At 39.8% G+C, this 72,089-nt stretch overlaps 1 protein-coding gene across 1 annotated transcript; it reads right to left on the reverse strand.

Moving 5' to 3' along the window:
* Window positions 1-5,659: 5,659 nt before the first annotated feature.
* Window positions 5,660-31,137, reverse strand: LOC142162148 (uncharacterized). The gene is made up of 4 exons (XM_075218465.1): window positions 30,574-31,137; window positions 30,415-30,459; window positions 26,154-26,396; window positions 5,660-6,430 (listed from the first exon to the last, which is right to left on the reverse strand). Exons 1-4 carry the CDS (start codon window positions 31,135-31,137, stop codon window positions 5,660-5,662), a joined length of 1,623 nt encoding a protein of 540 aa, XP_075074566.1.
* Between the last annotated feature and the right edge of the window lie 40,952 nt (window positions 31,138-72,089).

Genomic DNA, 72,089 nt, shown 5'->3' on the forward strand with positions numbered 1-72,089 from the left:
CTTGGCATGACAGTCCATAATAGCACGACACAGAGATAGCCAATCCATGCCTAAAATGACATCGAAATCCACCATACACAATAATAAAAGATCCACTCGGGTCTCCATACCCCCAATAGTCACCACACACGACTGGTAAATACGGTCTACAACAACAGTATCACCCACTAGAGTAGATACATGAACAGGTGAAATAAGAGACTCACGGGGTGTATCCAAATAACGGAGCAAAGTATGATGACACATAAGAAAAGGTGGAATCGAGATCAAATAATATAGAGGCATCTCTGTGGTAGACTAAAACAATACCTGAAATCACGGCATCTGAAGCAGCAGCATCTGGTCTACCAGGGAGGGCATAGAAACGAGCTTGACCACCTCCTGATCGACCTTCCCCTCTGGGAAGACCCCTAGCTGACTGACCTCCACCCCTAGCTAGCTGGGTGGGTGGTGAAGTAACTGGAGCTGAAGTTGGGGGCTGACCCCTCTGCTGAGACGGACCATCATGAAGATGAGGACACTGCCTCCTCATATACCCAAACTCTCCACACTCATAATAACTCCCCGGTGCTGGAGATGGGGACTGAAGGGAACACCTGGCACCAAAATGACCAGTAGAAGGACCTGGCATGGAAGAACCCTGAAAAGATGGAGCACGGGACGAACTCTGGGTTGGAAGGGCACTGAGTGATGAATGGACCTGATGAGAACTGTGAGAACCATGATCTGATGATGCCCCACGATAACTTAGGTGAACCGACTAAGCCTGCCTGAACTAACGGCCTCTGCCATGCTAAAACTGACCCCTCGAAGGAGTACCACTAAAGCTACCAGATCCCCGAGGCCTCTTGGCCTCCCTCTCCTTTCGCTCCTAGTAGCGAACTGACTCAATCTCACGGGCAATGTCAACAACCTTCTCGAAAGTAGCACCTGTCACCATCTCCCTAGTCATGAGAATCCGAAGCTGATATGTGAGGCCATCAACAAACCTCCTGATCCTCTCTCGATCTGTGGGAACCAACCAGACCGCATGAAGAGCTAACTCAGAGAACCGCATCTCATACTGTATCATAGTCATCTCTCCCTGATACAACTGCTCAAACTGCCTGCGCAGCTCCTCTAGGTGAGACTGTGACACATACTTCTCTAGAAAGAGAATAGAGAACTGCTGCCAGGTAAGCAAAAATGCACCAACAGGCCTACGCCTCTCCCACCAAATGAAGGCAGCCCCAGAAAACTGAAAGGTAGTAAATGCTACACCACTGGTCTCTAGAATACCCGATGTACGAAGCATCCTCTAGCACTTATCCAAGAAACCCTATGCATCCTCGCCTTCTGCACCGCTGAAAGTCTGAGGCTGAAGTCTGCCAAACCTCTTTAGTCGATGCTACTGGTCATCAGGCATAACTGGTATCACATACTCCTGAGCTGGTGCAACCGGCTGGGCTGGAGGTGCCCCCAGTGTCTGGAGTCCCTGCACAACCTGCTCAGGTGTGCGAGCAATGTGAGTTTGGGTGCCTCCCCGGCCTAAGAAGTAGCTGCGGTCGTAGTAACCGAGACTGCCTAAGCCAAAATGGTACACACTAATAAAATTTAAGCTAAAGCCTCCTGAAGGCCTGGAATCACTATAGGCACAACTGGTGCCTGAGCTGGTGCTGTTGTAGAGTCCACAATTAGGACCTGATCCTGAACTGGAGCAGCTAGTGGATCTGCAGGTGCTGCCCTAGCTGCTCTGCCCCTATCGCGGCCTCGACCGCATCCTCGGCCTCTAGTGGCCCCAGCTGGTGGTATTGGTGGTCGTCCATCTTTCCCGGTAGCACGTGTTCTCACCATTTGTGAGAGAATGGAATAACAGAAGTTTAGTACTCGGGTCAACAGATTCGCACAACAAGAATTTCAAGAATATGAAGTTTTTCCTAAAGGTTCTGTAGCCTCTCGAGGATAAATGCAGACATCTCTGTACCGATCTGCGAGAATCTACTAAATTGGCTCATGACTCGCGAGACCTATGTAACCTAGGCTCCGATACCAACTTATCACGACCACAAATGCACGGTCATGATGGCACCTATCACATTAGTAGGCAAGCCAACCTAACCATAAAATCATTTTTCTAACACGGGTTTGAATACCAATTTTCATAAGAAGTGTTTAAAACAACTGAAATATGCGGAAGTCAATAAAACATAAGAAAACACAGCCCAAACATCTGGTGTCACAAGTCTAGAGCCTCTAATACACAGCCAACTGTCTAATACATCATAAGTCTAAAAATATGCGAAAGAGAACAAGATAGGAAGGAGAAAAAGCAGGGTTGCGGACACCATGTAGCTACCTTGCAATCTCCGACAAACTTTGGATAAGCTGAGGATCCTCACCCTGCCGCTCGGGCACCTGGATCTGCACACAAGGTGCATGGAGTAATGTGAGTACGCCAACTCAGTAAGTAACTAAAGTAAATAAGGTCTTAAAGCAATGACGAGCAGTTAAAAATCATATAAATGAATAAAAAATAGGATAACCGATCGAACTCCACAGTCTAAAACCAGTTTCATTGTGAAATCATCAATTTCCTTTTAAATACTTGAAATCATATACTTAGCAATTTTTCCAACAGAGGCTTATTTAAAGGAAGAGTGTGAACATATCATAATTGGGCCTCTCGGACAAGGTATCACTCAGAATATGGCCTCATGGGCAGCCTCTCAGTCACTCGTGACTCAGCTCTCGTCACTTAGTACACAATCTCAGCACTCGGACTCATTAATATCTCATAATAAAAATAATAATAGTAATCGCTATGACGTGCAACCCGATCCATAGTTTATAGTCGACTACGCTCACTGGGGGTGTACACACTCCGAAGGGGCTCCTACAGTCCAAGCGTCATATCGCTGCGGTGCGCAACCTGATCCAATATATATATATATATTGCTACGGTGTGCAGCCCTATCCATTAAGTCATACACATATAAGTATCCTCACCATTAGGTTCTCAACCTCTTTCAGTCATTAACCTCACAGCCTCTCGGGCACAACAATAGAAATTTAGGGAACTCAGTCCAAACAGTCCTCACATTTAAGAAGTAGAGTGATAAAACCAGTTTTTAAACAATAAACAGGTAAAACATGACTAAGGATATGTTTTCAAACAAGTAGGGTGAGGAAAGACAGTAAAAGTGCCCCTAAGGGTCTCAACAGGTCGGCACAAAGCCCCAAATATGGCATACAGCCCATAATATAGTATAAATGACTAAAGTACGGAATATCATAAGGTTCCAAATCAAATATGTGGCTTAGTAGTTGCTACGGCACAGACCAAGTCACAATCCCTACCAGTGCACGCCCACATGCTCGTCACCTAGCATATGTGTCACCGCATTTATCAAAACAAGTCAAATACCGGGGTTTTGTACCCTCAGTTCCAGATTTACAATGGTTACTTACCTCAAACCAGTGGGAATACTACTCCACGATGCCTTTGCCCTTCGAATCGGCCTCCACTCGTATCGAATCTATCCAAAATCAGAATCACGATGTCAAAATATGCTAAGGGAACGAAGCTCAAGCGAAAATAATAAATTTACAACATAAATCTGGAAATTACCAAAACCCACCCCTGGGCCCACATATCGGAACTCGGTTAAAATCACATCAACGAAATCTTTATCCTTCCAAGAGTCCATACATACCAAGAACACTGAAATCGGAGTCCAAATGACCCCTCAAATTCCCATTTTAAAGTCTCTTAATCTCAAGCCCTAATTCCCAATTTTTCTTGCTTAATCTCCACTAATACTATGATTAAACAATGAAAAAATGATTATAAACCCAAATAATGAAGCTTAGGGAACTTACCCAACTGATATCCCTTAATTTCTCTTAAAATCCACTGCCTTAGCCTCTTTCCCGTCTTTAAAAATGGTGTACTTAGCAAAATTTCGCAAAGAAAATAATATACACCTTCTGGCCCAGGGATTCTGCACCTGCGGCCCAGATACCGCTTCTGCGATACCGCATTTGCGGTTAATTAGCCGCTTTTGCGGCTTTCACTTAATGGTCCAAAACCACATCGTCGACCAAGTAGTCGCACCTGCGTCATCGCAGGTGCGGTCAGCCAACGGGCATCTGCGGCTCTTGACCTTCTCCTCCTTGACCGCTTCTACTTCTTTTCCTCGCATCTACGGTATCGCACCTGCGGTCCCCAATCCGCAGGTGCTGAAACACCAAACCAGAAAAATCTGCAGCTTCTCAAATTTCTCAAACTCTCCGTCAACCATTCGAAATCACCCCGAGGCTCCCGGGACCTCAACCAAAAGCACCAACATATCCCAAAACCTTATTCAAACTTGTACCAATCTTCAAAACACCTAAATCAACACCGAATCAACCAAAACACATCGGATTCAAGCCTAAGTTTCCAAAATCTTCTAAATTACGCTTTTGATCAAAAACCCAACCAAACCACGTCCGAATGACCTGAAATTTTGCACACATATCCCAAATGACACAACGGAACTACTGCAACTCCCAGAATTTCATGTCGACCCCTATACCAAAACTCACCTATCAACCGGAAATCGCCAAAAATCTAATTTCGCCAATTCAAACCTAAACCTACTCCGGACCTCCAAAACTCATTCCGATCACGCTCCTAAGTCCCAAATCACCTCCTGAAGCTATCCGAACCATCGAAACTCACATTCAAGCCTTCGAACACATAAGTCAACATCCGGTTGACTTTTTCAACTTAAGCTTTCTCAAAAGAGACTAAGTGTCTCAAACCTTACCGAATATTTTCCGAACACGAGCCAATCAATCCGATCACATATAAAACCATTAGACAAAGCAATAAGAAGCGGAAATAGGGAAAATAGAGTGGCAACTCATGAGACGGCTGGCCAGGTCGTCACAGATAGATACATTGAGCTCTGTAAACAATCCCAATAACCATACAATTTTTGCAGTAGTTGCTGCTAAGCTTCTATATTCCGTTTCTGTCGAACTTCTTGAAACTGTTTGTTTCTTGTTTGACTTCCAAAACACCAATGAGTCTCCAGATTTCACCATAAACCCAGTCACTGATCTTCTAGTGTTAGGACATGATGCCCAATTTGCATCATAGTAACAAACCAGACTGTCTGCATGCCTGCTACTCATTAGAATCCTCATTCCTAAATTTGGTTTAATGTATTTCACTACCCTTATTTCTACTTCCCCATTGCTTAGGTGATTGAATAAATTGACTCAATGTTTTCACAACAAATATGATATCTGGCCTAGTGATTATTAGGTATATTAGTCTGCCAATCAACATCTGATAGGCTAATATGTCTTCGAACATTTCATCTCCAGCTACTCCAACATATTTATCGAACTCTACTGAGGTGAACTTTTGATACATATCAAGTAGAGTAGCTAATGGCTTTGTTGCTCCCAAACCTAGATCAGACACCAGTTGAAGTGCATACTTCATCTAGTTCAACAAGATCCCTTGATTGGATCTCATGATTTCTATCCCTAGGAAATATCTCAATTCTTCAAGATCCTTCACTTTGAACTTCCTATTTAAAACATTCTTTGTCTCTTGAATAAAGTTCTCATTATTTTCTGTGATGAGTAAGTCATCAACATACACCAACACAACTACAAATTCTGTTTACTTCTTCTTTTTGGATAATGAGTAATCATAGAGACTCTGAATATAGCATGCATCCAGAAGAGCTTCAATAAGTTTGATGTTCCATTGTCTTGAGGCCTGCTTCAAACCATGCAAGGATTTTATTAACTTGCAATCTTTTGTCTCCCCCTGTCTTCTAAAGGCTTGAGGTAGCTTCATATAGACCTCTTCATATAGGTCTCCTTGGAGAAATGCATTATGAACATCCATTTGATATATGTTCCATCCCTTTGAGGTTGCCACTATAATGACTGCTCTCACAATTACCATTTTGGCAACTAGTGAGAAGGTCTCATGATAATTCAGACCTTCCTTCTGATTGTACCCCTTGGCCACTAATCTATCTTTGAATCTTTCAACTTCTCCATTTGCTTTGAACTTTATCTGGTACACCCATTTTAAGCCAATGATGTTCTTTCCTTTAGGCAAGTTCACTATCTCCCAAGTCTTGTTATTTTCTAAGGCCTTAATCTCCAACTCTGTTGCTTCCACCCATCTTTTGTCTTTAGATGTTTCTGCAAAACTCTGAGGTTTTGTCGGTGAAGAGATCTTTGCTATAAATCTTTGGCAAGATGTTGACAGCTTGCTATATGTTAAATGGTCTGATAGAGGATACAAAGTTGTTCCATTGGCCTTCTTTTGTGTAATATAATCCTTCAACCACAAAGTCTCTTTGACATTTCTTCTAGATCTTCTTGATTCTTCACTTGTAAGGGCAGGTTCTACCTCTGGTACTATGTGTCGCGCCCCCTTTTTCTCATGAAATCAGGTTTATGACATTTGGAAGGACAACTCGTTCCCTTTTTGGGAATTTGGGTTTGAATTGAAGAGTCACCACCTAATGATTAAGGTGCATTAGGACATCAAGAAGGTTTGTTTGAGTAACCAGAGATTGGGTAAGGCTTGAAATTATACCAAGGGGAAAGTGTTAAGCACCCCTCAGTGAGGGGCTACACGAGATGTTATCGCGTGGTCATCATATCCATATCTACCCTTTCCCACCCCGTTAAGGTATTAAAGCGCGGAATGGTCTCGTTTATTTATTGCATGCTATTACCCATCCCAATCATATCAGTCCCGGAGGCATTTAGGACTACTAATCTAAGGGGGAGATATATTAGGCTTATTTGTAGTTTCAAAGGCAAAATTCTAAGGCGACATACAAAAAACATGTATAGCAAGTTGGGGGAATGCACATAACAAGTAAAAGGCTCAGATATACCTCCTTGAACAAAGAAAGCACATAATTAGCATGACTTTCACATACTGTTTATGGTCTGATTCAGAACTTAATGGTTGAGGCAGATTGATTTATTACATAATTCAGATAAGAAGCCCGAATCCGGCCTACCTGCTGGTTGTAGTTAATAGCACAGATTCAGTTTATAACTTTGCCCTAAGGCTTGCCTAAGTGTTGGACAAGGATCCTATAGGCATGGTATCTACTAAATTCAGAAAGCAATAATAATAAACTGAATACATATTGGTTAAAGAGGTTGTCAGATTATTAAAGAAAGCAAGTTTTCTTTACGAAGGTCATGAGTTCTGCAAATGATGATCCTTGTTATTACTGGTTTAGCTCTAGACGTGAATGAAGCGATTTAGATTCGATTAATAATTCCTATAGACATGCTTTCTACGCATAGTTGGTCAGCAGCCTTATAGACATGGTAAAAGTGTAGAAACCTTATATCTAGGTGTGGAAGATGGGTTTTAACCTCTAAACATGGTATCTAACTGGCAAAATTTGTTTTAAGACATGAACATGATATCTATATGCAGTTGATTGTTTAAGACCTATGAACATGATTTCTAGATGAAAATGGATATACAAGATTCAGAAGGACCTATAGGCATATTTTCTATATGCATATGCAGAATTCAGAATGATTTATAGGCATGATTTCTATATGAGAGTTGCAGAATTTAGAATGACCTATAGGAATGGTATCTACCCTTTGCATACATAGTTACCTGCCCTTTTCACTAGTCATCCCCAAGAATTTATTACAAATTATTACAGCCCAGAATAAAGTAAAATACATCACAAAAATGTAAATAAAAGTACAACATAAGGAGAGCCTGATACAAACTTCATGTCTGAAATATGAGGTAAACCAACTCCATAAGATCAAGATTCAAAGTCTTTCTCCCATTCGAGTGTGTCAAAGTTCCCTAAGAGACTCAAAAAGGACTTTGGGCAATGCTCACACCCAAATGTATTATCAGATTAGGACAAGTGCAGTGTGGAAGGGCCAGCCCTGAAGTGTCCAAGTTCAGAGGGAGCTCAAAGGGTCCCAAGTCAAGGCTTACAAGAGAGGGGTAGAACTTAAAGACTAAGAGAGTGTGCAAATGCAGAAACAGAATTATAAAAGGGGGAAAGGATAGGGAAAGAGCTATAGATAAGTACACATAAGGGGTTCAGGGGGAATAGGGAAATTGAAAGAGGCAAGGCAGGCTGTGGGTATGCCCAGCAATGGAGAATGCCAGCATACCCATAAGCCTGTTAGAACACACTATTTAGAGGCTAGGATCCCAAGGGATCAAATTTAATTCAAGGACAATAATTTATATATTGTCATGCCTTAAACCATAGCTCAAACACATAGGGGGCAGGGGTTTGGGATTTAGAATAGAACAGGCAGAAAGAGATCAGCATGCTAAAGTAAGTGTTGAACTATACAGAAACAGTGAGCAGACATAGATACGAAAGCAGTAAATAAACATTTTGTTGTGGTGCTAAAGCTTAAATCAGGACATACCAGTTTCAAATAAATAAATAGAGAAAGAAGTAGGTCTTGTAAATAGGCCTAAATGCAGACAATAAGAGAGAATACTATTGCGTGTAAGTGTAAGTTCAGAAAGACTATGAGTGATGGTGTGCTAATAAAAGAGTCGTGTATTTATAGTGTGAAAAAACAGGAAGACATAAGGTAAGAAAACAATTAAGGAACTGGATGTCAATTAAGAATCAATCAACATAAGACTTCCTTTAATTAAGGAATTCGGACTCAAAAGGTAAAACTATTTAAGGAAAGAAATCAAATAAACATCTTGTGCAAAGTAGGAAATTAGGGATAAATACATAGAAGTTTATTTTAGGGGCAGAGCTTTGAAATACACAGTTGCATAAATAAGGTAAGAGAAATCAATTAGTAGCCAGTAAATCAAGGATCACAAATTTTGTAATCACTGGTCCATGAATGAACCAAGTCAGAAAAGCTGAGAAAAGTTTTTAACTTAAGTCGAGTAACAGGGCAGTCAGCAAACAAGGAAAGAAATCAATCAAACTTATACAAAAGGAAGTCTGAAATTAAGCAAAAATTGAAAGCCCTTTTAGAGGGAAGTTCAGCACATATAAAGAGCACACAAGTATCAGGCATGCAAAAAGGGCTCAAGTAAAAGGTCTTATAGAGTTTAGCAAAAGTTAGAATAATATGAAGAAACAAAATTGAAACAATGATTTTGAAACTTAATGAAGCAGTAGATGAAACAACTCTAGGAACTCAAATAGGTCCAAAAGATTAGAGTTTTTGAAATCAGGCAAGTTCAGAGATAAAGCACAAGCAAATCACATAGCCAATGGTCTCAAAACTCAGATGAACCCCCAAATTCTAGGGTTTTTACCATCAATCGAGTGCAGAGGTGAGAGGACAAGCAATCAAGAAAAAGATACTAATCGAAACAGGTTTAGAGGTCTCAGAAAGGAACTGAGACCCTTAGCATGCTCTTTTAGTAGTAGAAACTCATGAGAAGTATAGTAAAAGAACAACATGCGAGACACAGTAAAAGAAACATAGTATAAGAAGCTAATAAGAAACATAGTAGAAGAAACTTATTAAGAACACAGTAGTAGAAACTTAAAAACACAATAGAGGAAACTGATAAGAACATGGTAGCAGAAACTTAACGACAATACAGTAGAAGAAACGTAGTAGAAGAAACACAAAGAACACAGTAGAAGAAACATAGTAGAAGAAGCACACAAAAGAAAAAGAAAAATCAGAGAAACATCTAAAAACCTTAGATCGGAAAATAAAGGCTTTGAAAGCATAACTTTTGAAAGAAATATCAGAAAATTATTTAAAAGCTTAGGGAAAATATGGATCTGGAACAGATCTACAGAGATCAGAAAAACCTCAAAAGATAGGGTTTCAAAGAAACCCAAACGGTGAGAAAGGCTTGGATCTAAGCAGGAGTCGAGGCCAGGCTCGAAACAGACATGGCTTGCCGGAGCAAGGAAGGAGATGGCCGTGAAACTTGAATCAACAAGGGTCTAGACCCAGCTCTTCGTGGTCAAGTCATGAAATTTCAGTAACCAAGCGTAAGGAGCCATAGAAGGCTGGTGGGTGGTAAAACCACCATGGATTCAGGCCAGGAGGTAGCCGTGAAAGATGGATGGAACTCATCAGAGAGGAGGGGAAGGGGGAAGGTTCTAGAGAGAACCAGAGATAGAGAGATAGAGGGAGAGTCGGTTGAGTCAAGAATGAGAGGGGTCTTAGGGGGTCGTTTGGTTTAATTTGGTAAGGGCGGATCTGGATCGTTGATCAAAAATGATCAATGGCCAGGATTTAGTCCGGGTTGGTTAGGTAGATTTAGGATTGGGCTTGGGTCTTGGGTTGGTTTAACTTGGGTTGGTTTAATTTGGGTTGGGTATTGGGTTTAATCAAGACAAATTAAAAGGCCAAATGTGGCTATAAGTTAAATAGCCCCCTTTTCCCCATTTAATTTATAAAAACAAAATAATAAACAAATTTCTGAAAACAAATTAAAAGCACTAAAATGACTTATAATGCATAATTATCAATTTAAAAATATAGAATCCCATTTTATAAACATGAGACGGATTTAAATATAAAAATGGCTAATATTGCAATTATGCAATTTTATCCTTAAAAAAACAAATAAATTTGTAAAAAAATGTGTGAAAAATGTCTTAGCTATATTTTAATATAAACATGAGAATCCAATAAATAAATCACCAAAATAATAATTTGGGGATAATTATTGGGTTTTTCTTGATAAAATAAGGCAGTATATTGATTTGAAAATCTTTGAAAAATTAAGAAAAAATAATGTAACCTTGGGATATACTTATATATGCATATACATGCTATTTTCAAAGGTGTTTTGCATATAAAAAATACAGAAAAAATTGGGTATCAACAGCTGCCCCTCTTTACCCGGGAAGGATGAAAGAGTTGTTGGGTAAAGATATGATGGCCAATTTTTGACTAAACGAAATAGTTTGAAGAGGTTGGTTGTGCTCTGGCTCCTGAGCTGCCTACATATCCCTGGTCTTACAGGAATCAGGCCATATGTAGTTCAGGATCCGTCGGCGGAGTATGCCGATAGAGACCTTTTCAATAACGGGCGCAATATTCAGGTCGGGATGAATGGTTAAGGTCTAATAGGGCTACGGGAACTGGAGCGAGATCGCTCCTACTGAGATAGCCGTTGCTCGCCGGTTTACCTGCAAATAAGCAATACAAGCATATATTGTGTGTAAATTTAAACATGATGCAAGTTCCCGTCGGACCATGAATGCTGACGATGACGTCCTCAGACCATGATGTCCTGGGCCATGAAGTGTATAATAAAGGATTCGCAGGCCATGAAATGATGCTCTCGGGCTATGAGAATGATGCCTCTGAACTATGACGCCTTTGAATAATGAGATGCAAAAGATTAAAGGAGATCCTCAGGCCATGGCATGGCGTTCTCGGGCTATGAAAATGGCGCCTCCGAACAATGACGCCTTTGGATAATTTGGCGGTCTTTCAGCCCATGAGATGCAGTATTTGGTGATCTTTCAGCCCATGTAATACAGAAAGCAGCGATCTTTCAGCCATGCAAGTGTAAAATAAAGCGGCGATCTTTCAGTCATGCAAGTGCAGATGGAGGTAGAGCTTAACCTCGAAAGACAGAATGGTAGCCTTATGCAATGCAGGAAATGCAGATGGAGACAGTGCTTAGTCTCAGAAGGCAGAATGGTAGCCTTATGCAATGCAGGAAATGTAGATGGAGATAGTGCATAGTCTCGGAAGGCAGAATGGTAGCCTTATGCAATGCAGGAAATGCAGATAGAGACAGTGCTTAGTCTCGGAAGGCAAAATGGTAGCCTTATGCAATGCAAAAATAAAAATAAAAGGGCAAATGGTAATAGAGTTTCTTAGCTAATAGCAGGTTGCGACATTGTGACTACTAGGGACGTTGCGATATAGGGAATATCGCCGGCGTGCGTGGATAGTAAATGCTGGTAAACGTGAACAATTTTGAGAGTTGTATTCCTGAACACTGTTTATCTCGTGAATGTATAGCATGTCGGATGCTTTCACAATCCAAATGTCTGCATCCAAAGAAAAACCGTGACTTTTGTAGAGGGGAGGTTAGTTCGTATCCCTGTTGGCTTTGCTTGACCTTTTCGACTTTGATCTGGTGATATTGTATGTATCATTGGGGTAGTGTTACTAAACAGAACAATTTTGGTAACAAACAGGCATGATTTAGTAAAAAATATAACATAAATACATAATCGAGAATAGTTTTCTTTAGATGAACCGACGATTGCGACGTGGTTCAAGATATTGCGACCTTTCTTGTTACGGAATTTTGAGGTCCTCCTCAAAATTTTGCCCCAGTTTACTGGGTTGATGCTTCTGACGGCTGCTTGCGATGACTAGCTGAAATTGCTTCGTAATTTTGAGGGTCCTCCTCAAAATTCTACCCCATTTTCCAATTACGGGGAGGGGGGAATGAAAATTTTATTGAATTGTGACCGAATCCATAAGGCTTCCTACGTATCCCCTCTTAAATGGGAATCAGGTAGGTGTAGTTCAAATAGCATCATATGAGGAAAGCATAAATATTACACATAGTAACGTTTGACTGCATCTAAATTGATCGGCTTCAGCCAGATTTCTCCGTCCATTCCTGCGAGTATAAGGGATCCTCCTGTCAGAACCCGGTGAACCATGTATGGAACTTTCCAGTTGGGAGAGAATTTCCCCTTGGCTTCATCTTGATGCAGAAAAATTTTCTTTAACACTAGTTTCCCCGGTGTGAACTGTCTCGGCTTGACTCTTTTGTTGAAGGCTCTGGACATTCTGTTCTCATAAAGTTGACCATGGTAAACTACATTCATTCTCTTTCCATTGATAAGAGCCAGCTGCTCGTAATGACTCTTTACCCACTCTACATTGTCGAGCCCAGCTTCCTGTATGATCCTTAGGGAGGGAATTTCTACCTCAGCGGGAATAATGGCCTCTGTACCGTAAACTAGCATATAGGGGGTTTGCCCGGTTGATGTGCGGATTGTGGTGCGATATCCCAATAAAGCAAATAATAGCTCCACAAGCCACTGCTTATGCTTCTCTATCATTTTTCTTAGTATCTTCTTGATATTCTTATTGGCGGCTTCTACAGCTCCGTTCATCTGAGGTCTGTAGGCTGTAGAATTCTTGTGTTTGATCTTGAAGGTTTCACACATGGCTTTCATCAGGTCACTATTGAGATTGGAACCATTATCAGTGATGATTGACTCCGGAATCCCGAACCGACAAACGATATGGTCGCGGACGAAGTCTGCCACGACTTTCTTAGTCACTGCTCTGTAAGATACTGCCTCGACCCATTTAGTAAAATAGTCGATTGCTACTAGGATAAACATGTACCCATTGGAGGCGGCATGCTCGATTGGTCTAATAACATCCATTCTCCAGGCAGCGAATGGCCACGGTGAGCATGTTGCAGTAAGCTCATTTGGGGGTACCTTGATCATGTCTGCATGTATCTGGCAGTGTTGGAATTTTCGGATATACTGGATGCAGTCTGTCTCCATAGTCATCCAAAAGTAACCAGCCCGGAGTATCTTCTTGGCTAAGACAAAACCGTTCATATGTGGACCGCAGGTCCCAGCATGGATTTCTTCTAGTAGTTTAGATGCTTCCTTTGCATCGACACACTAGCTTGCTGGGGCATGGGCTTCTAAAAGATGTACTTCAAAGGATCCATCCTTGATATGAGATATGTAGTGTAGGCACAGAAGTAGTGTCTCAACTTCTGAGCTACCCAAGTTAAAGCACAACAGGTGCGCTCTAACAGAGAATAACGGGCCTCGTACAGGGTGAACTTCTTATTGAGGTAATAGATGGCCTGCTCCTTCCTCCTCGTTTCATTATGTTGCCCCAGAATACAATCGAACGCTCCATCCAATACTGCAAAGTAGAGTAATAGAGGTCTACCTGGCTCGGACGGGACCAAAACTAGTGGAGTTGACAGGTACTCCTTGATTTTGTTGAAGGCCTTTTGGCAGTCATCAGTCCATTTGGTAGCGGCATCCTTCTTCAACATCTTAAAGATTGGCTCACAGATAACTGCAGATTATGCTATGAACCGGCCGATTTAGTTAAGTCTCCCCAAGAAACTCATCACGTCATTTTTGTTCTTTGGCAGTGGCAACTCTTGAATAGCTTTGACCTTTAATGGATCCAGTTCTATTCCTCGCGAATTACAAGGAACCCAAGTAGTTTCCGGCAGGAACCCCAAATGCGCACTTAGCGGGATTCAGTTTTAGGTTGTACCTTCTCAGTCTATTGAAGAACTTCCTCAAATCTTCGATGTGATTAGTGACTTTCTTGGACTTGATGATAATATCGTCTACATATACTTCGATCTCCTTGTGTATCATATCGTGGAAAATGGTTGTCATGGCCCTCATGTAGGTGGCCCCAACATTCTTTAATCCAAACGGCATCATCTTGTAATAGTACATCCCCCACGGCGTAATGAAATCCGTTTTCTCAGCATCTTCTTCATCCATCCAGATCTGATGATACCCCGCAAAACAATCTACAAATGACTGCAACTCATGCTTGGCGCAATTGTTGATCAGGATGTGTATGTTCGACAAGGGGAAGTCGTCTTTTGGACTGGCCCGGTTGATATCTTGGTAGTCGGCACAGACTCTGACCTTCCCGTCCTTCTTTGGTACCAGCAAAATGTTGGCTAACCATGTCGGATATTCTACTACCCTGAGAACTTTGGCTTTGACCTTCTTAGTGACTTCTTCTTTGATTTTCAAACTCATATCAGGCTTGAACTTTCTGAATTTTTGCTTTACGGGCTGACATGTCGGATCAGTTGGCAGTTTGTGTGCCACAATAGATGTACTCAGTCCAGTCATATCATCATACGACCAGGCAAATATTTCCTCATATTCCCTTAGAAATTTTGTGTACTCTTCCTTTTCTGATGGTGACAAATGAGCGATGATTCGTGTTTTTTTGACGTTCTCTGCATCTCCCAGGCTAACAATCTTAGTCTCGTCCAGGTTGGAATTAGGTCTGTTCTTAAAATTCTCGACTTCTTCCTCTAAATCTATGTCCATTTGTTGCGTTGTCTCGTTGCATGTCACAGTCATTGGCTCATCAAGATAAGTAATAGTAATGTTGTATAAGTAAAGTAATGAGAGAAAATAATAAGAGTAAGATTTATAGGAAAAATTGAAATACTTTGATAAATTCCATAACTGTTTTGAACATTGAAGATCTTATTGCAAAATTTTAAAATGCGGAAGGAAAGTCAACTAGTAAAAATAAAAGATAGTGCATGATGCTTGTTCAGCCTTGCTACCCCAAGGCTTCCCGGGTTCTGGTGGTTTTGATGGTCCAGTTATTGAGGCATGCTCCTCTACTTACTGCCTGTATGGAAGGGCCTTCCTCCCCCTCCTCCTCGAAAATAACACAACAATCCATATCATCGTCTTCTAGGAACAAATTCCTCACTGCTGCCAGTTCTTCCTCTTCTTCTGACCCATAGATAACATCGGTTGGCTGTAAAGTCTGCTCCAAATGTGGTATTGGCTAATCCATCGGATAGTAAGGACCGTGCCATGGTGGCAACCAGTTGTTGAATTCTTCCCAAGTGTACTCATATCCCAGACCGAAGGTGGTGCCATGTTTCTTTAGTTTGATAGGCTTAGCGATTCCTTGGAGGTTCTTGCTAAGTCCCCTGCCAGGTTTGTATCCACTCTAGTTCAATATGCTTTCAATTTTATTGTCCCACCATTTGTCCTTGTTGACGGCGTTGACTCGCTCGATGTGGTGATAGGTCTCCCTGCCTATCTTTCTTCTGCCTCCGATTGCTGGGATGGTCTGGTGGCTATATATGGGATTGCTACCGTCGCCGTGAATGATCACCTCTTAGTGGTTCCATTCAAATTTCACCGCCTGATGTAGTGTTGACATTACGGTCCCAACGGCATGAATCCACGATCGTCCCAACAACAAATTGTAAGATGTCGGCACGCCTATCACTTGAAAATCAACATCGAACCAAGTAGGCCCCATTTGAAAACACAGACTGATTTCCCCAATGGTGGACCTTTGGGAACCGTCGAAAGCTTTGATGTTGATGGCCCCATCCTTGATCTTATGCAGCCCCTTTCCCAATGTCCTGAGTGTTACCAACAGACAAATGTTGAGGTTGGACCCTCCATCAATCAGGATTCTGGTGATAAAATAATCTTCGTATTGCACGGTGAGGTGTAACGCCTTGTTATGACTCAACCCTTCTGGTGGCAGCTCATCTTCATGAAAAGTGATCTTGTGATTTTCCAATACCTGCCCTACCATGTTTGCCATCTCTCTTTCGGTGATGTTTCTTGGTACATATGCCTCACTCAGCACCTTTAACAAGGCATTCTTGTCTGCATCGGAATTTTGTAGCAAAGCTAGGATAGAAATTTGTGTCGGCGTTTTGTTCAACTGATCAATGACCGAGTATTCCTTAGCTTGTATCTTTCTCCAGAGATATCGGGCCCGGTTTCAGTAATGGTTGGCCGACCAGAGGCCTGCTTGCTTGACTCAGCCAAATGTTCTGGGGTATAAACCCTACCGGTTCTTGTCATACCCTGTGCCGCAATGGCTTCCCCGAACTTGACCTTCCCTTTTATTCTTGCCTCGGCTGTGTAGTCCCAAGGTATGGCATTTGTATGGAATGGTGTTACGGCAGACATTGCCACCGGAATTGGCACGGTCATCTTTACTCCGAACGAAGCATGCACCTTAGGCGGTAAAACTGCAATTTCGAAGGGTGTAAGTGCATTTGCTGGTGACATAAATTCGGCCTCAATCGGTGTTGGCATCTTTGCAGAGGATGGTGCTTTAAACTCAAGTGGCATGGACATATTTACCTCAGCATCCCTAGAAGGCTAAATCTGGACTACAATCGGATTAAGGGTGACTATTGGCTTCTTTGGATCGTCGCCTTCTGTGATCAAACTGATTGATCCCTTGGGGTCCCAATCATCCTCAATTTCAATTATGTAAACACCTCCACCCGTGTGGTTTGGCAGAGGGTTATTGCGGACATTCGGAGCAGACTCCTTTGCCACAATAATCTTGTTATCAATTAGGGCCTGGATCTTGTCTTTCAGGGAGCGACATTCTTCGATGGTATGTTGTTTCATGCCGGAATGGTATGCACAGGATTTGTTTGGGTTAACCCATTGATAAGGGTTCTCAGGGGTTATAGCAGGGATAGGGGTGACATAACCAGCAGCTTTGAGCCTTTCGTATAGCTGGTTAATGGGTTCAGCAATGGCGGTATACTGTTTGGGAGGTCTTCAGTCAAAATTTGATCGAGGTCTAGGAAAGTTTTGACGTGTGGGAGGCGATTGATAGTGGGATGGTTGAGCATTGTAGGCTTGGTAGACATGTGCAGGTTGGGAATATCTTGGTGAGGTAGGTTGATATGTGGGAGGTAAAGGTGATTGATAAGTGGGTGGTGGAGTTTGGTAAGAGGGTAAGGTTGCCTGGTAGTTCGGAGTAGGATGATATGTGAGTGGGGGAATTGGATAGGTTTGGTATTTGATAGGGGATTTGGTTCTCTGTGCCACCATTACGGCACCTACGTCCCTTTTCTTGGGTGTACCACCAGACTGTAAAGCCTTATTGGTAGCTTGCAAGGCTTCAAAGTTTGTAACCATACCACTTTTGATGCCTTCTTCGATCCTTTCTCCCAGCTTGATGATGTCAGAAAATTTATGGTTCTCAATCAACATTAGCCTTTCATAATACTGCGGGTCCTGAGCCCGGACGAAAAACTTGTTCATTTGTTCCTCCTCTAAAGCAGGCCTGACCTTAGCAGCTTCTGATCTCCAGCATGTAGCATACTCGTGGAATGTTTCCGTGGGCTTCTTCTTTAGGTTCTGGATGTAGAACACATCTGGTGCATTTTCTGTGTTGAACCTGAATCTGTCCATAAAGTCGGATGTCATACTCACCTAGTTTGACCATTTCTTCGGGTCTTGGCTAATGTACCAAGACAGAGCATCTCCTTTCAGACTCCTCATGAAAAGTTTCATGTGGATCCTTTTGTCCTTTCCTACTCCGACCATCTTGTCGCAATATGTTCTCAAATGAACTCTTGGATCCCCTGTACCATCAAACATCTCAAACATAGGAGGTTTGTACCCCTCGAGCAGTTCGACATCGGGTTGTATGCAAAGATCTTCGTAGTTCAACACTTCAATCCCTTTACTTCCTTTGACGCCCTGAATTCGGCTAGTCAACTTCTTAAGTTCTTCAGCCAGGTTCCTGATGAGTGAGTCTTTATCATCAAACTTGAGTGTGCTTGAGATGGGTTGGGTGGAGTGTGGTACGGTTTCCGCATAGATGGGGGTGTTATGAAGAGCGTGGAAATGGTCATTTGTGGAGTTCAACGGTTCTAGGATGAGCAGTGGAGTATTGTTGGAGGTCTGGCAAGTGTTGCAGTGGTGGTGAGGAGCAGGATGGTTTTGTGTTTTTGGGATATGTGGAGGTATGGGGTGTTGAGTGTTTGGGAAATTAATGTCTGGAGTGGTGAGGAAAAATGACAAATTCGCCAGATTCCGAACTTGATTAAGTTCCTCCTGGAACTTCAACAGTTTCTGCTCGAGTTGGGACACACTTTCTTTGGAAACATGAGTACCATGAGTTACCTCTACCCGTTCAGATGAGTTTTCCTTTCTGGTGTTGTTCGAATCTTCCATCTTCCCTTTGTTCTTGTTTCTGATAGGACTAAGAGGAGGAGTGGGTGGAGGGCCCCTAGATCTCGTGGAATAGGATGATGATGCCAGAGTGCACGAACTAACCTTTGGGGAGGGGGATAAAACAAAAGTAAAAACAAAAAGGTAACAAGTTAGTGAGGATTATAAGAAAACTATTGCGATATTTAAACACATAGTGCAAGAATGTAAATCGTGTCCTAACTTGGGGAACCTCTTTGTGCCCGAGGTAGGCCTAGCGACAAATTGATTTGAAGAACTTATAGTGCTAAATGCTTCATTTTGTTGATAAAAAGTAGACGAATCCCAAAACGACACTAAATAATAAAATGTCACTAGTGGCCATCGACATTATTACATTTCTCAAAGCAAAAGAACAAGCTCATATCTATTTGGTCCCGGAAGGACCTTCCCCAGACTCGGCATCTTTGGCTCCATCGAACAGCTTCACCAACTTGCGAAGTCCCAGCAACAGGTAGGCTCTGGCTAGGTGTCCGCCCTCGTTTCCTTCAGCATTATGGCAATCCTCGATTCTTTTGATAAATTTCCTTTCCAGTTATACTAAACCCCGCTCCAAGTATCCCAGTCTCTTGTTGGAACTGACAGCCATGTCTTTCCACTCTTCAATCAGCTTTTGGTGGGCTTTTTGTATCTCACGGTGCTCGCTTTCACATTCCCAAATCCTCTTGCGCAGTTGATTGTATTTGACATGTGCCTCGTCCTTTTCATCTATGATTTTGTGACCTCGAACAAACCCAGGTTAACCCAGACCATTATGATTATCCTCCAACTAGCCTGAATAGTATGGAGTACAACCAGCATAATATCTGTCTGGCTCGATGGTATCCCTGCCCATGACAATTTTGCAGTGCCACATATGTTGAGCTTGGCACTTGTAAGGGCTATCATCATCCTGAAATTCAGCCCGGAAGTGACTCATCTTGTCGACTCTTGGTATAACCTGCTTCTTACCAGCCTGCTCATAACTCGGAGAGGGATGTAAGGGTAGGTTCCTCTCAAACCGATCAGTATCAGAAATGGTGCATCCCTGGATCGGGCGATGAATTCCTCAGTAGGGAACTACTCGAACATCCATTGTACTTAATCCTTAGTTAGATTTTCAAACAGCTCTAACCACCTCTTGGTGTCTTCTGGCTGGGCAAATATGTTGGGCATGTAGTTCATTCGTCTTGGATGATGGAAGGCTATGTGATCATCCTAATCCCTTCGCTGAATCTCTTGCCGATATTCACCCTTTTGGAGATGCTCCATGAGCCAGAGCTGGAGTAGTAAATTGCAGCCCTCAAAATGTTTGGCTCCTTGTTGACACTTCTCCAAGGCTCGGTATATCTCTGCAATGATCATGGGCACTATGCTAAATGGTTTCCCACCAATTCCCTCCATAGAGTTTTGGTTACCATAGATAGCCTGGTGTGGATCCTTGCTTTCTTCATTGGAAACACTATTATCCCCAGAAAGCAAAACATAAAGACAAAGACCCTTCGGTGAATATGCCCCAATGATGTGAGGGCTAACTCGTCAGGATAAGTACGGTAAGATTTGTTGTGATCGTACCTCCCATACAAATAATCAAAGGGAATATACAACTCTTTCAAACATGTCAAGTCTGGATTCTTCTTTAGACCCATCATTTTGAGGAAACCTCTACCCTTGCAGTTTTTCGGCATTAACAAACCCGGAGTTTCTCATGGTATACCAGCTAATCCTCCTATTTCCTCCAGTAGGGGTGTCATCTCAATGTCCCCGAAGCGGAACACAGACCTATCACAATCCCAGAACAGAGTAGCAGCTTCTATGATCTTGTTGTTAGGTTGGATTTCCAAGAGAGAAGGTAGATTTCCTAGGTATTTCTGAACAAGAGTCTGATCACTAGAATGAAGATTCTCCCACTAGCTTAGCAATTTTGGGTAGATGTTGGTGACCATGCCGAATCTGGGGACTTCGTGCCTCATATTTATGTAAGACAAAAGGGTTAGGCCCTTACCCCCACCAGACTCGACTATTAAATATCAATAATTGGCGTAAAAATATTTAGTTCTCCAAATAAATGCACAAAACGTGGTAGTATCCGTTTGGGTTTTAGGGAAACCCAGTGGACTTTGGACAAGGCTATCTTAAATAGTCATTATGCGGACAACATAACTGACTCGGCTAGGTTTGACCATGATGCATGCACAATTAAACAGAGTAAGGTTTCTATAGGGTTTTAGACTGGTACCCTTGAGCGGACAACTCAAGAGGGAAAGGCGCAGAACCGTCGACTACACCGTTGATCGACTGGTTTTACCGCAAATATGCCTTTGCCGGATTTAGGGAGGTGATAATATCGGAAGAATGTAACCACTCATTATAAGCGTTGCTATGGTATTTTGTTTGGCACGAGTGGAAAATGATGTTGAAAACATGTTTATGCAATAACTAAAGCAGGTTGTCACGTATTTGCACGTTGAGAAAGCAGTAAATACAACAGTTCTTCATAATTTAAAGCAGTAATAAAGGAAAGCAGTAAAGGAAAGCAGTAAAAGAAATAAAGGAAAGAAACAAAAAGACAAATCAATTTTGTAGTTGAAAAGGGGAATTGAATGCTTAAAGGTATTAAACAAAAAAAGGCACATAAAGAAAATGTCAAGCCACAATAATAGTCTGAAATGGTAAAAGCCTAAAAGATCCCCAGCGGAGTCGCCATGCTGTCGCGCCCCCTTTTTCTCGCGAAATCAGGTTTATGACATTTGGGAGGACAACTCATTTCCTTTTTGGGAATTTGGGTTTGAATTGAAGAGTCACCACCTAATGATTAAGATGCATTAGGACACCAAGAAGGTTTGATTTGAGTAACCAGAGATTGGGTAAGGGCTTGAAATTATCCCAAAGGGATGGTGTTAGGCACCCCTCAGGATCTACTAGTGTGGTTCCTGGCCAGACTATTGTTGTGAATTTAGGTACAAATAACATGTAGGCAAATAAAACTTCAAATAAGAGGGGATTTTCACATAATAATTACAAACAAAATTGGAAAGAATTAAAAGAAATAGTTTGAAATCTTTAGAAGAAACAAAGAAACAAAGGGAAAAGGGGGGGTCCTAGGTTTATTAATAATATGGATCACCCCACACAACATCCGGTAATCACTCCTCAGTGAGGGGCTACACGAGACGTTATCGCATGGTCATCATATCCATATCTACCCTTTCCCACCCTGTTAAGGTATTAAAGCGTGGAATGATCTCGTTTACTTATTGCATGCTATTACCCGTCCCAATCCTATTAGTCCCGGAGGCATTTAGGACTACTAATCATAAGGGGGAGGGATATTAGGCTTATTTATAGTTTCAAAGGCAAAATTCTAAGGCGACATACAAAAAACATGTATAGCAAGTTAGGGGAAAGCACATAACAAGTAAAAGGCTCAGATATACCTCCTTAAACAAAGAAAGCACATAATTAGCATGACTTTCACAAACTATTTATGGTCTGATTAAGAACTGAACAGTTGAGGCAGACTGACTGATTTATTACATAATTCAGATAAGAAGCCCGAATCAGGCCTGCCTGCTGGTTGTAGTTAATAGCATAGATTCAGTTTATAACTTCACCCTAAGGCTTGCCTAAGTGTTGGACAAGGATCCTATAGGCATGGTATCTACTGAATTCAGAAAGCAATAATAATAAACTGAATACGTACTGGTTAAAGAGGTTGTCAGATTATTAAGGAAAGCAAGTTTTCTTTATGAAGGTCATGAGTTCTGCAAATGATGATCCTTGTTATTACTGGTTTAGCTCTAGACGCGAATGAAGCAATTCAGATTCGATTAATAATTCCTATAGACATGATTTCTACACGTAGTTGGTCAGAAGCCTTATAGTAAAAGTGCAGAAACCTTATAGGCATGATATTTAGGTGCTGAAGACGGGTTTTAACCTCTAACCATGGTATCTAACTGGAAGAATTTGTTTTAAGACATGAACATGATATCTATATGCAGTTGATTGTTTAAGACTTATGAACATGATTTCTAGATGAAAATGGATATACAAGATTTAGAAGGACCTATAGGCTTATTTTCTATATGCATATGCAGAATTCCGAACGACTTATAGGCATGATTTCTATATGAGAGTTGTAGAATTTAAAATGACCTATAGGCATGGTATCTACCATTTGCATACATAGTTACCCGCCCTTTTCACTAGCCATCCCCAAGAGTTTATTACAAATTATTACAGCCCAGAATAAAGTAAATACATCAAAAAATGTAAATAAAAGTACAACTAAAGGAGAGTCTGATCAGACTTCATGTCTGAAATATAAGGTAAACCAACTCCATAAGATCAAGATCCAAAGCCTTTCTCCCATTCGAGTGTGTCAAAGTTCCCTAAGAGCCTCAAAAAGGACTCCGGGCAATGCTCACACCCAAATGTATTATCAGATTAGGAATAGTGCAATGTGAAAGGGCCAACCCTCAAGTGTCCAAGTTCAGAGGGAGCTCAAAGGGTCCCAAGGCAAGGCTCACAAGAGAGGGGTAGAACTTAAAGACTAAGAGAGTGTGCAAGTGCAGAAACAGAATTCTAAAAAGGGGAAAGGAGAGGGAAAGAGCTACAGATAAGTACACATAAGGGGTTCAGGATGAATAGGGAAATTGAAAGAGGCAAGGGCAGGTTGTGGGTATGCCCAGCAATAGAGAATGCCAGCATACCCATAAGCCTATTAGAACACACTATTTAGAGGCTAGGATCTCAAGGGATCAAATTTAATTCATGGACAATAATTTGCATATTGTCATGCCTTAAACCATATCTCAAACACATAGTGGGCAGGGGTTTGGGATTCAGATTAGAACAGGTAAAAAGAAATTAGCATGCTAAAGTAAGTGTTGAACTATACAGAAACAGTGAGTAGACATAGATACGAAAGCAGTAAATAAACATTTTGTTGTGGTGCTAAAGCTTAAATCAGGACATATCAGTTTCAAAGAAACAAATAGAGAAAGCAGTAGGTCTTGTAAACAGGCCACAGTGCAGATAATAAGAGAGAATACTATTGCATGTAAGTGTAAGTTCAGAAAGACTATGAGTGATGGGTGTGCTAATAAAAGAGTCGTGTATTTATAGTGTGAAAAAACAGGAAGACATAAGGTAAGAAAACAATTAAGGAACTGGATGTCAATTAAGAATCAATCAACACAAGACTTCCTTTAATTAAGGAATTCGGACTCAAAAGGTAAAACTATTTAAGGAAAGAAATCAAATAAATATCTTGTGCAAAGTAGGAAATTAGGGATAAATACATAGAAGTTTATTTTAGGGGCAGAGCTTTGAAATACACAGTTGCATAAATAATGTAAGAGAAATCAATTGGTAGCCAGTAAATCAAGGATCACAGATTTTGTAATCACTGGTCCATGAATGAACCAAGTCAGAAAAGCTGAGAAAAGTTTTTAACTTAAGTCGAGTAACAGGGCAGTCAGCAAACAAGGAAAAAAATCAATCAAACTTATACAAAAGGAAGTCTGAAATTAAGCAAAAATTGAAAGCCCTTTTAGAGGGAAGTTCAGCACATATAAAGAGCACACAAGTATTAGGCATGCGAAAAGGGGTCAAGTAAAAGGTCTTATAGAGTTTAGCAAAAGTCAGAATCATATGAAGAAACAAAATTGAAACCATGATTTTGAAACTTAATGAAGCAGTAGATGAAACAACTCCAGGAACTCAAATAGGTCCAAAAGATTAGGGTTTTTAAAATCAAGCAAGTTCAAAGATGAAACACAAGCAAATCACATAGCCAATGGTCTCAAAACTCAGATGAACCTCCAAATTCTAGGGTTTTTATCATCAATCGAGTGCAGAGATGAGAGGACAAACAATCAAGGAAAAGATACTAATCGAAACAGGTTTAGAGGTCTCAGAAAGGAACTAAGACCCTTAGCATGCTCTTTCAGTAGTAGAAACTCATGAGAAGCATAGTAAAAGAACAACATGCGAGACACAGTAAAAGAAACATAGTAGAAGAGGCTAATGAGAAACATAGTAGAAGAAACTAATTAAGAACACAGTAGTAGAAACTTAAAAACACAATAGAGGAAACTGATAAGAACATGGTAGCAGAAACTTAACGATAACACAGTAGAAGAAATGTAGTAGAAGAAACACAAAGAACACAGTAGAAGAAATATAGTAGAAGAAGCACAAAAGAAAAAGGAAAATCAGAGAAACATCTAAAAACCTTAGATCGGAAAATAAAGGCTTTGAAAGCATAACTTTTGAAAGAAATATCAGAAAATCATTCAAAAGCTTAGGAAAAACATGGATCTGGAACAGATCTACAGAGATCAGAAAAACCTCAAAAGCTAGGGTTTCAGAGAAACCCAAACGGTGAGAAAGGCTTGGACCTAAGCGGGAGGAGTCGAGGCCAGGCTCGAAACAGACATGGCTTGCCGGATCAAGGCCGGAGATGGCCGTGAAACTTGAATCAACAAGGGTCTAGACCCAGCTCTTTGTGGTCAAGTCATGAAATTTCAGTAACCAAGCGTGAGGAGCCATAGAAGGCTGGTGGGTGGTGAAACCACCATGGATTCAGGCCAGGTGGTGGCCGTGAAAGATGGATGGAACTCATAGGAGAGGAGGGGAAGGGGGAAGGTTCTAGAGAGAACCATATATAGAGAGATAGAGAGAGAGTCAGTTGAGTAAAGAATGAGATGGGTCTTGGGGGTCGTTTGGTTTAATTTGGTAAGGGCGGACTGGACCGTTGATCAAATATGATCAACGGCTAGGATTTAGTCCAGGTTGGGTCGTGTAGATTGAGTATTAGGCTTGGATCTTGGGTTGGTTTAATTTGGGTTGGGTATTGGGTTTAATCAGGCCAAATTAAAAGGTCAAATGTGGCTATAAGTTAAATAACCCCTTTTTCCCCATTTAATTTATAAAAAAAATAATAAACAAATTTTTGAAAACAAATTAAAAGCACTAAAATGACTTATAATGCATATTTATCAATTTAAAAATACAAAATCTCATTTTATAAACATGAAACGGATTTAAACATAAAAATGGCTAATATTGCAATTATGCAATTTTATCCTTAAAAAACAAATAAATTTGTAAAAAAAATGTGTGAAATATGTCTTAGCTATATTTTAATATAAAAATGAGAATCCAATAAATAAATCATCAAAATGATAATTTGGGGATAATTATTGGGTTTTTCTTGATAAAATAAGGCGGTAAATTGATTTGAAAATCTTTGAAATATTAAGAAAAAATAATGTAACCTTGGGATAAACTTATATATGCATATACATGCTATTTTCAAAGGCGTTTTGCATATAAAAAATACAGGAAAAAATTGGGTATCAACACTATGTCTACATCTTGTGGCAGGTACATTGGTTCATACTCTTCCTCACTTACAATGTCATGTAAGCTTGGTGTTGTATTTGTTTCTCCTTGTGTATGCTCATTTATAAAATGCCCATTATGCATTTCCTCAGTAGGTCCATTATCCACACCATGAGTTGGAATTGAATCCATTATTGGTGGGACTACAACTTTTTGTAGATGAGAAGTGGATGCAAGTTCAATGCCTTTAAGATCTTCTTGTTGTAGAAAGTCATAATCAGCTGAAAATGGTTCATGATTAACCTGCACACTCCCCTATCAGGGACCATGGATTTTTTTCATAGGGAAGGCAAAACAAAAGGAAATAAGTGCTCCTTAAACACAATATCCCTACAAACAACAAAATGGTTAGTCGAGAGATCCAGCAGCTTGTAATCTTTCTGAGTTTCTGATTATCCAAGATAGACTGCTAGTTTGGCTCTTGCTAAGAATTTGTTTCCATGCACCAAAGTAGTAGCATAGCAGAGGCAACCAAATACTTTCAAATGGTTGAGTGAAGGTTGTGTATGATTGTCACACCTCCTTTTTCCGCACCCGCGAGGGTGCAAGGGAGTTTTTTCCAATTAAAGGACAATCGAAACGGGATTTGCTTATTTATTTCAGAGTCGCCACTTGAGAGATTTAGGGTGTCCCAAGTCACCAATTTTAATCCCGAATCGAGGAAAAGAATGACTCTATATTATAGTCTGCGTACCAGAAATCCGGATAAGGATTTCTGTTAACCCGGGAGAAGGTGTTAGGCATTCCCGAGTTCCGTGGTTCTAGCACGGTCGCTCAACGGTTATATTTGGCTTGATTATCTGATTTTATACAAATATGAACTTATGTGCAAATTTTAACTTTTTACCACTTTATTATTATTATTTTTAGAAGAATGTGAACATCGCTTAAAACATGTCTTTGGACTATGTCACATGAAATGCACCCATAATCCGGAACACATTTTATTTGACGTTTTGGGATTTGGATTTGGGTCGCATGAAATGCACACCCAAGTTTAAGAAAGTAGATTATTAAACACGCGCCTAAAGAGACTATCGTGTTATTATTTTGGGAAGGCCACGAAATTCACTAAGCGGCCCTCCTGAATTCTAAGTAAATTTAAAACAAGTATTTAATGAGGGCCCCGCAATTTGCATTTTTTGTTTGTCGAGGCTCGTCTCATTTATTATTCTAAAAAAAGAATTTGCAACGTCATGGACACGCATCTCGAACCACGTCACAATCAATGTACCCGTGATTAGAAACACATTTCGACTCCGCTGAGATTTGGATTTGGGCCACATAAATGTGCACCCGAGTTAGGGAGAATAAATTATTAAAGGCGCGCCTAAAGCAACTAGCGCATTGTTATTTTGGGTAAGGCCGTAAATTCGCTAAACGACATGTCCCGAATTCTAATTATTTTAATATATACATTTAGATGCCCCCGCAGCTTGTGCATTTTTTCGAGGCTCGTCTCATTTTATTTATTTATTTATTTTTCTTTTTTTTTCTTTTAGAAAAAGGACAAGGCTAAAATAACTACGTTTTTTGCTACTTTGCGAGGTCATGGGTTATAAATTGAACTTATTTGACGAAGCGAGTATTTTCCACGGAATTAAATTTCTACTATAATTTCAACATTGCTACGACATGTATAAACAACTATTAAGACAAACTAAATATTTAACACCTTTCAAAATATGTGCAAACCCCTATTATGACAAATATTTGGATAACAACAATTTAAACATGAAGAAACAAAATGTCAAATAGCTACTTAAAATAACGAAACAACAGAAAAGACGTTCACGGCCAAATTTCAATACCATACGAGAGTTAATTATCAAAAATAGCAATTCGCAATCATCATGTATATATGTCTCGCGCAATTTCGCGTACTATCCACATGAACTAGGGTTGTATTTCAACAAACACATATACATATTACTAAACAGCAAACATGAAGGACACGGGCAGAGATGACCTACTTGAGATTAACGTCCGATGCGTTGGACCTGCGAAGAAACCTCGGACAACAACCTCGACGTACCGGACCTCGACGACCCAAAGTCGACCTCGACGGAAAACAGAAAACTCGGCAAGGCAGGATCGCAGCAACCAACAACTACTCGCGAAAGATGGAACAACGTCGACAGCAGTAAGGTCGACGCGAGGGGGGGCTACTGACGGGCCTGTTTGGTGGTGGGATTACTGGTTCGCTTCCGGGAATGCGAGGGGTCGTTTGGGCAGTGGACGATGGTTGACGGGGGTGGTGTTTAGTGGTGTTGTTTGGACGAGAGGGAGTAGGGGCTCGTAGGGTTTTGGGTGGTTTGTTGACGGTGGTGATGGAGGAGGCAGAAGCAGCTGCGACGCCAGCTGGCGACGATGGTTGTTTTGGTGGTGGCGATGTAGCAGCAATAGCTGCTGCTTGACGGGTGGTTTCTGGAGATGGAAGCAGCTGCGGTGGTGGTGTTTGGGTGGTGGTTTGGGTGGTGGTTTTACGGAGGGAGCTGATGGCGGGCTTTGTTGATGGTGGTCGACGATGGTTATGGCGTTTGGACAGTGGTCGACGATGGAGAAGTTGGGTGGTATGCTGGTAACGGGCAGTAGGTGGTCGTGGACTGGCGGGTTGTTGATGGAGGCAGTGTTTGGTGGTGGTTTGGACAGTGGTCGACGATGGGAAGGTGACGGACTGGAGCTGGAGCTCCGACGAAGGGGCAGTGGTGGTTGACGACGAGGGGGGGAGCTGTTGGTCGGAGTCCGTAAGGGTTTTTTCTTCTTCTTCTTTAGGAAGAAGATGATCTACAGTACCCGTTCCAAAATTTCCAAAGTCCTCCTTTCCAAATGTTTTTGCCCGTGCATTTGTAAACTTCTGCCAAGAAAAATGAGCCCCACGCGTGGTGGGGTTCGAGACTTGTGTCCCCCACGCGTGGTGGGGTTCCCCGTGTATCGTGTTTCGTCCGTGTTCCCCACGCGTGTCCCCTCACGTGTGGTGGACTCGGATTATTATGGGCTAGGTCCGAAATTAGGCCTAAAACCGGGTAGTTTGAACCCGAATATTATTCTTTTGCCCGGACCCGAGAAATAGGAACACGACGTTGCTCAACTGATTATGTAATCAAAATAGCTACTAAAATAAGACTAATTATTTAAAACAAAACTATATTATTATTTTCTTAATATTTTTTCGAGATTAAAATAGCTACAAAAATATTAACAAAACTATTTTTTGTAATTTTTGTTTTTCTAATATAAAGATAAAATATGAAGTAATATTTTTTGTATTTTTTAAAATTAAAATGACTATAAAACATTAATAGAACTATATTTTTTGGTAATTTTCGAAATTATATAAAGTACAAAATAAAGTACAATTTTTGTATTTTTTCAAGTTTATGAGAAATACATAAACTAAAAATTTTTATATATATTTTTTTTTGTAATTTTTTTCTTTCGCGACGAAATAAAGTAAAAATGGTTAAAATGGCTATATTAGCCCCAATTTCACATATTCACGCTAAAATGTGAAAATTCTCGGGGGGGGTCAAAAATCAGGTGTCTACAATGATACTACAACTTATAAGGTGTTTTTCCATTCAAACAACAGTAGTAAGCCTATTGATAAGGTACACAACAGTAGTTATGCACTCTCTCCAATATTTAGTTGGCACATTAGCTTGAAATTTTAGTGCCCTTGCTGTGTCAAGAATGTATTTGTGTTTCCTTTCTACCACCCCATTTTGTTGGGTTGTGTATGCATGACTACTTTGGTGTACTATACCATAGTGATCCAACAAGTTATTGCATTATTTATTAAGAAATTCTTCCCCATTATATGTTTTAATGGTCTTAACAACTGCATTAAACTGTGTTCTAAGCATAGAAAGAAACTTCTATAATATCACTATAACATCACTCTTTATGTACCCAAGTATATCTTGAATGATCATCCACAATAGTCAAGAAAAAATGCTTCCTATCATGTGTAGGGAACTTATGAGGACCCAAAACATCCATATGTAACTATAGCAAAGGACTGACACTTCTAGAACAACTTCTAGGAAAGACCAGCCTACTTTGTTTAGCGAAAGGGCAAATTGAACAATCCTTATATACATTCAGTCTACTATTGCGTGCTGAAAAGACTTAATATGCTTCATTGTGTTAACTGAGGCATGTCCTAATCTCTAATGCCAAAGATGACTATCAAATTCTGGCTTTTGTGTGGTGGTTGCTGATATTTGTTGCAATATTTTTGCTATGTGTGCATCCTTCACCATATATAGACCTTTTTTTCCTTACCAATCTCCCTCACCCTGCCACTCCAAAGGTCCTGAAATACACAGAAGTCAGGATGAAGAGGAACTGAGCAGCAGAGTTCCTTGGTGAGTTTGGATACATACATTAAATTAAATTTGAAGTCTTGAACAAATTGCATGTTTTTTACCTCCAAATCCTTAAGAATAATTGCACTACCAGTATGAGTAATGTCAGTTCTCTCACCAGTGGGCAATTGTACTTGTTCTTTTTGTTCACCTTTCAACTTAGTTTTAGAATGCAGTAAGTCTAATGAGGCAACTATGCGATGAGTTGTACCACAATCAACTATCAACTCACTATTAGAGCAATTAGCCATTAGAGATGTAGTAATACCTACCATGTTTACTTGTGGTACAGAAGTATCCTTATTCAACATATTCAGTATCTGTCTGTACTGATCCTTAATGAAGAAATGCCCTACTACTTGATCACAACTTGCTCTTTTTTCTCCATTCATATGTGTCTGTTGTTCATGCTCAAGAACACCAGTAGCATTGTTAGCCACAACCTGCCTTTTTGCCTTAAAGTCCCCTGGATACCCTATCAATTTAAAGCAATTTTCCTTCAAATGTCCATTCTTATGGCAATAGTCACATCTCATGAAAGGTTTCTTTCCTTTATAAGGCTGTCCTCTACCAGCTTGCAAGGCAATTGGCTCTCCTCTAGGAATTGTCCCTCTACCAGCCTCCATACCATTTGCTTCTACTTTGACAGTTAAGGCTGGATATGGGTTTGACCTCTAACTCTCATCTTCAATAATCAGAGCATAGGCCTGATTCAGTGTTGGTTCTGTTGTCTTCATTAGGATTTGTCACCTTGCTTGATCATATGATTCATTGAGACCACTCAGAAATTGAAGCAACCTCTACTGATAAAGATGCACGATATAATCCTTTGATTTCACACAATGACATCTAGGTGAAGGCACCAATGCATCATACTCTGACCATAACTCTTTCAGCTTTATAAAATAAGTGTCTACAAAATTTGTTCCTTGTGAGATTGTTGCAATTTCTCTATGCAATTGGAAGATCCTTACACGATTAACCTTATCAAACCTCTCCTTTAATTCCTTCCAAACTAAATAAGCATCAGATTAATAAGCAATTCCACTAACTAGGTTCTGTGATACTATATTCATGATCCAGGAGAAGAAAATTGCATTGCATGTCTTTCATTCCTCATGTAGTTCCTTCTTAAGGGACTCCTTTTTACAAGTACCAGTCACGAACCCTAATTTTCGTTTAGCTAGAAGTGCAACTCACATCGCTCTCTGCCACAATCCATAATTTTCAGGTCTTGTGAGTTGAATTGGAATCAAAATTAAACTCGTGCGTGTCAGAAGGATGAATAAATAGTGGATAAGTGTGATCGATCTTATCATCTCCTATTGTGAGCTTCAAACGATTACTAGAAGTGATGATAACTTGCATTGTTCGTGTACTCCCAGTTAAGACCGCTCTGATACCATGTGCGTTGAGCTTCAATTTGGCTAGGTCATGAACTCCATTAATTGAGCAATGTAACAGTATCGTGCAAGGAAGAAGAAGAAGAAGAAGAAGAAGAAGAAGAAGAAGAAGAAGAAGAAAAAGAAGAAGAGAGAGAGAGAGAGAGAGAGAGAGAGAGAGAGAGAGAGAGAGAAATGAAGTCGAAAGCTTTTTTGTATATTCAATTGTGTAAACAATAACACATACAGCCTCTGTATTTATAGACACAACTAATCTCTACTTAATTAAGCTAAGAACACTAACTATTGGTAACTAACTCTAACAACATCAACTAACTGTGCCAACTGTCCTAACTAACTTGGCAGTTGGCTAATTACTTAGAACTACACATTCGACTCATTCATTCTCACACTAGATTAGCATAAATCAACTTCTCCTGGACATGAACGACAGTAGCACTTCCGTTGTCAATTTGGATATTGCCTTTGACCCCTCTATTTTCTTATTCAATACACACAAAATAAGGTTTTATTATCACGCACACATACAATCTTCTCTAATTTACATCTAAAATTACACAAATTAAAAGTCTATGCAATTATTAAAATGTGGATAATCACTGTTATTGCCGAAGAAAAGTACCATTTATTATATATTTGGAGCTCAAGGGTTGTAAATTAAGAATTTTGGATTTTTGCCAAAGTAGGTGAAATATAGGAGGGAGCCGTTGGGAAGACGACGGAAGGAAGGGGTTTGTAAGAAGCATGGGTTGAACAGGAACCAGTCGCCAATGGATGAGATGGATCAGAGTAACAGGGATCGGTCGCCGGTAGGGAATTTGTAGAAGATTAAAGACTGGTAGAATGGGTAAAGGAAGAAGGGGTCGTCTCAGAAGATAAGGAAAGGGTGGGTAGGATTCTTATTTTCTTTTATATTTTCCAAATGTGTGTTTTTTTTAAATTTGTTGAAATTAAATCCACTTGTCCTCGTCTTATTCATTACTTGGTGTGTGAATTACACGCATCTTTTATGTTTGGCTGCCTTTCAAATTTTTTGTCTAAATGACAAAGTAAAGACCTGGTTAAAGTGTTCAAATGGAACAAACTTAAGATAAAGTGTCAAAGTGAAAAGTGTGGACAACTTTAAGGGGTTGTCGATGTATTTTGTCATCGCTTAAATTTAAAATAGTTGGCGGACGTATGATATATGTATAATCCACACACACATATATGTATATATATTGTGTACAATTTATATACAATCAAACCTCTCTATAACAGCCTCGTTTGTTCCAAATATTTTTGGATGTTATAGCGAAGTGCTGTTATATAGAACATATATTATAACATAACATGAAATTTGGTTCCGGAAAAGCTTGGCTTTTATAGTGATGTATTGTTATATAGAAATGCTGCTATAGAGAGGTCTGACTCTATACGAACTAGAAAAAGTAAACAGTAAATTCGACCGACTATTTATTTAAAAATCTCTTATTTATTTTCAGATCATCTAACTCAATTTACCTCTCTGTTGTTAGAGCCCTCTAACAGCCCGACGCCCATTTCTCTTTTTAGAATGGGCCACCCCTTCCTTTTGGGGGAAGTGCACGGTTAGCCACTAATAACACATATATTTACTTTTAAGCCACTGTTTAAAATGTCTTTAGTATTTAGCCACTGCTTTAATAAACTTTAACTACCCGGACGAAAATACCCTTCTGCTCATGTCCTTAACTTTTGAACTTAATTTCAGGACTTCAGGACTACATGTGCTTAACTTTTGAACTTGGAACTCTAAGTTCAGGACTTCAGGACTATATGTCCTTAACTTTTGAACTTAACTTCAGGACTTCAGGACTACATGTCCTTAACTTTTGAACTTAACTTCAGGACTTCAGGACTTCAGGACTACATGTCCTTAACTTTTGAACTTGTAACTGTAAGTTCAGGACCAAGTGTCCTTAACTTTTAAGCTTGTTAGTCTAAGTTCAGAACTTATTGTCCTTAATTTTTGGGCTTCTTAGCCTAAGTTCAGGACATATTGTCCTTAACTTTTGAGCTTGTTAGTCTAAGTTTAGAACTTCAGGACCTATTGTCCTTAACTTTTGAACTTGTAACTGTAAGTTCAGGACCTATTGTCCTTAACTTTTGAGCTTGTTAGTCTAAGTTCAAGACCAAGTATCCTTAACTTTTGAACTTGTAATTCTAAGTTCAAGACCAAGTGTCCTTAACTTTTGAACTTGGAACTCGAAGTTTAGGACCAAGTGTCCTTAACTTTTGAACTTGTAACTTTAAGTTCAGGATCCATAACATAGCAGAAACCCAAATGTTATTTGTATCTTTTCACAAAAAAATAAAATAAAAATAATTACAATTTACATATAAGTTGATGTCAAATTACACAATAGAAAGCTAATAACAAAAAGAAACAACTAAAAAAATAAAAGACTACAGAACCTTCATTTTCTCTTTCATGAAATATCTTCTAAAAGGCATTCATGGTGTTTTTTCGAGACACAAACACATGAATTAAAAGACACTTTTTACAGAAGGAACCAATAAGTTATAATGCATTTAAGGACGTAAACTTAGAATAGCTTGGCTGAAGGGCGAGTTTAAGATCAGAGACATAGCCATGTGTTACTGAGAGAAAAAATGCACAGAAGAGATTGAGAGAGAAGCACACATAGCCAGCCACTTCTGTACAGAGAGAAGCGAGGGTTTGGGAAGAAAAGAAATGAAATAAAGGGTAAAAATATCTTTTCAAAATAATTTTAATAGAGTTATGACTATTTTTGCTCAGCATTGAAATTGGTGGATAAAAAATAAATATCACCTTATTTAGTGGCGACCACACACTATTTTTACTTCCTTTTGAAGCTCAAAAGGGGTCAGTGGTATGGATAATTGGGCCACAGAACCTTTACTGGGTCCCTTGATTGAAGCTTGACTAAATAATTGAGATATATATATATTTTTAGTCGATAAAAAATATATATATTTTTATATACTATTTTTTAATTAGCAAATATAATTAGTTTTAATTGTTCTGTCGATCAATTTTATATTTTACCTCTAATAATTTGGACCCCAATAAGCATAAGTGCAAGGAATATGGATCTCCATTTTTTTTCTTTTTCTTTTGTTGTTTTGTGCAAGGATAAGCATCTTGTCCAGAGAATTCTTGTAAACGAGGCAATTAGGGAGAAAAATGGCTCCATATATTAGGTGCCACGTCATATTTACATTGATTCTAGGAAAGTCTTTGAAAAAGAGTGAATTAATCAATCCAATAATATAAATAGTAGAGTACTAGATTTAAATATTCTGTCAGTAACTGTCTCATGGCCACGCAATCAGTGCTCTTTGGATAAGCTCTCCATCTTTTTAAAGTTGAAGTTACAAAGATACCCCTGTGATATTTCTGGATATTGATTGTTGACTAATGGCTTCAACTTCCTTACGTGCTGATGAGTCGGACATATTTTTAATTTCCCACTTTTGTCCATTTCTATTATCAATATTATAATAATAATGTTAAAGCTCCCAAACTTTAAAAAAATTAGATTATCGCCGACACTAATTTGGATGGATCTAATTCTTTTTTCGACATGCTCACACGTAGGTTTGATTTGGTAGGAGAATATTATAGCCTGTTTGGTCAATCTTCAAAAATCAGCTTATTTTGAGAATTATTTTTCTTAAAAGTACTTTTAGTGAGAAACAGTTTGTGTTTGGCTAATTAGTTTGAAAAGAACTTCTGAGAGGTAATTAGTATTTGGCCAAGCTTTAAAAAACTGCTTCTAAGTATATTTTTCTCAAAAATGCTTCTTAAAAAGGTGCTTTTGGAGAAAAACTACTTTTTCTGTTTCTCCTTCTCAAGAGGCCAAAAATGTTTTTCCCCCAAAAGTACTTTTTTCCCCTAACTTGAGGTGTTTGGCCAACCTTTTTGAGGAAAAAAATGTTTTTGGGAAGAAGCAGAAGCAATTTCTGAGAAGCAGAAAAAAGTAGCTTCTTTCCAAAAGTATAAGCAGAAACAGTTTTGACTTTTTTTCTTACCAAAAATGCTCTTAACAAAATATGGTATATACTAAAATAACCGTTAAAACTTATACTTAGGATATTAATGTATAAATATTTCTTCTTATTTTTAGGATAACTTTCTAATATATAGTGACTTTAAGGGTGAATACTTTTATATTTATGTGACTATGTGATTTTTGCCCTATATGAAATACTCCTATAAAAATCCCAAGAAAACAGATTTTGTTAATTATTTATCATTTTAGGAATTTTGTAGAATTTTATTTAATTGTTTGCAATTTTGTGCACGTTTAAGTTTTATTTAAATCATGAAAAATACCAAAACATCACGCATTGCATTTAGGATTTAATTTTACATTTTAGATTAATTAGTAAATTAGTGTTTTACAAAAATAGAAAAATCACAAAAAATAACTCATTTTTGCATTTTTAATTTTCGAGCTTCGAATTTTGGTAGTTTTTCTTTTAATTTGGTATTTCATTAGTTGTGGTAATTATTATTTGGAGTTAATTAATTTAATTTAGTAGGATAATTTAGTTTATGGATTAATTTAGATTTTATTTTCAATTTTTGAAAAGAAAAAGGTTTTTGAAATAAAAAGAAAGGGAAAAGAATGAAAAGAATCGAAATTTTGGGCCAAATCCATCAAATTCCCCAAGCCCAAATCAAATGCACCCGAAACCCAACCAAAACCAGCCCAAAACTCGTTCCCTACCCGGTCCAAACCCCTCAGCGACCCAAACGACGTCGTTTCAATTACCCTTGATCAGGACCGTCGATCTTAATTGATCGGACGGTCCGGAACTGAATCCCCTCCGATATATATATGTCCAAATGATCACCCCCCTACCCCTCGTCTCTCATCTCTCTCTCTCACCCCAGCCTCCCCTAACCCTAAAAGCGCGGCCCCAAAATTCCACCATCTCCGGCCGGCGGCGCCACCACCAATCCTCACCAAAATCACACCCTTGACTCCTCTCCACCTCCCCGTCCCAATCTCCAAACAACTCTTCTCAAATCCGTCCAGAATTGCTCAGATTTTAGATCTAAGTTTGCAACCTTAGTGCCGCCATGATTTTCCGTCGGCTCCCGCCGGCGGCGCCACCCCCAATCAACCCCAAATCCGCACCATAGAACCTCCATAACTCCCTCATACCAAATCTCTAATTGTTTTCCTTCGAATATGTCCAAAACTTTTCGAATCTTAATCTGACTTGAGCCCTAAAAATCCCAAAAACCTCAAAATCGAGATTTCAGTGAAGATTTAGGTTTAGTTTGACTTTATTCGTATATTCTTGATAAGAACACATGATTAACATCAAACTTGGCCAAAAATTGGAAGATTTGAAGACTCAGTTTCCATTCTTTGTTGTCCGAGCTATTGTAGGTATTTTCCCCTTTTCTTTGGTTTAATCTTTTCTTCATCTTTTCTTTCATTTTTTCTCATCTTCTGTTTCTTTCTTTTCTTCTGGATTCTTTCTCGTTTTTCTAGTTCTTCAGGGTCATTTTCTTTATACATGTTAGTATTAAGTTGTTTTAATTAGCATGATTCTATTTTGTGTTAAGTTTTGTTCGAATTTCGTTTTGTTTCTATTTTCTTTGAGCCCAATTCTATTCAGTAGGTCATTTAGGCCGATAATTTTTGATTGTTGATTTTGAATTCAGGTTTGTCTGAGTTCAAGTGGACTCAGCCCCTGAAAATTCGAAGCCCAAACCGGGATTTACAGACCCATAATATTTTGAATGGGGTCAATCTGACCCATATTTGTCTGGTTCAGAAGTAAATAGCAGGGGTTCAAGGGGTAATTTGGAATTTAGCCTTAGGGAATCTTGCAGTAATTGCCTTAGGAAGCTTTTTAGAAAGCTAAAAATAGCCTAGCTTGGCTAGCAAGTCAGAAAATAAGGGACTAAATAGCAAAAAGAACAACTAAGAAAGGTCTAAAGTGAAAAAACTAAACCCTTAAGGCTGCCCTAGTAACTTGCCTATAAAGGCATTGTTACTTGAGGCTCAATTCAGATTGGAGAAAACTAAGAAACTTAGAAAAAGAGAACGGCTAAAATTTGAAGAAAAAACACTGTTCCATTGAGTTCCATTTCTGATTTTTGAATTTCAACTTGCTAAGACAATCTTTGGTTCAGTGGGTGTGTGAAATGGCTTGAACTTGTTCTTCTTTTAAAGTCTGGGGTTGAGTTCTGGGTCAAGGTCACTATTTCGTTGGTGTTTGAGTTGATTTCACTGGGTATTTGTTTGAATCTGGGACCTTTCTTGCTGCTGTTGAGTTCTACTATTTTGGTTTACTGCTGCTGCTGTCACCTAAGCTCATAATTTTCTTTATTTACTGTTGTAATCGGGTACACGCCTCTATTTCATTCAATGTAAAGTTTTTGGCATGGAATCAAAATGGAGTTTTGGAGTTTCGAGTAGTGATTGTGGTTGTGTGTAGTTTATCGAGTTATTTCTATTGTCATTTGGGAGTTATACTTCTTATCCCCCTACCCCTGAACATGTGACCAAGTGATTAGTATTCTGAACATTGTAAATTACATAATAGCTTAGGAATGGTGTTGCTTCTAGTTTAGGTTATATGTATCCATGTGGTTATTTGTTTTTTGCTTTAAGATCTAGGTCCAAACTGTGCTAAACATAGCCGATTCAAGATCTGTTAGTTATCAAGTATGCACTAGCTTAGGTTTTGCTCTAAGTTTGGTGTAATATGGACTTGAGTCTTGCTTCACGTGTCTCAATGCTAATACATGTTTGCTTTCCTATAGTAGGAATCTTAGTTTTGTTTTTTCTTCATCTTCCTTCAGATCTAGTAATTTGAAGGATCAGGATTCAAGCAACGAATCATGATTTGATGAGATGCCAAACTTGTTAAGGTGTTCATGATAGTTGACAAATTGGTTTTGTTGAAATCAGTCGGTGTCCCTAATGCAGATTTTAAGTTTAAGTTGGTTGTGAAAAATTATAAGTTGTCAGTTTATTGAATAAGGTTCTGTTCATATGAGGTCTATTTGAGATTTAAATCTTCTAGTTTGTATTTCAAGTTAGTTTTCAGATTTGGAAGTTAAAGCTGGCTTATAGCTAATTGTTAGACTTGGATTTTCAATGGCTTTTTAATCTGCAGTGCTTTCATTTGTTAAAATTTCGTGTAATTGCCTACTGCTAAGTGAAATGAGTCCAGAGGTTGTTTGCACATGTATTGGCCCCATCGACTAGTTTTGTTGAATTTCGTTGGTTATTAGCCTGTAGGGACTCGATATTGAGTCCCTCACTCAAACGCGTTGAGGCTTTGAATTTGGGCTCATTTCTAGGCCCAAGCTTGACAGCTTCCTTCAAATATGACTTGGGCCTTTCTTTTTTTTTCGATTGGATTTCACATTAACCAAATGTTATTTCCTTTTTACTGATTTTTAGAGGTTAAGTTATTTGTTTACCTAAATGGAATTTCAATCACTTTAGGTCTTTAGTTAATTAACTAGAATCCTTTAATAATTTGAGGAGAGCCATATTAGATAAAACAAATAGTTGTGGCCCTCCGAATTTAGTTAGAATATCCTTTTAAAATGGAATTGGTGTGCGCCGCGCCAAACAAAATCACAAAGGCGTGGCCCTCATTTAATTATTTTAAAAATCCTTAGAACTCGAGGCGTGCCATTTAGCAAATCTCCATGGCCCTCGCAAAGTTAAAAACGCGTAGTTGCTTTAGGCGCATTATTTTAATAATATTACCTTCCTAAACTCGGGTGTGCATTTCATGTGACCCAAATCCAAATCTTAACAACGTTGAATAAAATGTGTTTCGGATTGTGGATGCATTTCATATGGCGCGATCCAAAGACATATTTTAAACGACGTTAAATCTTCTTTGAAATAATCAAAAGCGGTTAATAAGTTTAAATGGCATCATAGGTTAAAATATGTATTAAAAATCAGATAATAGGCCAATTATAATAGTTTTAGCGACCGTGCTAGAACCACGGAATCTGGGGGGTGCCTAACACCTTTCTTCGGGTTAACAGAATTCCTTAATCAGAATTTCTGGTTCGCAGACTTCAAAAGGAAAGTTGAAACTTCCTCGATTTGGGATTTAAAATAAATCGGTGACTTGGGACACCAATTAAAATATTCCAAGTGGCGACTCTGAAAATCAAATAAATAATACCATTTCGAATAATGTCACTTAAATTGGAAAAACTCCCTTATACCCCCTCGGGTGTGTAAAAAGGAGGTGTGACAGCTCTGGCGACTTTGCTGGGGATCGAACCCAGAATCTCTGGTTCAGGGTTTAAGAATTAGAGCTTAGAATAGCTGTTATGATTGGCATTATCTGTTATCTGATTTTCCTACATGTTTCATCCTAATGTGCTAAATGCTTTACCGCTTTGATATTTTGTGAATTGTATATATAAACTGCTACGAAACTCATCTTCTCTCTGAGTCTTCTAAATCATGGAGAAGGGTGCACTTCGTGTGACTTCTCTTCTATCTAGAGTCTTATCCTATTTTAGAACGAGGTTTGGACAAGTTGCAAAGCCGGTGAAGCTTCTGTATTCCCGGTACGCTGCCCCCTCGGCTCGAGTTGTCCAACGAGTAAGCCAGGTCTAGAACAGTAAACCCAGGTTTTAAACCTAGTATAACAAAGACTCATGTCGGATTCCTAGTAGGAACGTTTGTTTGCATCACGTGCATTTGACTTAGGAGACTCAACACAGGGGTTGGGTCTGTCTAGGACAAGTGTACCTGAAATGAAAAGACCATCCTGATGCATTCTACTTGCTACTTGTGCATTTATTTGCTTCGGATTTGCGTGTCGACCACTTGTAAATAATGGGAGAGAGTTGGAAAAGAGAATAGCAATGTTAGGGTTAAGTGAGTTAATCACCTGTTAAAAAAACAATGCCCAAATGGTACTGAAACTCTGCCGAATTTTTTGAGAAAAAGTGAAAGAAAAAGAAAGGTTTTGTTTTCCAAAAATAGTTGGTTTTGTCAAATCTGCCCGAACTACGCCAGTTTGATTCTCACCGAATGTGGGATACGTAGGCAACCCTCATCGGGTCCAACTTTCCTTTTTGCAAAAATAGCCCAAAAACAACAAAATTTTATTTTTTTGTCACAAATAAGTCGGGTGATGTCATTCTTGTTTAAAATAAGCCGAATGTCCCCAAAAGGACGCCGGAAGGCTATTTTTGCAAGAACAGCCACCTTGAGTCATTTTTAACGGTTAGCGGGCACAACCTTAAAATCTTCTTCCCCGAAGTGCTGAAAGGACGTATCTGCAAAACCGGGTTTTATTTTGAAGTAAAACTTTGAAAAATGGTGTTACTCTTTTGGGTCAAAATGAGTTATTAAATCACCTTAATCAATGTGCAGGATGAGCACAAACGAAATTGAACCCTTCACAGTCCTTAATGAGATCCCCTTAAAGCTCTACATGTGGTGGAATGATCTAGGAAAAGGCAGTAGAGAAACAGTGGTAAAAGTTCTGGGAGGCCACGTCGGATTATTAAACGTCAAGCCAAGGTTGGACATAATTGAAGCTTTAATACCTTTTTGGGACCCAACTCGCAATGTGCTCCGCTTCTCTGACTTTGACCTCACACTTACATTGGAGGAAGTTGCGGGTTATGCGGGCCTTAATGGAAACCTTAGAAGTCGATATCCATTGTCACCAAGACCAGTATCTCCCCACAGATTTCTAGATTTGCTGAGTATTAGTCGGGATATTCAGGACAGAAACTTATCTGAAGGGTATTGTACGCTCCAGTTCTTGTATCATCGATATGGTAACCCCCGAGGTTTTGAAGAGCCGAACACTGGTCTAACCCATGCCAGAAATAAAGACAAATGGGAGGCAATGCGGGGTTTAGCTTTTATGGTAGCCTTCTTGGGTGTTGTAGTTTGTCCGCAAAAAAATGGTAATATAGAGATAGGTCTCATGGGAATGATCGACGTTGCAATCAAGAAAGCCAACAACACTGTGGTTCCTCTAATCTTATCTGAAATCTACCGAGCCTTGACTATCTTTCGGGAAGGGGTAAAGTTCTTCCAAGGTTGCAATCTGTTACTACAATTATGGGTGCAAGAACATCTCTACCACCGGGTTGGGTATATGAATTACGGTTTGACCGGTTTGAGCTGCATTGAAGAATTTGAAAGCCGAGTGGCAGGTATTGAATTCCCCGAGGGTACTGAAGCTTGGCTTGCACATTTGAGCTCCTTGACCTCCGATAAAATTGAGTGGACATTCGGATGGCTTCCTGTCACCGAAGCAGTATACATGTCAGCTGAAGTGTGTTATCTCCTCCTGATGGGCATCTGGAGCATCCAGACGTATGCCCTCTACAGGGTTTTGTGCCAATTGGGAAGATTTCAAATGGTTCCCCATGACGAAGATTTGAGTAAACATGTCATTGAATTGGGCCCAAAAGCCGTATTTCCAGAAGGGAGAATTTGTCAGGTGTGGAATGAATGTAGATTTCTTGAACCTAGGACTATGGTGCGGAATCTAGCTAGAGGTGAAATAGACCCCAAGTACATTATTTGGTTTGGTAAAAGGTTCCAGATTCTGGAGAGACCTGCTAAGAGAGCTCATGTTCAATAATTCACCAACGACTCGCAAGAGCAGTGGGTCTGGTTGGCAAGAGAAGAAAGCTACAGGGCTAAAATAAGCCAGTTGGAAAGTCAAGTCATGGACCTTCAGTTTGAAAGAGGTTTGCAAGCCGCCGCAGATGAAGGGGAAAAGAAAAAACTAACTCAGGAAAACGAAGCCCTCAAAGCTCAAATCCAGAAAATGAGAATAGCTGCTATAAACCCGGAAAGAAGCCGAGTGGACGAAAAGCATATAAGCAGTCTGAAAAAGAAAACACTTGAGTGTCAAGATGACCTAGAAAAGTCTGAAGCCAATTTAGCAAAAGTCCGGGCCCAATTGGAAAGAACGCAGAAGGGCGGGCGCAGTTTGTGCATCAAATGAAAAGAAAATATGAAGGGACAATCACCAATCTGAAGAGAAAGTTAACTACCCTTGAAAATGAGGCGGCCAAGCAGGCCAAGGATTTTAAAGCTGATAGGGAACATTGTTATGCTTTGATGGCTCAGATGGAGGAAGAAATGCAACAATTGCAAAATCAAAACCATCACGACACTCAGGTATTAGAAGCCAGGAATCAGCAGATAGGGCGATTGCTTCAGGAAAAGGACAAAATCCGAGAGAGGATCAGAGCCATTGCTGACTACATTACCGTGAAGTGCCAAGCGTGCGAGGACATGACTCGTACCACCTTTTTCGCTGCAGTGATGACTTTCGTTTGCCAGATAATGAGTGATTGGAGTGACTACAAGGGGATCTCGCATATAGGCCCACGGCGAGACCGAATGATGTCCCGCGAGCCCCAGGAGCATTAATGTATTTCTGATTTTCACTTTAAGTCTGTTTTTGTTGGAATTTGTTAGTCTATTTTCGAGTCTGTATTTTCTTTCTGTCAGAGTCTGTTAGTCGGTTCTTGAGTCTGTATTGTCCTCTTGCTATTAGAGTCTGTTGATTTCCTTTTCAAGTTTGTTTGTTTTGAGTCATTGTAATCAAAGCATTTTCTTTTTATGAAGAATTTGAAAATTCCAAAATATTTTGTTATTTATTATCCCCAGAACTACGCCCGGTCTGATTTATGCGGGGTCATAATATGTAGGCAATCTCCATAGTATTCGACCATAACAAAAAAAAGGGAAAGAGTGGGAGTGGAGATAAGAAAATGGGAAAGAAAAAGAAAAGCCGGAATGAAGCATGCAACCGTTGCGAAACATGTAGAAATACATTTAACTATATAGGTGCATCATACCTCCAACGTGCGATTACCTGTCTGTTATTTGCTCCAAACTAACCATTTGCTGATGTTACACCCAGCTCAGGTTTTATAGAAAGGTGGTTGGTTTTGTGGTAGTCTGGCTTCGCATCCATACTTCACGAGGTCGAAGGGAAGCGATGAAATGTCTTCAGAAATGATTCTGCCAACAGTTCTTATTGCGGATGAGAGTCCGGTCTCGGGCATCCCAACTTCAGAATCGGCAGTTGCCGAGGAAAATAGGCTACTGCGTCTCTGTATGATGGAAATGTTGGACGCCTGGGAAAACGGAAGAGAACCACCAAGTACAATCCCTGGATTTCCTGAGCTTTTTCCCAGGGAAAGTGGGATCTCCAACATCCCCATAAACTACCCAAACACACCACTAGGACACCCAACTATCTCGGCCCATTTTGTGGGAACACCTTCTGAGGTTCACCCCCAGGTGTTAATGCTCGGTGTAGCCTCAAATATCTTCACCGCTCTACCTTGCTCGGCCACGGCACAACCTATACTGCCCAGGCCTGGTTTTGACCCCTCAGCTTTCACCTTCCAAACACCCACATTCCCAATGGAACCTTCTCATTTTCCCACTTATACTTACTCTCAACACCCCGACATGAATTCACTATGGGGTAAGAAAAAATCACCAAAACTCCTGAGCAAGAAGAGATTGCGAAGAAGATGAGGAGTATGGAACATAGTCTCAAAAGCATACAAGGCTTAAGTGGACAGAAAAATGTCTCCTATGCTGACTTATGTATGTTCCCTCATGTGCATCTACCATCGGGATTCAAAACCCCAAAATTTGAGAAGTATGATGGACACGGTGATCCTATTACTCATCTCAAGAGATATTGCAACCAGCTGCGAGGAGACAGTGGGAAGGAAGAACTTCTCATGGCCTATTTCGGAGAAAGTCTGGTCGGCATCGCATCGAAGTAGTACATGGACCAAGATATATCCCACTGGCACATCAAGAATGACTTGGCTAGAGATTTCGTCAGGCAATTCCAGTACAACATTGATATCGCTCCAGATAAGAACTCGTTGACAAACTTGAAGAAGAAATCCTCGGAAAGCTTCCGAGAGTACGCAGTTAAATGGCATGAACAGGCCTCCAGGGTAAAGCCTCCGATGGATGAGGTTGAAATGGTCACAGTTTTCCTCCAAGCTCAAGAAGCTGACTACTTCCAAAATATGATGTCCGCAATGGGTAAACCGTTCGCTGAAGCCATCAAGATTGGCAAAATGGTTGAAAATGGGTTGAAAACGGGCCGAATTCTAAGCCAATCCGCCATCAGAGCTACCTCCCAAGCCATTCAGGGTGGGTCTGGAGGAGTGGCAAAGGGCAAGAAAAAGGAAGAAACATCTATGGCAGCGTCGGGTGCAAGAAAACACCGTACTCCCAGATCTTTTTCTCAGAAAGGACCCCGCAACACTACTACACCCACCAAGACAGAGCCTATGCTCCTCAGCCATACCCGGTCATGAATGCTCAACCTTATGTCCGGCCACAACAACAAGCCAACCGGAACCAAGCTCCATTTTCTAGAAACCAGCCTCCTTACCAACACCATTATAACCCCCGGCCTCCACAAAACAATTTCCACCCTCATGAACCACCCAAGAGGCCAAATTTTACACCAATTGGCAAACCCTACTCCAGCCTATTACCAAAGCTTGTTCAAATGGGTCTGGTACAGCCTGTTCCTCAAACTAGGCAAAACCCAGCATCACCCGCTTACCGAGCCAATACTCGATATGCCTATCACTCTGGGGCAGAAGGGCACGACACGGATGACTGTTGGACTCTGAAAAGAGCCGTGGAAAACTTGATAGAACAAAGGAAGATAGTGCTAAGGGATGAAGATATTTCTAATGTGACTAACAACCCACTGCCGGCCCACAACAACGGGCCGGTAATCGGAATGATTTGTGAGGACAAGGAATTTGACCCGGCATTGAAGACCATCATTGCCATCGCTGATGTAGAGAAGATACCAAAAGTTGCCCCGAAGCAAGACAGAGGGGAGAAAAAGAACAAAACCACCCCTCCAAAGTTAGAAAAGAAAGTTGAAGTGGAAATGGGGGCAATGCCTCCCAAAGATTCTATTCTCTATGTCCCTCGAGGCCGCAAGGAAAAGTAGTTGGCTTTGAGTCCTCCCAAGAGATTCAAACTGAATAAGACAACCCAAATGTGTGTGCCCAAACGAGCTTATGTGATGCGGGGGCCAATTAATCTACCAAGGCTGAGTGAGCCCGTGGTTATTGGCCACGCACCACAAAAGCCCATGACAGATCCTACCGCTGTGCCTTGGAACTACAATAAATCAGTGGTGACTTACAAAGGCAAAGAAATTTCGGAATAAGTTCAAGGAAATAACCCCGCTGAAAAGTATTGCAATTTAGAAGAGGTGAACAATGCCACTAGAAAGCGCTTCCCGTCTAAGAAGCCCATAAGTGCAGAAGAAGCGGAGGCCTTCTTTCAAAAGATGAAAATGGCGGATTATGAGGTGATCGACCATCTTCGAAAGTTTCCCGCACAAGTCTCCTTGTTATCTCTATTGATGAATTCTACCAAACATCAAAAGGTATTGATCAAGACCCTTAACGAAGCATATGTGCCCGTTGAGACTTCTGTAGAGCAGTTGGAGAGAATGGCCGAAAGATTTTTCGCAATTAACCAGATCTCCTTCAGCAAAAATGACTTGCCCCCAGAAGGGGCCGCACATAACAAAGCCTTGCACCTGACAGTCAAATGCGAGGGGTACTATGTGAAAAGGGTTATGTTGGACAGAGGTTCTGGGGTAGATATTTGCCCACTCTCAACTTTGTAGCGTATGGAAATTGGTACCGAGAGAATCTGACCCAACAATGTCTGTGTACGTGCCTTCGATGGTATCAAAAGGGACACAATTGAGAGATTGATCTGATTCTGACCATCGGCTCAGTATACTTTGAAGTAACCTTCCAGGTTCTGGACATGGACACGTCCTACAATTTTCTCTTGGGAAGGCCATGGATTCACGCAGTGGGGGTTGTGCCTTCTACTCTCCACCAGATCAGTACGAAGAAGGAAAACCTTGTCCTCAACCCTTCCTTTCTAATGCATCAATCATGGTGGCCAAAGAACTGATCACAGCTACAAACCCGGGAAAGGGCTTGGTAAATCGTTGTAAGGAATAGCTGAACCTATCACCCCGACCGCCAGTGAAAAGTTCTTTGGGGTAGGCTTCCGACCCACTCCAGTTGATGTAAGATGGGCAGATGATAGAAAGAATGATGGTTGGGTCTTGCCTCAGACAGTGTCGCATATATACAGAACATTTGTCAAGCCAAAATACAATGAGGAAGAGGAGGGTAAGGCCTTTACGGCCGAAGAAATCGAATAAATCTGTGGGGCCATAAGGAAGATACTGTATGAAACCCACTGTAAGCACGTGATTTTTGCCCTATGAAAGAATTACTCCCAAAAAATTCAAAATAAAACGATTTTCCTTAGTGTGCATTTTTGAGAATTTTTGTGTTATTTTTCTTGTAATGTTTGCATTTGTCTGCGCATGTTTATTTTATCAATTAATAAAAAAGAAATATATAAAAAATACGTCGCATTTGCGTTTAGGATTTAAGTTTACAATTGTTAGTAATTAAGTTTGTTTTACAAAAATAAAAATTACAAAAATAGGCATCTTTTGCATTTTTAGCATTTAATGTCCAATTGTACAATTTTATGCTTAATTATTACTTAATTGTGTGTTAATTGTTATTGGGAGTTAATTTGCGCTTTTATAAATTAATTTAATTCTATATGATAATTTAAGGATTTTTAGAATTTAGTTTAAGAAAAATAAAAGAAGAAAAGAGAGCAAAAAATATAAAGAAAATCGGAATTGGGTCTCCTCTTCAATTTCAAACCACATGCCCAGAAAATACCCAACCTTCCCCACGACCCAGTCCACTTCAAATCGGGTTGACCCAGTCCATAACCCAAATACCCAACACCCCTATCTCCCTATCCTACATTTCAAAAAAAAACAAAACAAAACAAAAAAAACCCAAACCCTAAAGACTAAGCTACCCGCCCCCCCTCTTCTTCTTCCTCTCTTTCTCTCCTTCTTCTCCAAAGCTCCCCAACAATGGCTGCCCTCTTTCTCCTTCTCAACACACATAGCACACACCACGCACACACATCTCCAAGCAGCCATGACTGCTGCCTCATCTTCGTCATCGGAGCTCGTCAATGGAGCTCGTCAATGGCGACCAACAGATCTGCCATCGTCATCGCACCACCCAAACCATGAACAACCAAACTCCTGTTTCCCCGTCGAGCTCCAGCCATGGACGTGAGTTGCTGCTACGTTCAGTTTCGACGCTCCAAACGCAGCAACATTCAGTCCGTCACGTTCGCTGCGTCTTCGTTTCTCCCTGGCGAGCTCAAAGCTCGGCCATGGCTGATCATTCTTGCTTCTTCTTCTCCAAGATCACGTTGGTTGCTTCTTCTTCAAGATCGTTACTGCTGTTTCTTCTTCTTCAAGATCGTTGCTGCTGTTTCTTCTTCTTCACGTTGATACTGTTTCTTCTTCTCCGTCACTGCTGCTGCTGCGTTCTTCACTGTCCGCCATGGTTGCCCTCGTTGCTCCTTCTTCGTCCTCGTCCAAACGACCAAACTACTTTCCGTTCGAGTTCTTCATCATTTCGATCCGGTTAGTGAGTTTGAGTTTCATTTTGTCCGTATTTTGTTTTGATGTTCTCGGATCTAAAATCGGTAAATGTTTGATTCTTGTTTTGTTTGTGTTTATCGTTTTGTTAATTGGTTTCAGTTTGTTTCATGTATTTTTATTTATTTTTAAAAGAAATTATTAGTTTAATTTTAATTTTATTAGATTCAAATTGAAATTTAATTAATTAGTTTTTCAGTTTGTTCATGTGTTTTTATTTATTAAAAGAACTTGTTAGTTTAATTTTAATGTTATTAGATTCAAGTTGAAATTCAATTAATTATTTCTTCTTCAATTTGTTTTTATTCGTTTAAAAGAATTTAGTTGTAATATAGAAATATGTTAGTTTAATCGCTTGAATCATCCATCTTTGTTGATTAGTTTAGATTAAATTCGTGTTCATCTTTTGTTTGAAGTTCGTTCTTAATCCGGTGATTTAATGTGTATGTTTTAAATCTTGATTTAATTTGAATATTCATCTTGGTTGTAGTGTTGTTGGATTTAGTTTAAAGTTCAAATGATTATTGAGTTTAGAAATTCAAATTTTGCTTGTTTGTTATATTCAATTTGTTAATGTTATTGAATCTGAAAATATATGTGTTGTTAAAAATATCGTTCAGTCAAAATAATTCTGGTTGTTGCTTTGTTGTTCATCGTTTATGTTTGAATTTGTTGATTGAACTGGATTAAGGATTGGTTATAGCTGGTAATTTAATTTTTAAGTTCTTAGATAATTTTGAAGTTTGAACAGATTTTGAATCAGGACAGTAACAGTAGTTTTAGGGGTAAAACGGGAATTAACTCATTATAGATTATTTAATTATGGTGGGGGACAAGACATAATGATAAAAGCAAAAAGAAAAAGGTTAATAATGATGTCTTCTTTTGACCATTCAAAAAGAGGGAACATGGGGGGCCCATGTTGACTACTTTTACTAAAAGTAAAAATTAGAAATAGTGTAGGTAATAATAAAAGTTAAAAGGTGCACATAGTAGAAGAATATTGGGAAAAAGGTAGTCTTGCTTTGGGTATAAGAGGACTCATTTAACACTTGAGAAAAAAGGGAGAATTTTGGGGAGAGATAAAAATTTCAGAACTAAAGAGGAGATAAGAACATACTTTTAATCTTGAGGAAGAGGATTCCTAAAATATCCGAATACTATTTTCGTGTATTTCCGAGTGTGATCTCTGCCTCCTGTTTGCTTCCGGGATTTTCAATTGGCTTCTTGAGTTAACTGTTGGTCCTTTGTTATTGCTTTATTGAGTGGTTACTGGAATTTCTGTTTGGTTTTCAAGTCTACTGCTGGGTTTTTTGACTGCTGGTTGGTTGTTGTTGCTGCGCTATTCATCTCCGAAGTGCTGAAAGGTCGTGTTTGCAAAACCAGGTCTTTTATTATTTGAAAAACAAGAAAAATAGCTCGTGGTCAAGTGAATACCGTTTGGTTTTTAATTAAAATAAGCCGGCCCGGTTTCGGTGATGTCTTAAACCGTTCTTGCCGAGATAGCCTTAGAGTATCTTTCAGTTGTCGAAGGGCTATTTTCGTAAAAGAACGAACAAGTTTGTGAAAGGTCGTAAAATAGTCCTTCCCGGCCTTAAAATTCATGTGAAATTGAGAAGGGGCCACGACTGAAAAACAACCATTTGGTTAAAATTGGCATATAGGGGAAAGAATCTGGCTGTTTGTTTTTGAGTTTGTAATTCTTTGATTAGAGTATGCGAGTTATTTGATTTTCGTGTCCGTTTGTTGTCTTTAGTCAAAGTCTGTTAGTATGGCCAGTTTTTAAACTTTTATAATCAAGTTTGTTTTATTATGAAAATTGAAAAAAAATGTTTTATTATTATTTATCTTTTATTGGTCCGAACTACGCAAGGTCTGATTCATGCGGGGATATGATACGTAGGCAATCTACATAAGGTTCGACCACCGTTAAAAAAAAAGAAAAAAAAGGAAAGTGAATAAAAGAAAAGAAAAAGAGGGAATGGAGGGTTTCCTAAACACTTGAAAAAGGGACAAATAAAACAAGCCGGGAGGATGCATGCGGTAGGAGCAAAAACATGTTAGAAATGGTTAACTGCCTAAGAACATTGCATTTCCCAACGTGCAATTGCAATATCTGTTTAAAACTCTAACGCTAACAAGTTTGTTGTTTGTCCAATTCCAAAAAGTTAGTTGTTAAAGCGTACTGGCACCATACCATTATCAAACAAGATCAAAAGGGCCTATACCAGAAAGCATGACTAGCTCAGAAAATAGTGGTGAGTCGGAAAAGACGGCACATCAGATGCTGAAGAAGGCGATGGCCAATATGGAAAAAAATGAGATTAGAAATGAATGAAATGCAGCTAGCCATGGCTAAGGTGCAAAAGGGGCCCGAACCACCTGTCACTCATACTCCCCCACCGGGACACACGCCGGAATACCCTTCCCCCGGCCCTTCAACAAGCTTCCCAAGATACCACTACTATCAGGGGAGAGAGGCCTTTGATCCCCAAGCTCCGCCACCCAATCAGAACCCCCCACCACCAAATGTTCCTGTCTTTGTGGCACCTCCCCCAGCCACATTACAAAGATCGTCTAGTGAACCACTGTTCCAAGTTCACGACACCCAATATTTTCCTCCTGAACCCACTTTTAAAGCTCCTGAGCCATACACATATACACCCCAATTTGGGATCCCAGAGAAAGCTGAGAAACCGGTTAAGAATACTGAACACGAGAAGGTGATTCGAAAGGTCAAAAGCCTGGAGCAATCCTTCAAGAACATGCACGGGTTAGGCCACCAGGTCAGCGTGGCCTACAAAGATCTATGCCATTTCCCTGACGTCCAATTGCCAGCATGGTTCAAGATGCCCAAGTTCAATTTATACGAAGGGCATGGCGATCCTATGGCACATCTACGGGGTTTTTGTAGCAAGATGAGAGGAGCTGGTGGCAAAGACGAGTTGTTGATAGCTTACTTTGACCAAAGCCTAAGTGGGTCAGCACTGGAGTGGTATACAAGACAATATCCGAGCAGGTGGTACACCTGGGATGATCTGGCACAGGCTTTCGCAGGACACTTCCAATACAACCTTGAGATAGTCCCAGACCGTCTCACATTGCTAAAGCTTGAGAAGAAGCCCGGGGAGAGTTTCCGGGAATTTGGGTTCTGGTGGAGAGAACAGGAAGCCAGAATTGATCCTCCAATGAGGGAAAACGAAATGGTGGACTATTTTCTGCAAATTCTAGAGCCAACGTACTTTGGTCACCTAGTGACGTCAGTTGGAAAATCCTTCAATGAAGTAGTGAAAATGGGAGTTATGATAGAAGAGGGACTTAATTCCAATAAGATCCTGAGTTACTCGGCAATCAAGGCAACTACTCAGGCCATTCAAAGCGGCACGGGAGGTGCGCTTGTAAAGAAAAAGAGAGAAGAGGTCGCGACAATAGAGGTAGGCAACTGGTCCAGATCGAGAGGTCCTTCCCCTCGCTACCAACCCAAACCTCATAACCCAAACTACCATCACACTCCAAATTACCCTCCACAGCCCTACTACCCGCCACAAGAACCACACTTCTCCGTACACCAAGCCCAAACCTATGCCCAGCCTCCGGTTCATCAGCAATGGCGTGCGCCGGCTCCACAAAATACATACCCACCTCCACAAAACACCTATCCGCCGCCAAGGGCCTACAGAAACCCTCCACGGGAAGGTTTCCGGGGAAATCAGGCTTTCAGAAATGAAAGAATACAGAGAGCATTCACTGAGTTGGGAGAAACCTATACTGCCGTGTTCCACAAATTGAGGCAGTTAGGCTTGTTGAGTCCTGTTGAGCCCAGATTGCCAAATCCCCTTCCCAAAAATATGGACCACTCGGTAAGCTGTGAGTATTGTTCAGGGTCTCCCGGACATGATACCGAGAAGTGTTGGAAGTTGAAACATGCAGTGTAAAATCTTATTGACACCAACAAGATTGAGGTTCAGACACCAGAGGCACCCAACATCAATCAGAACCTATTGCCGGCACACCATGAAACCCACATGATCGAGCTAGTGCACGAAGGAGGGGAGCTTAAGAAGCCCTCACAAACGGTAATGACGATCCGTGCCAGTGAAAATAGTTCGAAAGAAAAACCGACCAGTGGAAAAGCAGTGGTGCAGTATGTAGATGACAAGCCAGTTATGGTGATGGGGGAAGGGTCCAGCAAGGCGGATGTACAGTTTGTGGGGTTGAAAGCAAAAATCAACAATTGAATGGCTACTCTTCTTCCTATCCAAAGGGAGTCTTGGTAGTGGGCTCTGATTTTCTTTCTTGTTGTCTGGATTATTCCAGGGTTGTAATCCAGATTTCTTTTTGTGCTCGCCAAAGTGTGAAACCTTGCTATCCCGTATTTTAATAAAGTGAAAGTTTTTTCTTCATTCCTTATTTTGTTTTAATTTTTCTTTTTCTTTTTCTCTTCTGAACAGTTCTCTTTCTACTGGTTCTAGTGACATGGCATGCACGGCGGATCTTCAACCTAGTCTAAAAAAATCAATCTGATTTCGAACTTATAGTATAAGATTGTGATGATAAGTCGGAATACGATGAGGATGAAACCTTCGAAGAAATTATCAGAGAGTTGCGCCAATTTGAAAAGAAAAAAAACAAGCCCAACTCAAATAACACGGAAGCCATCAATCTAGGGGATGCGGATGATATCAGGGAAGCTAAGATAAGCGTCCACATTGAACCAAACATCAGGGAAGAACTAATCAAAGCACTTATTGAATTCAAAGACGTTTTGCATGGTCATACGATGACATGCCGGGTTTAAGCACCAATCTAGTGGTTCACAAATTGCCCACTGACCCGACATTTTCTCCCGTCAAGCAAAATTGAAGAAGTTCAAAACTGACATGAGTGTGAAGATTAAGGAAGAAGTAACCAAACAGCTGGATGCTAAGGTTATTCGGGTCGCTCGATATCCTGATTGGTTGGCTAATGTGGTGCCAGTGCCAAAAAAAGATGGAAAAATCAGGGTGTGTGTTGATTATCGCAATCTGAACAGAGAAAGCCCAATGGCACTTTATGTTTAACAGATATCGAAGGGAAATGCGTCGACATGGCTATCAATTCTGACACAGTTAAGAGATATTATGTATGATTTCTTGTAATTGTAATTATTGTTTGTTTGTACTCAGCATTTATCGGAGAATGAAATGACGGAGGCAATTATTTCTTCTATCCAAACACTTTAACCTTTGCTTCCCTTTTTTAGCCTTATTTATTCTTTCATACCCCTTTTTGGAATCAGTAATAAAAATGAAAGAAAAAGAGAAGAGAAAAAATAATGATAATAAAGACAAAAGGAAAGTCACAAAAAAAACAAAGGAATTGGGAACTATGTTTGACCTGATTCCTCAAAGAAGGATACGTAGGCTCCTCACGGCTCGGTCATAGTGTAACAAAAAATAAAAATCCCCCAAGCAAGAAAAACTGGGGCAGAAGTTTGTATTTATAATTTTGGGAAAGAAAGTTGATTCCAAGAGTTGTAGTGTTTTACCCACCAAAATTATTTTGAACCTCTTGTTACCCCTTTTCTTTTAACCATACACAAAAACCCATATTGATGTCCAAAAAAGACCTCCCGATCAGTATCCGAGAAGTGCTAAATCAATGCAAATGGAAGTCGGGAATAACACTTTGATCCCCAGCAAAGAAGAAGATCATAAGCTGGAAATGAATTGATAGCCGAAAGAATCCCCAGCAGAGAGAGTCATATCGGCAGCACTCCAATCCCCAGCTGAAAAATAAAATAAAATGAGAGAGTCTTATCGGTGAAAACCTTCACAAGCACCATAAGGCGACGAAAGATGAGAGAAATAAAACGAGAGAGTATTATCGGTGAAAACCTTCACAGGCACCATAAGACGACGGGAGTGGAGAGAAACGAGAGAGTCTTATTAGTGAAAACCCCTCGAAGGGCTCTATGAGGCGACAAGACAAGATTGGCGGAAAGGATCCGCATTTGGCAAAGAGTTGAGTGCATGTTTATCCCCAGCAACATGAGGCCGTCCGAAAGGTTGATTGATACAAATAGACTGGGTTGATTAATTTGGAATGCACGACATGATCGTTGGGATCGGTTATATCATTCAGAAAATTTCTTTTCTTTCCTTTTACCCAGCATTTGTTCAGAAAGACTTCTTCTTTTTCTATTTTTTGAGATCATCACTTTTTCATTTCTTGGTTTAAAGACTTTACCTCCCCAGCAGTTTGTTTTTGAAAAGGATTTTCAAAGCTTACTACCAGTTGTCAAAATGATGCAAAGCAAAATGCGAATAGGACAGGCCAAAGATAAGGCGATAAAGCGAAAAGAAGTTGGTCGCAAGACCAAATGATGAATGGGTCTAGATCCCAAGAGGACCAAATTTCCAGGGGAAGTTGGAGAAAAACAGGAAAATAACAGTTGAGGAAATTGTGGACCTAATTCCAAGAGGGGCCCCAGCAGATTATCGAGATGTAGGAGCATCCTCGACAGATTTTCGACCAAGTTCCAAGAGGGTCAGACAACACAGAGTGGGGAAGTAAGAAAAGGAAAATTCATCCCCAGCAAAATAATCCCCAGCAAGTTTTGATAGCGTAATGAAACACAGAGCGGGGAAGGGAGAAAAGGAAAAACCATCCCCAGCAGGAGTGATACGACCACTCACCATGTTTTAAAACTAACAAATTTTCTTTGATTTGAAGCAGGAAAAGGAAATCTTATTAATGACGAAAAAACATGCCACAAGGAAAAGCACCAAAACTGGGGCAGAAAATTTTCTGCCATTGTCGAAAATTTTCTCGGAGAAACGAAGAAATCAATTCAAGTTTTACGAGATAGCAAGACATCACGATTTTAAGAAAAACAGTTGGAGGTAAGACAATTTCAAGTTTTGAAGATGAGTCTATCCGCCCTCGAATAGGATATTTTGGGTTCATCCGCCCTCGAATAGGATATTTTGGGTTCATCCGCCCTCGAATAGGATATTTTGGGTTCATCCGCCCTCGAATAGGATATTTTGGGTTCATCCGCCCTCTAATAGGATATTTTGGGTTCATCCGCCCTCGAATAGGATATTTTGGGTTCATCCGCCCTCGAATAGGATATTTTGGGTTCATCCGCCCTCGAATAGGATATTTTGGGTTCATCCGCCCTCGAATAGGATATTTTTGGGTTCATCCGCCCTCGAATAGGATATTTTGGGTTCATCCGCCCTCGAATAGGATATTTTTGGGTTCATCCGCCCTCGAATAGGATATTTTGTGTTCATCCGCCCTCGAATAGGATATTTTGGGTTCATCCGCCCTCAAATAGGATATTTTGGGTTCATCCGCCGTCAACCCTCGAATAGGATATTTTTGGGTTCATCCGCCCTCGAATAGGATATTTTGGGTTCATCCGCCCTAGAATAGGATATTTTGGGTTCATCCGCCCTCGAATAGGATATTTTAGGTTCATCCGCCCTCGAATAGGATATTTTGGGTTCATCCGCCCTCGAATAAGATATTTTGGGTTCATCCGCCCTCGAATAGGATATTTTGGGTTCATCCGCCCTCGAATAGGATATTTTGGGTTCATCCGCCCTCAAATAGGATATTTTGGGTTCATCCGCCCTCGAATAGGATATTTTGGGTTCATCCGCCCTCGAATAGGATATTTTGGGTTCATCCGCCCTCGAATAGGATATTTTGGGTTCATCCGCCCTCGAATAGGATATTTTGGGTTCATCCGCCCTCGAATAGGATATTTTGGGTTCATCCGCCATCGAATAGGATATTTCGGGTCTATCCGCCCTCGAACAGGATATTGAATTTAATCCTTTTCTCCAAGGGACGTTTAATTTCGACCTGAGTGGTCCTGCTTGTATGAACATTGCCGAAATATATGTTTCATAAATCATTTCCAAAGGCATTTTATTTTCAAAGTTATGTTTGAGGTCAGGAGCCCGCCTAAAGAGAGGAAAGGCATTTTATTTTTAAAAGTTGTTGAAATCTCGCCAGCCTAAAGAAAGGAATGGCATTTTATTTTCAAAGTTGTTGTTGAAGTCAGGAGCCCGCCTAAAGAAAGGAATGGCATTTTATTTTCAAAGTTGTTGTTGAAGTCAGAAGCCCGCCTGAAGAGAGGAGAGGCGTTTTATTTTTTGAAATCTCGCCAGCCTAAAGAAAGGAATGACATTTTATTTTCAAAGTTGTTGTTGAAGTCAGGAGCCCGCCTGAAGAAAGGAAAGTTGTTTTATTTTTCAAAGTTGTTGTTGAGGTCAGGAGCCCGCCTGAAGAGAGGAAAGGCGTTTTATTTTCAAAGTTGTTGATGAAGTCAGGAGCCCGCCTGAAGAGAAGAATGACGAATTTATTTTCAAAGTTGTTGGTTGAAGTTGGGAGCCCGCCCATATAATAGAGGAATACATTGCAAGTCAGTAAAGCAGAAGAATCCAACAGGAATACCCAGCAGGAAACGATAAAAATCCCCAGCATCGGAAAGTAGAAGATTGCAACAAGAGATCTCAGCGCAAATTCAAGCGCATGATTCAAAAGGAAGAAAAGACGCATCTTGAAAGAAGCGGCCTGTGAGCATTGAAATATGCCCAACATAACAAATCTGATGAAGAAAGCCGTATCCCAGAGGAACCACCGAAAAGCTTAATGAAGGAAGCCATATCCCCAGCGGACCGAACTAGACAGTGAGAATGGGTATTCAGAGTAGCAAAAGGTCGGTGTCATCCCCGTCAGTTCTCGGAAGAAAGAAACACCGGAATAGACGCAAGCCGACAAAACAGCAAGGCATCAAGAACAAATGGAAGATAGATGGGATCTTGTAATCCGTAGTCTAGCCTAGCTTCTTGATTTTGCTTTTAAGCACGGTGTAATAAGGAGATCGGTAAGCAGTAATAACAGCATAAAGCAGCAGTAAAATTGCAGTCTCATGGTAGTCCCAGCTACCAAAACTTCCCGAACTACATTAACCTGATTCCCTTTTAGCCAGGGATATGTAGGAAACCTTTGAAGCAAAGGTTTGGTTAAACTCTTTTCAAAAAAAATGCTTCACACTGAGTACTCGGATGGGCAAAAATCGCTCACTTTATCTTTGCACGAAAACCCTTCGTGTCTTCGGGCAAAGAGAGGCAGCTGTAAGCACGTGATTTTTGCCCTATGAAAGAATTACTCCCAAAAAATTCAAAATAAAACGATTTTCCTTGGTGTGCAATTTTGAGAATTTTTGTGTTATTTTTCTTGTATTGTTTGCATTTGTCTGCGCATGTTTATTTTATAAATTAATAAAAAAGAAATAAATAAAAAATACGTCGCATTTGCGTTTAGGATTTAAGTTTACAATTGTTAGTAATTAAGTTTGTTTTACAAAAATAAAAAAATTACAAAAATATGCATCTTTTGCATTTTTAGCATTTAATGTCCAATTGTACAATTTTATGCTTAATTATTACTTAATTGTGTGTTAATTGTTATTGGGAGTTAATTTGCGCTTTTATAAATTAATTTAATTCTATATGATAATTTAAGGATTTTTAGAATTTAGTTTAAGAAAAATAAAAGAAGAAAAGAGAGCAAAAAATATAAAGAAAATCGGAATTGGGTCTCCTCTTCAATTTCAAACCACATGCCCAGAAAATACCCAACCTTCCCCACGACCCAGTCCACTTCAAATCGGGTCGACCCAGTCCATAACCCAAATACCCAACACCCCTATCTCCCTATCCTACATTTCAAAAAAAAAACAAAAAAAAAACAAAAAAAAAACCAAACCCTAAAGACTAAGCTACCCGCCCCCCCCTCTTCTTCTTCCTCTCTCTCTCTCTCCTTCTTCTCCAAAGATCCCCAACAATGGCTTCCCTCTTTCTCCTTCTCAACACACATAGCACACACCACGCACACACATCTCCAAGCAGCCATGACTGCTGCCTTATCTTCGTCATCGGAGCTCGTCAATGGAGCTCGTCAATGGCGACCAGCAGATCCGCCATCGTCATCGCACCACCCAAGCCATGAACAACCAAACTCCTGCTGCACCGTCGAGCTCCAGCCATGGACGTGAGTTGCTGCTACGTTCAGTTTCGACGCTCCAAACGCAACAACATTCAGTCCGTCACGTTCGCTGCGTCTTCGTTTCTCCCTGGTGAGCTCACAACTCGGCCATGGCTGATCGTTCTTGCTTCTTCGTCTCCAAGATCACGTTGGTTGCTTCTTCTTCAAGATCGTTGCTGATGTTTCTTCTTCTTCAAGATCGTTGTTGCTGTTTCTTCTTCTTCACGTTGATACTGTTTCTTTTTCTCCGTCACTGCTGCTGTTGCGTTCTTCACTGTCCGCCATGGCTGCCCTCGTTGATTCTTCTTCGTCCTCATCCAAACGACCAAACCACTTTCCGTTCGAGTTCTTCGTCGTTTCGATCCGGTTAGTGAGTTTGAGTTTCATTTTGTCCGTATTTTGTTTTGATGTTCTCAGATCTAAAATCGGTAAATGTTTGATTCTTGTTTTGTTTGTGTTTATCGTTTTGTTAATTGGTTTCAGTTTGTTTCATGTATTTTTATTTATTTTTAAAAGAAATTATTAGTTTATTTTAATGTTATTAGATTCAAATTGTAATTTAATTAATTAGTTTTTCAGTTTGTTCATGTGTTTTTATTTATTAAAAGAATTTGTTAGTTTAATTTTAATGTTATTAGATTCAAGTTGAAATTCAATTAATTATTTCTTCTTCGGTTTGTTTTTATTCATTTAAAAGAATTTAGTTGTAATATAGAAATATGTTAGTTTAATCGCTTGAATCATCCATCTTTGTTGATTAGTTTAGATTAAATTCGTGTTCATCTTTTGTTTGAAGTTCGTTCTTAATCCGGTGATTTAATGTGTATGTTTTAATTCTTGATTTAATTTGAATATTCATCTTGGTTGTAGTGTTGTTGGATTTAGTTTAAAGTTCAAATGATTATTGAGTTTAGAAATTCAAATTTTGCTTGTTTGTTATATTCAATTTTTTAATGTTATTGAATCTGAAAATATATGTGTTGTTAAAAATATCGTTCAGTCAAAATAATTCTGGTTGTTGCTTTGTTGTTCATCGTTTAAGTTTGAATTTGTTGATTGAACTGGATTAAGGATTGGTTATAACTGGTAATTTAATTTTTAAGTTCTTAGATAATTTTGAAGTTTGAACAGATTTTGAATCAGGGCAGTAACAGTAGTTTTAGGGGTAAAACGGGAATTAACTAATTACAAATTATTTAATTATGGTGGGGGATAAGACATAATGATAAAAGCAAAAAGAAAAAGGTTAATAATGATGTCTTCTTTTGACCATTCAAAAAGAGGGAACATGGGGGGCCCATATTGACTACTTTTACTAAAAGTAAAAATTAGAAATAGTGTAGGTAATAATAAAAGTTAAAAGGTGCACATAGTAGAAGAATATTGGGAAAAAGGCAGTCTTGCTTTGGGTATAAGAAGACTCATTTAACACTTGAGAAAAAAGGGAGAATTTTGGGGAGAGATAAAAATTTCAGAACTAAAGAGGAGATAAGAACATACTTTTAATCTTGAGGAAGAGGATTCCTAAAATATCCGAATACTATTTCCGTGTATTCCCGACTGTGATCTCTGCCTCCTGTTTGCTTCCGGGATTTTCAATTGGCTTCTTGAGTTAACTGTTGGTCCTTTGTTATTGCTTTATTGAGTGGTCGCTGGAATTTCTGTTTTGTTTTCAAGTCTACTGCTGGGTTTTCTGACTGCTGGTTGGTTGTTGTTGTTGCGCTGTTTCTACTGCTGCTGATCCTATTCTTCCTTTCCTTGTATTCAAATACCAGGTACACGACTGTAATACTAGCTATTGCAAGTTGAAAAATGTGAAAGCATGAATATATGAAGAATAGAACTTTGAAGTTTTAATTTCGATTTTTCTTTCTTCCTTTTATTGATTTTATTTAGGTTATTTCATGTATTACTGAATAATAATTGGAATAAGAGAAATAACATAGGTTAGTCTTTAATGAATCGGCTTGGCAAAACGGGTTAATTCGCTAGTTATGAAGGTCTTAAGATTATCAACAGTAGGTTAATCGTAAACAAGTAGCTAAATTTAGCTAAGACATGAATTTGAACTAAATTTCGTGAATTAGGCACTAAGGCATGATTTGAGTTCAAACAAGATTAGAAGAACGTTTAAGTTTAATAAACTTTTTAATAAGCTTTAGTAATTATGGTTAAATCTAGTTTCAAATGGTTGTGAATAATTAATCTCAATAGTTTTTTTTTTATAACAATGCGAGTTTTAATCTAGCTATATTTGATTCTTTTGAATATTAGTTGTCGAATTTTATTTTATTTATAATTTCGAATTTTTTTTAGTAAAATTCCTTTTCATCAATATTTGTATTAATCTAGCAATTAGTATGCCACACTTTCTTAAATAAAAAAAAACTCGTAATTAATTAGGATTTTCTTTCTTTATTTTAGAGACTATTTTAATAGAAAAAATGTAGTCGCTTTAAGATTTGTCCATTTAAAATAAATGAGATGAGCCTCACCTAGTAAAATGTATAGATTGCGGGGCCCTCACAAATGCATGCATTAATTACTTAGAACATCGGAGTTGGCCGTCTAGTGAAATTTTACGGCCTTTCCCAAAACAACAATACGCTAGTCGCTCTAGGCGCGTCTTTAACAAATTATTTTCTTAAATATGGGTGTGCATTTATGTAACCCAAATCCAAATCTCAACGGAGTCGAAATGTGTCGATAACCACGGGTGCATTGATTGCGACGTGGTTTGAAATACGTTTTCACAATGTTGCAATTCTCCGTAAAATAATAACAATAAATAAAAATAATAAAAGCGGCTAAAGGTTAAAATTTGCACATAAGTTCATAATTGTATAAAAATCATATATTTAAGCCAAATATGACAGTTGAGCGACCGTGCTAGAACCACAGAATTCGGGAATGCCTAACACCTTCTCCCGGGTTAACAGAATTCCTTATCCGAATTTCTGGTTCGCAAACTGTAATACAGAGTCATTCTTTTCCTCGATTCGGGATTAAATTGGTGACTTGGGACACCCTAAATCTCCCAAGTGACGACTCTGAAATAAATAAACAAATCTCGTTTCGATTGTCCTTTAATTAGAAAAACTCCTTCACCCCTCGCGGTGCCGGCAAAAGGAGGTGTGACACCCACATGGTTTAACCAGGGGAAGGCTCAAGCACCGCTGAGGTGCTGTATATGGGACTTAATGCCAATCTACAGAATTGGAAGGCTACTCCATTCCCAATCAGGCGGGAGTCTCGGCAGACCTGTCCTGCCACTTTTTCTGTATCACGAGTTATTCCAGGGCGTAACTCGGATGTTTTCCTTTAGTTTCCTATCTTTTAATTTCCAATGTAAACCCTGTTATCTTCAAATTCAATGAAATGAAATCAATATTTCATCATTCATCCTTCTTTATTCTTTCTGATTTGGTTATTTTTCTCCTTTATTTCTTCTTTCAGTTCTAATAATGCGGCTTTAAATAACATGACATGCTTGTGGACTTTGTGCCCAGATCCAAACGCGTTGTCTAACTGTGAAGTATTGAACTAAGAACCAGAATATGATGAAGAAGAGGCTTTTAGGGAAATAAATCGAGAATTGGAACAGTTTGAGAATAAACCTAAGCTGAACTTAAATGATACTGAGCCGATTAATTTGGGAACTTCTGAAGAAATCAGGGAAACCAAGATAAGCATTCACACAGATGAGAAAACCCGGGACGCATTGATCCAACTTTTATTTGAGTTCAAAGATATATTTGCTTGGTCATACGATGACATGCCAGGACTAAGTGTTAATTTGGTGGTTCATAAGTTGCCAACTTACCCCCATTGTCCCCCTGTCCAGCAAAAGTAAAGAAAGTTTAAAACCAATATCAGTGACAAGATTAAAGAAGAGGTCACAAAACAGTTGAAAGTGGGGGTGATCCGAGTGGTTCGATACACCATATGGTTAGCCAATGTAGTTCCAGTGCCAAAAAAGGACGGGAAAATTTGAGTGTGTGTGGATTACAGAGATTTAAACAAGGCAAGTCCCAAAGATAACTTCCCTTTGCCGAACATCCACATCCTTGTTGATAACTGCGCCAAGCATGAGATACAGTCCTTCATGGATTGTTACGTAGGATATCACTAGGTGTTGATGGATGAAGAAGATGCAAAAAAGACAATTTTTACCACACCTTGGGGTATATACTGTTACAGAGTTATGCCATTTGGTCTGAAGAATGTCGGGGCAACCTACATGAAAGCCATGACTGCCATTTTTCATGATATGATGCACCAAGAGATAGAGGTGTATGTGGACGATGTAATCATCAAATCCAAAACTCAGGACGACCACGTTCGGGACTTGAGAAATTTTTTTGAGCGGTTGCACAAATATGATTTGAAGTTGAACCCGGCCAAATGTGCATTTGGGGTACCATCCGGAAAACTTTTGGAATTCATAGTCAGTCGGAGGGGCATCGAGTTGGACCCAGCAAAGACAAAGTCAATTCGAGATTTGCCTCTTCCAAGAACCAAGAAAGATGTTATGAGTTTGTTGGGAAGATTGAACTACATCAGTCGATTCATTGCTCAGTTAACATCCACGTGTGAACCCACATTCAAATTGCTGAAGAAAGATGCGGCAATCAAATGGACAAATGAGTGCCAAGAGGCTTTTGATAAAACCAAAGAATATCTGTCGAATCCGCCGGTATTGGTCCCACCGGAGCCAGGGAGGCCTCTGTTCTTATATCTGACAGTCTTGGAAAATTCTTTCAGTTGTGTCCTCGGGCAACATGATGTGACCGGAAAGAAAGAGCAGGCCATTTACTATCTGAGCAAGAAGTTCACCAGTTATGAAGCCAAGTACACTTTATTGGAGAGAACTTGCCGCGCTTTAACTTGGGTCGCTCAAAAGCTAAGGCATTATTTGCAAGCTTACACCACTTACCTCATAACCAGGTTAGATCCTTTAAAATACATATTTCAGAAGCCAATGCCCATGGGTAGATTAGAAAAATGGCAGATCTTGCTCACGGAATTTGACATAGTCTACGTCACTCGCACGACAATGAAAGCCCAAGCGTTAGCATATCATTTGGCTGAGAACCCGGTTGATGATGAATACCAACCTTTGAGCACTTACTTCCCAGATGAAGAGGTAAATTCAGTTGAGGCAATATCTGAAGACACCCATGCTTGGAAAATGTTCTTTGATGGGGCGGTAAACGCAAAAGGTGTTGGAATTGGGGAGATCTTGATCTCACCCACCGGCCAACATTATCCTGCCACAACCCGGCTTTGGTTTTTCTGCACAAACAACACTGCCGAGTATGAAACCTGCATTATGGGTATGAACATGGCAATCGACCAAGATGTCGAAGAGTTGTTAATCATGGGAGACTCAGATCTAATTATCCGACAAGCACAAGGAGAATGGGAAACCCGAGATGTCAAGCTTATTCCTTATAGACAACATGTGGAAGATCTTGGCAAGCAGTTCAAGTCAATAGAGTTCAGGTACATCTCTCGTTGCCATAATGAACTGGCCGATGCGCTTGCTACTTTGGCCTCGATGTTGCCATACCCAGGCAATGCCCGTATTGATCCCTTGGAAATCCAAATCAGGGAAAGGCATGGCTACTGTAATACAGTTGAGGCAGTGCCAAATGTTCAGCCATGGTATCATGACATCAAAAGATTTTTGAAAACTAAAGAATACCCCGAGCAAGCCAGTGGGGACCTAAAGAGAACTATTAGACGGCAAGCAAGTGGTTTCTTTTTGAGTGGCAATGTCTTGTACAAAAGGACTCCAGACCTCAACTTGTTAAGATGTGTTGACACCGAAGAGGCTGGAAGAATCATGTATGAAGTACACGCAGGAGTGTGCGGACCCCACATGAACGGGAATGTTTTGGCAAAGAAAATCCTCTGAGTGGGCTATTATTGGATGACCATGGAAAAAGACTATTTTAGTTTTGTTCGAAAGTGTCATCAGTGTCAGGTGCACGGGGATTTGATTCATGCGCCGCCCACAAAACTGCATCCCATGTCAGCACCTTGTCCATTTGTCGCCTGGGGCATGGACGTCATTGGGCCAATCGAGCCGAAAGCCTCGAATGGGCATATATTCATATTGGTCGCCATCGACTATTTTACTAAATGGGTTGAAGCAATTACTCTCAAATTTGTCACCAAGAAAGTTGTGGTAGACTTCGTGCACTCTAACATCATCTGCCGTTTTGGTATTCCTGCAACTATCATTACGGATAATGCCGCAAATTTGAATAGTCATTTGATGAGGGATATATGCGAACAGTTCAAGATAACACATCAGAACTCTACTCTTTATCGTCCCAAAGCCAACGGTGTCGTTGAAGCAGCAAATAAGAACATCAAAAAGATTTTGAGAAAGATGATTCAAAGTTCCAGGTAGTGTCATGAAAAGTTGCCTTTTGCATTGTTGGGGTATCGCACTACTATGCGCACGTCAGTCGGAGCAACCCTATACCTTTTGGTTTACGTCACTGAAGCCGTAATACCCGCGGAAGTTGAAATCCCTTCTCTCCGGATCATTGTGGAAAGCTGAAATTGAAGACAGTGAGTGGGTCAAAGCCCTCCTGGAGTAGTTAACCATGATTGATGAGAAGCGAATGGCCGCAGTCTGCCACGGGCAGTTGTATCAACAAAGAATGGCCCGTGCCTACAACAAGAAAGTGCGGCCTAGAAATTTTGAAGTGGGGCAACTCGTTCTGAGGCGTATTCTTCCCCATCATCAGGAAGCAAAATGGAAGTTCGCTCCCAATTGGAAAGGCCCATACATCATCAGAAAGATATTGCCCAGAGGAGTATTGTACTTGGGAGATATTGAAGGAAATGATCTCGAGGCAGCTGTGAACGCAGATGCGGTAAAAAGGTAGTATGTCTAGCCCTTCTACAACAATAGCAATATCCGATTGGGATGACGAGGGATTTCATTCTCGCTACCCCAAACACTCCAGTCCTTTTGCTAACCCTTTGAGCCGGTTACTTTTCTTTCATTACCCTCTTTGGAACTCGATATAATATATATATATATATATATATATATATATATATATATATATATATATATATATATATATATATATATATATATATATAACAACAACAACAACAAAAGCAAAATATTTTCCTAAACTACGTCCGACTTGATTCCGAAAGGAAACGTAGGCAGCCTCTCTGGGGTTCAGTCACACCAAAATAAAAATTCAAAGTTCCCCAAAAAGTGAAACTAGGACAGATTTTATAATGGTTCGGCGATGATCCTGCTTGAATAATTCTAAAGTTGTAATTCAATCCAAATTCTTTTACCCCAAACCTTGTTCAAGTCCTTCCGATCAATCGGTGAAAGGTTTTCAAAATCGGAGAACGCAGTTGTTTGGATCCGATGCAATCAAACGAGAGAAATAAAATGAGAGAGTCTTATTGGTGAAAACCCACACGGGCACCATGAGGCGATGGTAAGCAGAGAAATGAAAAATGAGAGAGTCTTGTTAGTGAAAACTCGTAAAGAGCACTATAAGGCGACGGTGAGAAGAGAAATGAGAGAGGTCGATTGGCGAAAACTCGAAAAGGGCACCGTCGATCGAAAAGAAGAAACCCCTCACCACTATTGGTATTGAAAGAGTCCTGGCAAGGTTTCTAGGTTTAAAAACACAGGTTGCAATGGGTATATGAGAAGTTGGATAGTTATGCGGATCGGGTATCCAGTCCAAGAAGCATGTCATGTCTTTTGAAGCCTGCATGCACCCCAGATAAGTCCTTCTCTCCTCCCCGAAAAGGACACTTCTCCTTAAATTCATTTTCTTGTCCTTTGTTTATTTTTCCTTGAATCCTTTTGATCTAACTCTATTCCGAAACTAATACAAAAAAAAGGTGGCAAGACTGGCTTTACAGGGTTCTGCCTAACAAAAGCTAAAGAAAAACACCCAACCTCAGCGGGTGCATCAAGTCGATCCCGACTGGCCATGATGGTTGATGCTTTGAAATCAAAGTTATTGAAAAGGAAAATAAAGCCAAAGGCAAAATCCTAAAGGCGGAATAAAGTGAAAGGGTCGAAGCCCCACGTGGGTAAGCCGTTATGAAATCTTAAAAGCTGAGTCCCTCGATTTGAAAGATAGATCAATCTTCAGAAAACCACTAAACAGCAGAGGTTCTCAACAAAGGTTCGGGCCGAGATCGAGTGATCGAGACAATCAAGGCTACAAAACTAACTACCGTTTCAAAATAACAATTGTTCTTTGTTTAAAATTTAAATAGTGCAATCCAAGGCAACCGTGCAAAAGCAGGTGCAGCCAAAAGAAAAGTTGTGCAAAAGGTAGAAACAGCTTCACAGAAACAATCAATCCGAAAGGGAAGTTTTCCTCCAAAATTCTTTCCTACTATTTTATTGAAATAAAAGAAATGAAAAGGAAAATGAAAAAAAAAAGAGAAAGAGAGAGAAGGGAAGAATAAAATCCAAACAAAATGATAGTTCAGAATCCCTAATTTCAATCTTTTACGCCTTTTGCCAATGTTAGGGATCCAATCCCTAAGTTAAGATTTTAGACATAGGGCCTCCATTCCCTAGTCGCCTTTTGCCAACACTAGGGCTCCAATCCCTGAGTTGATGTTTTTAGACCTAATCTCAATCTTTTACACCTTTTTCCAACATTAGGGCTCCAATCCCTAAGTTGAGATTTTAGACATAGGGTCTCCATTCCCTAGTCGCCTTTTGCCAACATTAGGGCTCCAATCCCTGAGTTGAGCCTTTTTAGACATAGGGCCTCCATTCCCTAGTCGCCTTTTGCCAACATTAGGGCTCCAATCCCTAAGTTGAGATTTTAGACATAGGGCCTCCATTCCCTAGTCGCCTTTTTGCCAACATTATGGCTCCAATCCCTGAGTTAAGTCTTTTTAGACATAGGACCTCCATTCCCTAGTCGCCTTTTGCCAACATTAGGGCTCCAATCCCTAAGTTGAGATTTTAGATATAAGGCCTCCATTACCTAGTCGCCTTTTGCCAACATTAGGGCTCTAATCTCTAAGTTGAGATTTTAGACATATGGCCTCTATTCCCTAGCCGCCTTTTGCCAACATTAGGGCTCCAATCCCTGAGTTGAGCCTTTTTAGACATAGGGTCTCCATTCCCTAGTCGCCTTTTTCCAATATTAGGGCTCCAATCCCTAAGTTGAGATTTTAGACATAGGCCTCCATTCCCTAGTCATCCTTTTGTCAACATTAGGGCTCCAATCCCTAAGTTGAGATTTTAGACATAGTGCCTCCATTCCGTAGTCACTTTTTAGCCAATATTAGGGCTCAAATCCTTGAGTTGATGCTTTTAGACATAGGGCCTCCATTCCCTAGTCGCCTTTTGCCAACATTAGGGCTCCAATCCCTAAGTTGAGATTTTAGACATAGGGCCTCCATTCCCTAGTCACCTTTTTTGCCAACATTAGGGCTCCAATCCCTAAGTTGAGATTTTAGACATAAGGCTTCCATTCCCTAATCACCTTTTGCTAACATTAGGGCGTCAATCCCTGAGTTGATGCTTTTTAGACATAGGGCCCACATTCCCTAGTCGCCTTTTGCCAACATTAGGGCTCCAATCCCTGAGTTGATGCCTTTAGATATAGAGCTCCATTCCCTAATCTTTCCTCCTAAGGACACACGATTCTTACTTTATTGTTTTTAATAAAGAAATAATGTAGGTTTTGGTTACAAATAACTCACGAAATTCTCCTAGTGAAAACTGTGGCAGAAAATTTCATTCGTTTGTCTATTTTGGTGTCCGAGCAGGTTTGACCTCGAGGCGCAGGATTCGAGATGACCAAAAGAATGAGTCTCAATCCAGAACAAAGAAAAGAAGAAAAGGAACAAAAATAAAGAAGTGAACTCAAAGGTTGAAATGGAGAAGGATATGGACTGCTCAAGATATGATTGAAGTAACAAGCTTCGCATGTCCCGTCTCGATCTAAAGCTGAAGAATAAACCAACGGTTACAGTTGACGAGCATTAAGATTCAGATCGAAGTCTGCAGCAAGACCTAGCTAAGACTCAAGATCAAACTTCAAAACATTTATAGATAGGAATCTTGTAACTCATAGTTGATAGGTTTAGCTAGCTTAGCTTTTGATTTTCCTTTTGGTGTAATAAGGGGGTCAGCAAGCAGTAGCAGCAGCAACAATAAAATCACAGCTCCCGGTAGTCCCAGCTACCAAAAACTTCCAGAACTACACTGACCTGATTCCTTTATAACCAAGGATATGTATGCAACCTTTGAAGCAGGGTTCGGTCAGACTCTTTTCAAAAATGCTTCTCATGGAGTGTCAAACGGGCAAAAATCCCTCGTGATTGCTCATCTTATCTTTTCCCGAAAACCCTTTGTGTCTCCGAGCAAAGAGGGGCAGCTGTGACCACGTGATTTTTGCCCTATATGAAATACTCCTATAAAAATCCCAAGAAAACAAATTTTGTTAATTATTTATCATTTTAGGAATTTTGTAGAATTTTATTTAATTGTTTGTAATTTTGTGCACGTTTAAGTTTTATTTAAATCATGAAAAATACCAAAACATCACGCATTGCATTTAGGATTTAATTTTACATTTTAGATTAATTAGTAAATTAGTGTTTTACAAAAATAGAAAAATCACAAAAATAACTCATTTTTGCATTTTTAATTTTCGAGCTTCGAATTTTGGTAGTTTTTCTTTTAATTTGGTATTTAATTAGTTGTGGTAATTATTATTTGGAGTTAATTAATTTAATTTAGTAGGATAATTTAGTTTAAGGATTAATTTAGGTTTTATTTTCAATTTTTGAAAAGAAAAAGATTTTTGAAATAAAAAGAAAGGGAAAAGAATGAAAAGAATCGGAATTTTGGGCCAAATCCATCAAATTCCCCAAGCCCAAATCAAATGCACCCGAAACCCAACCAAAACCAGCCCAAAATCCGTTCCCTACCCGGTCCAAACCCCTCAGCGACCCAAACAACGTGGTTTCAATTACCCTTGATCAGGACCGTCGATCTTAATTGATCAGACGGTCCGGAACTGAATCCCCTCCGATATATATATGTCAAAATGATCACCCCCTACCCTCTCGTCTCTCATCTCTCTCACCCTAGCCTCCCCTAACCCTAAAAGCGCCACCCCAAAATTCCACCATCTCCGGCCGGCGGCGCTACCACCAATCCTCACCAAAATCACACCCTTGACTCCTCTCCACCTCCCCATCCTAAATCTCTAAACAACTCCTCTCAAATCCGTTCAGAATTGCTTGGATTTTAGATCTAAGTTTGCAACCCTAGAGCCGCCATGATTTTCCGTCGGCTCCGCCGGCGGCGCCACCCCCAATCGATCCCAAATTCGCACCATAGAACCTCCATAACTCCCTCATACCAAATCTCTAATTGTTTTCCTTCGAATATATCCAGAACTTTTCGAATCTTAAATCTGTCTTGAGCCCTAAAAATTCCAAAAACCTCAAAATCGAGATTTCAATAAAGATTTAGGTTTAGTTTGACTTTATTCGTGTGTTCTTGATAAGAACACATGATTAACATCAAACTTGGCCAATAATTGGAAGATTTGATGACTCAGTTTCCATTCTTTGTTGTCCGAGCTATTATAGGTATTTTTCCCTTTTCTTTGGTTTAATCTTTTCTTCATCTTTTCTTTCATTTTTTCTCATCTTCTGTTTCTTTCTTTTCTTCTGGATTCTTTCTCGTTTTTCTAGTTCTTCAGGGTCATTTTCTTTATGCATGTCTGTATTAAGTTATTTTAATTAGCATGATTCTATTTGTGTTAAGTTTTGTTCGAATTTCGTTTTGTTTCTATTTTCTTTGAGCCCAAGACCTCATAAGTCTTTATGATTCAGTAGGTCATTTAGGCCGATAATTTTTTATTGTTGATTTTGAATTTGGGTTTGTCTGAGTTCAAGTGGACTCAGCCCCTGAAAATTCGAAGCCCAAACCGGGATTTACAGACCCATAATATTTTGAATGGGGTCAATCTGACCCATATTTGTCTGGTTCAGAAGTAAATAACAGGGGTTCAAGGGGTAATTTGGAATTTAGCCTTAGGGAATCTTGCAGTAACTGCCTTAGGAAGCTTCTTAGAAAGCTGAAAATAGCCTAGCTTGGCTAGCAAGTCAGAAAATGAGGGACTAACTAGCAAAAAGAAAAACTAAGAAAGGTCTAAAGTGAAAAAACTAAACCCTTAAGGCTGCCCTAGTAACTTGCCTATAAAGGCATTGTTACTTGAGGCTCAATTCAGATTGGAGAAAGCTAAGATACTCAGAAAAAGAGAACGACTAAAAATTGAAGAAAAATCACTGTTCCATTGAGTTCCATTTCTGATTTTTGAATTCCAACTTGCTAAGACAATCTTTGGTTCAATGGGTGTGTGCTTGAACTTGTTCTTCTTTTAAAGTCTGGGGTTGAGTTCTGGGTCAAGGTCACTGTTTCATTGGTGTTTGAGTTGATTTCACTGGGTATTTGTTTGAATCTGGGACCTTTCTTGATGCTGTTGAGTTCTACTGTTTTGGTTTACTGCTGCTGCTGTCACCTAAGCTCATAATTTTCTTTGTTTGTTGCTGTAATCAGGTACACGCCTCTATTTTCATTCAATGTAAAGCTTTTGGCATGGAATCAAAATGGAGTTATGGAGTTTCGAGTAGTGATTGTGGCTGTGTGTAGTTTATCGAGTTGTTTCTATTGTCATTAGGGAGTTATGTTTCTTATCCCCCCTACCCCTGAACATGTGACAAAATGATTAGTATTTTGAACATTGTAAATTACATAATAGCTTAGGAATGGTGTTGCTTCTAGTTTAGGTTATATGTATCCATGTGGGTATTTGTTTTTTGCTTTAAGATCTGGGTCCAAACTGTGCTAAACATAGCCGATTCAAGATCTGTTAGTTATCAAGTATGCACTAGCTTAGGTTTTGCTCTAAGTTTGGTGTAATATGGACTTGAGTCTTGCTTCACGTGTCTCAATGCTAATGCATGTTTGCTTTCCTATAGTAGGAATCTTAGTTTTGTTTTTTCTTCATCTTCCTTTAGATCTAGTAATTTGAAGGACCATGATTCAAGCAACGAATCATGGTTTGATGAGATGCCAAACTTGTTAAGGTGTTCATGATAGTTGACAAATTGGTTTTGTTGAAATCAGTCGATGTCCCTAATGCAGATTTTATGTTTAAGTTGGCTGTGAAAAATTATAAGTTGTTAGTTTATTGAATAAGGTCCTGTTCATATGAGGTCTATTTGAGATTTAAATCCTCAAGTCTGTATTTCAAGTTAGTTTTCAGATTTGGAAGTTAAAGCTGGCTTATAGCTAATTGTTAGACTTGGATTTTCAATGGCTTTTTAATCTGCAGTGCTTTCATTTGTTAAAATTCCGTGTAATTGCCTACTGCTAAGTGAAATGAGTCCAGAAGTTGTTTGCACATGTATTGGCCCCATCGACTGGTTTTGTTGAATTTCGCTGGTTATTGCCTGTAGGGACTCGATATTGAGTCCCTCACTCAGAC

The sequence above is a fragment of the Nicotiana tabacum genome, chromosome 7 (genome assembly GCF_000715075.1).
Source record: "Nicotiana tabacum cultivar K326 chromosome 7, ASM71507v2, whole genome shotgun sequence".
In the NCBI taxonomy this organism is placed as follows: domain Eukaryota; kingdom Viridiplantae; phylum Streptophyta; class Magnoliopsida; order Solanales; family Solanaceae; genus Nicotiana; species Nicotiana tabacum.

What these genes read in the sequence shown, in the direction of transcription:
- LOC142162148 (XM_075218465.1), bottom strand. Translation starts at nt 31,137, where the DNA reads ATGGAGGCTGGTAGAGGGACAATTCCTAGAGGAGAGCCAATTGCCTTG. An exon ending in AGATTGGTAAGGAAAAAAAG is followed by an intron (nt 26,397 to 30,414) that starts GTCTATATATGG and finishes GGTCCCTGATAG; the next exon opens with GGGAGTGTGCAGGTTAATCA. An exon ending in CACCAAGCTTACATGACATT is followed by an intron (nt 6,431 to 26,153) that starts GTAAGTGAGGAA and finishes CATGAGAAAAAG; the next exon opens with GGGGCGCGACACATAGTACC.